Source organism: Chenopodium album, chromosome 13, assembly GCF_948465745.1.
Source record: "Chenopodium album chromosome 13, dcCheAlbu1.1, whole genome shotgun sequence".
NCBI classification, from domain to species: Eukaryota; Viridiplantae; Streptophyta; class Magnoliopsida; order Caryophyllales; family Amaranthaceae; genus Chenopodium; species Chenopodium album.
The window spans coordinates 17635516-17707604 of NC_137846.1; the positions used below are offsets into that span (position 1 = coordinate 17635516).

Genomic DNA, 72089 nt, shown 5'->3' on the forward strand with positions numbered 1-72089 from the left:
GTTCTCGCACACCCACAGTACAACAACAATTACTACTCTATCAATATGAAATTCCAGATTCACTAGGTTGGTTTATATCCTAGTGCATCGGAGTAAAATAGCCCAGAGAGGCAAACATAATCTGCTACCTGATTTCCTTCTCGGTAGATATGGTGGGACTTGAAAGCCGAGAAAGATTCCAAAATGTGCTTGATATCATCCATCAACAACTGGAGCTTCCACGGGGCAGCTATAATGACCCTGCAAGATATTAATAATCGTTAGATTATCACCTTCAATAAAAAATATGGGAGATATTATGCTCCCTAGCTAGGAGGAGATATCATTAGATTTGTCTTAATAAAAATTGAGTAATTTTTTTTATATACATATTGTTTTGGTGTTCCACCTGATTCACCCTTTGGGCTAATGCGGATTCAGGATTGATTTTGGGTGATTAGGTTCTAGTCGCCTCCCAATTGTTATTGCGGGGATCAAACACAATTTTTTTATATAGATTTGGGAAATTGTTCCATGTATCCCTAAGGTTTTAAAAAATGCACCGTGTACCCTTGAAACTTTTTAAATGCACCATGTACCCTTGAGGTTTGTAAAAACTTACATCAAATACCCTTAGACTCACAATAAATTTAATTTTGTTAAATTGAGACCTTGTAAGCATCAACTTCTATTAAAATATTACAGTTATAATATTAATAAAGCAAGTTTTAACACTTAAAAGTTTGGGATTTAGAATGATCGACGGAGTTCAAATTTTGATGTAATTTATGCTTTTAGGCGGTTGAACTACATAAATATAAAGTACTAAAAGTGACTCAGTGCGTGAGCATAATTTTAGTTTGATAAGTCAATGATATGTGCATTTGTAAGAGGATTAGGGTATTTGGTGCATTATTTTACAAACCTCAAGGGTATATGATTGTAATACCCCTTACTTTTAATGTATTTTATAAATAATTTATTTATTTATAAAATATAATTTTGGGTCAAATTATTTTCATTATGGGATTTAAATAATACAAGGTTTAATTTTTGGGTTAATAAGTATTCAATCCTAATATAGTCCACCTTCATAATAAACCCAATCATTCTATTTTTATATTTGGGCTACCTATTCTATTATTCAAGTCCACAATTTTTATAAAGCCCAAACCTACCTAATCTACTCTACACTATAAATACTCCTTCAATCCCTAAATTTTTCCCACACAAAAGGTTAGTCTTATTTTTCTTTTCTCTTTATTTTCTTTATCTTATTTTTCCTTTATTTTCCTTTTCTTTTCTTTTTCTTTTCTTTCCTCTTCACCCTTCCCGTGAAAACAAAGCAGCCCCCACCGTCACAGCTGCTGACGTGCGGCAACCGTCGGCTTACTCCAGCCGGAGTTCGGACACCGGCGACGCCCAGCCAGCCACCTGACTGATGACCACCATCCCTAGCCCTTGCTTCCTTCTCTCTTGCGTGAACAAGTAGCAGCAGGGACGACAACACTGCTGTCCGGCCAGCCTTGTCGTCGGCCAGCCACCTACTGTCACCGGTGACCACTCGGCCTGACGCCCTCCACAACGGTCATTTCTTCAACCTCCACCTCCTCTTCTTTATTGTATATAGTTAATATGTATATGTATATAGTAATGGGTTTTGGTTTTAATTATCTAAAACTTTTTATTTAGTATCAAAACCATATTTTAAAGGTTTTAATTTATATTTTCAGATTATTATTATGAGTATTATTTTCAGATTTTGATATGATTAAAGTTAGGGCTTTTAATTTATTCAAGACTTGATTTTTAGGGTTCTTGTATAAATTAATTTGGGGCTTTTATATACTCAATGTTTCTATAAATAATTTTGAGTATAAAAATGTATTTTGATGGAGTTTTAATGAGCTTTTGATTGAACTATATTGCTGGAATTTTATTTAAAGTAGTAGAAATGTGATTTTAATAAAAGGGTTTACTTACCCATTAAAGAAGAATTTAAATAGGGTTTTTTAAATAATTTTCAGATTATTTTAGGTAGTCTAAAATGAATTTAAGTTGCTGGAAATCTTGTATACAAGGAGAAGTAATATAGTGTTATTGTCCCTTTATGAAGGAGACTTGATTCGGGAATTGTGGTAGTGTAATCGGCTACTTTAAGGGCTTAATTGAGGTACGTATGCGTGCTCGGAAATTTATTAAGCGTGTAGAAACATGCTAGGTTTTGTTTAATTGATTCCAAGTTAGTGTCATGCTAGAAATTGGTTGGAATGGTTGATTTGAAATGAGATTGGTGATTTGAATTGGATTGATTGAATTGAGAATGGTTTTGGTGAATTATTTGTGAAGCATGATTGGTTGAAATAAATTATTTATTGGAATTGGTGATATTGGAATATTGTCATTGAACCATATTTTTATTATTGGCATGTTTGGAGGTTTGTTTAATTAAACTAAATGTTTGATTTGCCTTGAAATATTAAAAAGGAATTTTATTATGGTTCATATAATTTTTATTGATGCTTTAAGCATGAGAAAAAAGCTATTTAAGTGTCTTTGAACGTGAGGAATAAATTATATGTTGGTGCCTTAGTGCACTTAAGGTGTTTCTAACACCGAGAGATAGGAATTTTGGCGCATTACGCGTTTAAGGTGTCTTTGACACCGAGGTAGATTTTAAAAGGGTTCAACATTAAATATTATGTGGTCACTAATTATTCAAGAATTAAATTGGAATGTTTAATTATTTGGATAATTAAGATGTTTGATTGTATTATGGTTTGAGAGTCATCACCAAGTTTAATAATATGTAAATAACGTAAATTTAAAGAGATTACGCACCAAAACTCTTGGAACGTATATACCTTGAGTATGAACATATGGGGGGAGTTAAGCGACTTTATATTTGACTATAACTTCTACTGGGAGTACAGGACGCTGTATATTATTATGCATAGGAATTCCGCCACTTATGAGTGGTTCTTTTATACTGGCACGGTTAGCTCCCGTATTAGTACCCCTTTATTGGGGCAGGTTAGGGGGAAACCCGTTCGATGCGTAATCAAACTAAATAAATGAATTAGCTATGTATTAGTTGGTCATTGAGTATGTTAAATGCTTATAAACATGTGCAACAAGGTAAGTTGTGTGATGATAGGATGAAAGCATGTTAGTGTGTTATATTTACGCTTATGTACTCAGCATTGCTGATTGTGTGTTTGTATGTTTGTTTGGCCTTGTATTTACTTTGGCCTTACGACGACCCAATTTTAATGGCGAGTAATGAGGAGAAGTAGAGAGAAGCTTTTCAGATGGTGAAGCATATTCATGAAGGGCATGAGTGAAGAGCGAATCATACTTAGTTTCTATAAAACTATAATGTGTTTTATTGCTTTGATTATTGTATATTATTTATACTTGTGAGACTAACGCAAAGGTTTTGGTATTATTCGGTTTTAATAAGGGCCTACAATGGTTCCAAGTTGTAGATTGGTTTCATTTAACTTTGGGTTTGACTTTACTTTTGTTTGGTTAACTTTTAAAGTTGAACTTGTTTTGAATGTTTTAAAAGGTAGTCTTCCGCTGTGTGTCTTTGATAATTGCCTTATCCGTTTTCACGGTGGCGATAATGTCTTAGATTTTCCTAATTTGAGTTTTAAAAAGAGTAAAACAGGTATTTTAAAGGAAAGGAATTTCTAGGGTGTTACAATGATGCATTTGAAAGTTTTCGGAAGTATACGGTGAATTTTTTAAAACATCGAGGGTACACGGAATAAGGGTCTGTTCTCTTTAGCTTACTTTCAGTTCAGTTCAGTTCAGTTCAATTCAGCTCCAATCAGTTCAGTTCAATTCAGTTCCTAATTTCCTTCTCTCATAAAATATTCAATTAAGTTAAGTTAAGTTCAATTCAGCTCCAATCAGTTCTGTTCAGCTCAGTTCAGTAAATCGGAACATGCCCTAATTTCCCTAGATAGAAAGTATATGAGTATGGGCGTGTTTGGTGAATAGCTTAAAGTTGAAGCTGATTATGTTACCTGACTTTGACTATCTGATTGCATTAACTGATTTGACTAACTTATTATATTAGCTCATTGTATAAAAGTATTTGATAAATAGCCGATAGCTTAAAGTGTGAAATGACCAATAAGTTAATTGTGGGATAGGTAGTTTAAGTAGAATTTTAAATTAAATGGGGGTATAAGTGTCATTTCACTATATATTAATGAATAAGCTAATTGAAAAAAGAGCTTTTTCAAAAAGAGCATATTTAGTGAAATAAGCTTTTTAAATAAGCTTCTCACCAAACACCTTGAATTAGCTTATTTAATACTCGCTCCGTTTTTAAATACTTGCTCCACTTTCGTTTTTCGACCATTTTTAAATACTTGCTCCATTTACTTATTTGGAAAGCTTTTACAATATTCAATTAATTTCTCTCACCAAGTGGACCCAACAATATAATTCCATATTCTCTCTTTTTCAATTCCCTCCAATACTTTTGGTTTTTTTTTACAATTATTTATTCTTCCACCAACCCCACTACCTCCCTATTTTATTATTTTCCCCAATTTCTTCTAAAATTCCGTGCATGAAGAAAATGGACAAGTATTTAAAAACGAAAGGAGTAGTTAATAAGCTAATGTTGGTTAAATAAGCTAATTTTACTAAACTAAGCTGTTTACTCCCTCCGTGTTTTTTTAAGTGACACACTTTGACCGACACGTAGTTTTAGGAGATTTTATTGACTTTAATAAAATAAGATGTTAGTGGGGTAGGTTGGAGGAGTGAGAAATGATAAAGTAAAAGAATGTGAGAGGAAGTGAGGACCATGAAAGGAGTGAGAAATAATCAAGTAAGAGATAGTGGGGTGAAAATATATTATTAAAATGTAAGGAATTTCTAAAAGAAGAAGTATGTCACTTAAAAAAAACAGCCGTTTAAGGAAAGTGTGTCATTTAATAAAACACGGAGGGAGTATCAAACATAGCCCTGTGTAGAGGTGTCAAAACCGAACCGACCCGAAAAAAGCTATCCGTTTCGAACTGTAACCGATCCGATTTGATCCGAGAAATTCAAGACCCAAACCCGATTTGTAACCGAACTGAACTCAACCCGAATCCGAATTCGACCCGATCTGAACTTAACCCGGCACCGATTTGATCCGACCTGAACTCAACCCGAATCCGGTTTGACCCGACCTGAACTCTAACCGAACCGATTTGATCCGACCCGAGCTCAACCCGATCCGAAATTGACCCGGCAAATAACCGATCTAATCCGATCTGTTTTGACCCGAACTGATATTAACCCGACCCGATTTTAACTCGATCTGATTTTTACCCGATCCGAATTTAACCAGGCCATAATTAATTTTTGACCTTTTTATTCAAGTTCTTATTGCTCCGTTATTATTAATAAGTTTACGTTTTTTACTACAAAGAAATAATCCGAAGTAGCAAGTTTACTTCATGTATATACCAATTACATAAAATTATTTTCTAAGCTTTATATTCATCTCATCTAAAATTTGCTACAAATAGTTTGTAATACTTGAACATCAAAACCTCTTCTTTTAACTCGATAAAATATACTCCGTATGATACATGAATGACTTGATATTGACCCAATAATAAGGTAAAAACTCAATAATAACTCTAGTTTAAAAATAACCTTATTTAAATATGAATTGGGTCAACTCGATTAAAATCCAGCCAAACACAAAAAGGAATTGAATTGAAATTGACCAATTTAATGAATCAACGGATCAACCTTATCTTAATCAAACTGAACTTGACCGAACCGAAAATCAACCCGACCCAAATTCTTCCGACTCGAAATTAACCCGGTTAAACCCGTTTTGAACCCGATCCGAATTTATCCGAACCGAACATGAACCGATCTGGAGTTGATCCGACCCATATCCGACCCGGACTCGATAGACCATGACCCGAATTTGATCCGACCCGAATTTGACCCGACCTGATCCGATCCGAATTATAAGAATAATTTTGACCCGAACATATCCGACCCGAACAGAACCGACCCGAATAGACCCGACCCAAACTCCATCCGGTTATCCGAATTGACACCTCTAGCCCTGTGTAAGCTCAGTTTAAAGACTCAAAGACAGCTTGCTTTCGTGGTCCTTTGCTGATCACATATTCTCTCTGTTGTCATCATCTCTGCATTATACGAAGTAGTATTGTACAATGGCAAATTACAGTGCAACTTCTCAAAGTTTACTTAACTCAAATTCTTCCAGTCAAGTTCAGATACTGGAGGAGAGAGAATCATGGCGAGTACAACACCACTCTCCTCCACCCACTACCACGCCATCTTCTCAAACCCATCTAAATTTCCCAACTTTCGACCAAATTCTCACAACCCAATTCAACTTCGACCAATTTCATCCAACAAAAACCCACCAAATCTCACAAATTCCGATAAAAAACGTTCTAGATTTCGGGTACTTGTTCGACAAACAAAATCGACGAAAACTGGTGATGTTTCAGAGCAATCAGAGTCGCAGCAATCCGAAATTGAATGTATAGGAACAGGGACTGAAGTAGAATGTGTTGTTAATGAGAATTCAGGGAGAAATGAAGAGGAATTAGGGTTAGGGTTAGGGTTAATTGGGAATTTGTGGGAATGGGCTGTGTTGATTTCACCCTTCTTCTTCTGGGGTACTGCAATGGTGGCAATGAAGGAGGTTTTGCCGAAAGTGGGTCCCTTTTTTGTTGCCTCGTTTCGGCTGATTCCGGCTGGGTTGTTGTTGGTTGGGTTCGCCGCGGCTAAGGGTAGGCCTTTGCCTTCTGGGTTCAATGCTTGGGCACCAATCTCTCTCTTTGCTCTTGTTGATGCCACTTGTTTTCAGGTTTTTGATTACTTGCTCTTTCTCTCTAATTTTGGAGTTCATTTGGTGTAAATATCAGCTTTTGGTATTGTTTTTCCTTATGAAATAGGAGTATTGTTTGACCTTATGTTATACACTTATACAAGTTATACTTGTAGGTAGTAACTGAGTAGTAAGTATATTTATTGTTTTTTCATGTATCTCTAATTTGTAATTGTTGAAATTTGAAAATGTGAGTTGGTTTATTGATGAAGTTTTCTTGTTGGTTGGAATTTACCTCGTTTCAATTCACTACCATTTTTCAGTTTCTTGGCTTATGATTTAAGAACTCTTGTGATGAAGCTGTAATGCACTAATGCCTAATAATCATGTTGATTATGAAGATGGACAACATTAAATTAGAAGCTAGTTTATGTGTTTTCCATAATTTTGTTTGTAGTTTTAAATAGAAACGGAGAATTAGATTACAGAAATGAATAAGGATAACGAATAGGCCCTAATAAACCACTAATTACTCATGTGTTTGGGCATTGGACACGTTTCCCTATGCCTCTTAGAGCGTAATACTTTTCTGGAGAGGCTTTTGTTTTGGTGTTTGTTTGGTCAGTAGGAAGTCAGTGGCAGTCAAACTTCTCTTAGGTAATAGAGGCGTTGATTTAACTATCAGGGTTTGTTTAATTTACAGTTAAAAAAAAAAAAAAAACACAGTTGCATTTACGGGAAGTTGAACTTTTTCCCTGTAAATCAGGCAAGTTTGAAATAGAAGTATCCCAGGTTGTAAACATATGAGAATGAGAGTCATTTCAGTAGAAATGCCAGTTTGTGGATGAACTTACTACAGTACTACACTATTACTTATGCTGACCAAACAAGGTGAGGGAATAAAGTGAATTACTGTCATTGATGCGATGATTGTCATCTGCAATCTACACCTTGCAAAATCTCAGTCTATTGATAATTTTCTAAGGAAAAATTAAGCTATCATTATTTGAATGTATTTTTTATGCAAAGTGTATCAAATTTTACTCACTTTGACGTAAATGGCTTTGCATAATGATTATCTGTTGCTGGCATGTTGCAGGGATTCCTTGCGGAGGGTTTGTTGCGAACAACTGCAGGTCTGGGCAGTGTATGTTTACTTTCTAATGCTTCATATTTAGCTGCTTGACTGGCTTCTTTATCTGTGCAACAAATCCTTTGCTTTAATAATTGATATTTGCTTTGCTATGCAGTGTATCTTATATGGACATTTTAATCCTATTTGGCTTGTTGTTGTGTTGTTGTTTATAGAATAAGAGCAAAAGACTGCATATGACCCATGACCAGTTCTCCTTTTTTGAATGCCGTGAGACTATTTGGAATATTAAGAACTCTTAGAAAGTTTTTGGTTTGAAACCATCCGTCATTCTTTTTCTTGGAGCCCACTCAGATCACCATGATATGAAGCTGAATTGATGTCTTGCTCCAGGGTGCCTACTTTTTACTGTGATTATGTTGTTTATTTTATTTTTATCCCATTAGGTAGAATCATCTTGCTTGCTAGCTCAGCCTGAGGAGTCCTAAATTTCACTTGGAAAGTTGTATTAGCTTTATTTTTTATTTTTATATTATTTTATGTGGGAATTCGGAGTTTCATTCTTGTATATCTGATCCGATTAGGAAAATTTGCTGTAGTTGTTTTGTCCAGTTGCTGCTTCCAAATCAGTTATGCTTCCTTTTAAATCATTTGAATGTTTCCATTGGAGAGTGTGAGGCTTGTTTCTTATGAGTTCTAAGTGTTACAACAAGTATTAGAAATAAGTAAAAACCTTTTCCAATTAGTTTTCTCTTTCCCTGTATCGAATTCTTGGTCTTATTATTTTATTTATTTTTATTACTTTTTAAATTATGGCATTGGTTAGAAGCACTGGTGAAATGATATGAAGTAGGAGGTAAGTTGAAAAATGATGACAATTTTTTTAATTAAAAAAAAATGGCAATTTGAATTATCTACTGCTAATACAAAAGCTGTACTAAGTAAATCCCTTAATAAACTGCTCAATATCTTATAAGTTATTTATATAAGCCACACACTAATTTCTTCTTTAATGATACTAATGCCTATAAGTGAAACTTTTAGATATACGTATAATCTTTTACAGTATACTCCGAATCCCTCACTACAGATAATGTATTAGTATCTTAAAACAGCACTTTGAAGATGTCTCATAAAAATCAACATTATAAAATTACTAAAAAATTATTGCATGCGGCCTAGTATGTTTAGGAACTAGATGATACATCAGCTATGATATTTCACAGCTAAAGCATATGGTTAGGTGTAAACTCAGTGGGATGTTTCTGCCTTTAGCTTACAAATCAATGCCACTTCATGATAATTCAACTGTGATGCCAGAAATTCTTTCTTGGCACTTAACAGGTCACCTAGCTCAACATTTATATTCACTGCCATATCAATAAGGAATTTCTATATAACATTTCACTGTTATGAGTGAGATTAAATTCACAGTTTTGCACCATAGAAGAGAATTATGACATGTTACATGCAAATTCATAGACTTGTTACTTTGTGAATTTCTTGTCTCTTATAATTTGAGTAGTCTGGACGCTGGAGCTTATGACTGAAATCCATGACTGCAGGTTATAATTGACTCACAGCCTCTTACAGTGGCTGTACTTGCAGCTTTTTTCTTTGGTGAGTCGATTGGGTATGTTGGTGCTGCAGGGCTGGTGCTTGGAGTTGTAGGGCTTTTACTACTTGAGGTAATCTTTGAACAAATATAGGCTTCTATTTCCCTTGCTTGCTATACTATCTCCTTGTGATGTATGCTTATATATAGACAATGCATACTCTGATGATCTGACATCTCTGACCTATTGTATGAGATGTTAATATAGCTTGTTTTTGTGTCTAACTACTTCTGAAGAGTGTCTTGTTCGGTTGTTCCCATGATTCCATTGTTTCTTTCCATTTTCTATTTCAGTTCGTCTCACTTTGAAGCCAAAAATAATTGTTTGGCATCGTAGTTGCTTCTGTAATGAAAAAAGAACAATGGTTTACAACTTTACATTGGTTATGGTGTACTTTGTTCCAAGGCCCTCTATCATATTTAAGTATCAAGGAATGACACATTCAACTCCAAGCAAGCAAGCACAGAATGTTTTGACCTGATTCCATTATTTTGATTGCTGTTTTCTTTGTGGTTGATGGTGGGTAGGGAGGCGGAGGTAGTTTCTCTTGTCGATTGTGCATATTTCATATATAAAACATGATGGCTACTATGAGTGTCGATGAGTTAGAGAGGTCTTTCTCAAAAGTCCGTCAATGCTGTGTAACCTAGAGAAAGTGAGAAATTAGATACTAAGAGAGTGAGAGGGGATATCAATGAACAAAAATTTAGAATAAGGTGATGGTAGCATTGACAGAAGTAAATTTGACGGGGAGGAGAATGATGGTGTTGCATATACACTGTGTAAAATTTGTAGATAGAGAAAGGGTAGGTGAATGGAGAAAGATAAGTTGATATGACAGGGTAGGGGAATGGGGGTTATGATATGGGTTAACGATTTTTCCTACCCTTGCATTGCATGGTACCAATATGACCAGCTTCTAATTTGGCTTTAGACCTTCCTTAAATCAGATTTAATTTCTTTTTTCTTTCTTTTTATCTTTTTTATTAACTTTAGCGGCTGTTTGGTTGGGGGTATTCATCAAAGGGAATGAGAAACAACTGCCCTGATTCCCTTAGTTGTTGTTTGTTTGGCTTTTTTTCCCATTCCCTTTACCCTCTCCATTACCCCAAATCCTTCCAACTTGATTCCCCACCCCCCCCCCCCCCCAAGGTTTTTCCATCCACCACAATACCACCATACCTAGACCAACCACCACCATCCTACCCTATCCCAAATTCCCAACCACCCACCACCGTCGCCGCACCTCCACCGCCTCTCGCCGCACCTCCACCTCCATCGAGGGTGGGAGGAGGGTGCCTTTATACGGGGAAAAAGGATGAGTTTTAAGGGTTTTTGCGGGAGTGGGGAGTTTTTCAGGGAAAGGGATCTCCGGCAAGGGATGGGGGAGCTCCGGCGATGTGCGGCGAGTGGTGGGGGAGGGGCGGTGAGTGGTATGGTAGCGGCCGGAGAAGGTCTAAAATAGGTATTGTGTGGTGGTGGTGTGGTGGTGGAAGTGGTAGCTTGTTTTCCTTTGTTATTCAAAACAAACAACATAGCAAAATTGGGGGTTTTTCATTCCATTCCAATTCTTTCCCTTTGTTCATTCCATTCTTATTACCTTTTGCAAACCAAACGGCCCCTTAAAGTTGGAGTTAAATTTGGATTCAAGTTTAGTCTGGTTTGCCCATTCCTTTGTGTAGGATCTTCCTTAGGGTGTGCTTGGAATGATTTTGTAAATTGGATGGTTGGGAACAGGGGGGTTAAATCTAGAGGATTATGATGGCCTTGTTTGATTGAGAGTGCTATTGGGATAAATGAAATTGCCACTACTCCCACTGTCCCCTTTTGTTTGGCTTATAGACAAATGGTGCTTTATTTAAGTCTTGGACTAACATTTTGCAAGTGGACGGGGGTATAGTTGATAATTTTACTTTTATGAGTGTATGCAAGTGGGATAAATCGTGGGGACACATTACTATATAAGGAAATGGGTAAAAGTATAAGATATGACCCAAAATAAAATACAATGCAAACAAATAGGGATGGAAGGAGTACCTGCTAGCCTTGATAAGTAATTGCTAGTTTGCTACTGCCACTCTACAATATTGTTATATACTTCCTCCGTTTCTATTTACTTAACTAACATTCCTAAAATGGAAATGTAATATTACTTGACCCATTCTATATTGCTAAGCTTGTTTTAGATAAATTCTCTAAATTACCCTCATAAAGTGCACATGGGGAACTTTTAGGGGTAATAAGGTAAGCCATGTGCAACAAGGGCCACAAAACTACAATTACTCTCGCCTCTCCTTAAATATTGTGCCCGAGGCTATGGGTCAAGTAAATAGAAACGGAGGAAGTAGCAACTAAGCCAACAACTATTACGTTCTAGTCTTCTGGCCTTAAGCAACTACTAATACTACTCTTGCTTTAGGAAACCACAATATGAATCATTAATAGACTTTGAAAACTTTAAAAGATATCATTATTAATAGCTTTAAACAATCACATATAGTCTCTTGAATCAACAACTTCCTTAGGAAACCACTAATAGCTACAGGGAACTACAAGTTCAGCTTTTGCATATTATCCCTTAACAACCTGTAGGAAACAGCTAATCCCTCTAGATCAGATTTTGCATGATTTTGGTATTACAGCTACTACTCACTTATTATTGTGGATTTGTTTGCAATTTATTTTGCAGCTACCTGTAATTGCAATTGATGGGAATGATTTTTCATTATGGGGGAGTGGTGAGTGGTGGATGCTTCTATCAGCACAAAGCATGGCAATTGGAACTGTCATGGTGCGTTGGGTTTCCAAGTTTTCTGACCCAATTATGGCAACAGGATGGGTATGTCTCTGTATTCATGCTTCGTAATGTAATCTGGTCCTTGTTTAATGGGTAATGCATGCTGAGTTAGAAATTTATTCAAAAACGATCAATGGCTTTGATCTGGTTCGTTTGGCATACCGTGGTTTTCTGTTTTTTGGTTTATTGTTTTTTTAAATCATATGATATATGTTATATAATGAATAAAAAATTAGTCAAACTTATTTTTGAAAATTTTGAAAACTGACAAAGAAAAGTGGAAACACCTTTTTCTTGTTTCCTGTTTTTGGTTTTTTGTTTTAAAAAAAAATTAGAAACCGAAAACAAAAAACAATGCCAAACAAAAGTTTGGATTCTTACTCTGATGAATGATTTTCTTTTCTTGTTAAAACATTTTAAAACCTATTCGAATGTACGGTTTTGCATGTATAGTTTTGTTTTAAACTTGGCCTAAGGAATGTATTCTCCTATTCCGCAAGTTGTTTCAGCTTATGAAGTGTGCTGTCTGTACATATTCATTTGGAATGTAAATGAAAGCGGTAATTTCCTATTAAGTGGTCTCATGTCATGAGACAAAATGGGATCCCATTCTCAATTATAGTCACCCCAATCTGCAAGTTAATCATTTTATCACACCAAACTGCTAACTAATCATGTTCAATTCTATTGGCTTGCCTGAATATGGTGTTAATCTTGAGGGTAGATTATAATGCAGAATAAATTATCAGGAGACTAATTTAAGGGGGCAATATTTCTGGGCTAATTTTTCCTTATGTTTGGCATGAAGTTGATAGATTAACCTGTAATTCACTTTGCTCAAAATTATTAAAGAATTGTTTTTTAACAACTGGAAAAAATCATTGGGCTTATCATTTTGGGATTGGATCTACATCATCTAAACATTATTCACATCATATGAAGATTAAATTCAAATTGTATTTGCATAGGCTGCTATCATGCTTCTGCCCATTCGTGTTTTGGTGCTTCTGCTATTTAAATTGAGAACAGAAATAGAAATTAATTAAGGCCCTATATCTAGCTTCAATTGTTCGTATCATTTTATGTTTCTTTTTATGTTTCAATCTGACAGATGCAATTTTTGTCACAGCACATGTTACTTGGTGGCATTCCGTTGGTAGCTTTATCGATACTTAATAATGATCCTGCATTCAATGGGAGTCTTAATGAGCTCTCTGCCAGTGACTTTTCAGCACTGTTCTATACATCCATCTTTGGGAGCGCTGTCAGCTATGGTGTATTTTTCTATAATGCGACTAGAGGTCCTATAATCTTAACATCATTTATATTGTTTCACTAGTTACTGCAACATATTGTCTTGAGTTAATTGATGCTATTGCCTCTTTGAAACAAGCGATTGCTGTCCAATCCATGTTAACTTGGGTAGTTTTTATTGCAGGTAGTCTGACAAAGCTTAGTTCTCTAACTTTTCTGACTCCAATGTTTGCTTCTATTTTCGGGTAAGATTATCTCCATTTTATCCAACTGCCTTGCCTTCATGAGATGTCTTGTGCTGTAAATTGTGACTCGGTTTCTATTCAGGTTTTTGTATTTAGATGAGAGCTTCTCGAATGTGCAACTTGTTGGGGCCTTTATAACATTGGTAGCTATATACATGGTAAATTATAAAAAAAGCACTGTGGAATGAACCAGCGAATTCTGGATTTCAGTAAACCTACTTGATAAAAGTTCAAGAGGAAGAACATATATCAAACGTACATTCTCAAGTTTGATTGACGAATCATGTAGCTTATACATACACGCATGGGACGTTTCATCATCAAAGATTAAGTGAAAGATAATTATACCAGGTATAATACTGTATAATGCCGAAGGACAGATTTTCAAGCTACCTAGAATTGCTGGAATGAAGTGGAACCACTTCTCGAATTGAACTACATTATCTTCTACGGTGGATTTGTAGCAAGCTCAAAGTGCACAATCTTGGATTCTCGGTATTCCTTAAATCTCTCTGTAAATTAATCTAGTTTTTCATGATAGGTCCTTGCCAGTATTATATTTAATGTTGTATAAAGGAGCTGGGATATATGCTCCGGGTTGTGTATATAATGGCATTTCTATAAGACCTATCGCGAGGGTTGAGGAATGTTAGGGTTCTTAGCATCAGAAAATCTTGCGTGGATCTGGTCCACAATAATATTATTACTGACATTATATTCAATATAGTGACCCCTAATTTTAATATAGTAACCTCATTTTTTAACATAGTAACCTTTTTTAAAACTTGTGTGACCTTTAATGTTATTATGAATTTAAACTACGACATTATGTTGAATAGTGACTAATTTTGACATAGTGATTATTATTATTCATATTGACCAATTATACTAAAATTTTCATTAAAAAAATTAACCTCTTATAGCTTTTATAATGTCACACTAACTTTTATTTCAACATAATAACCTTTATTTTAATATAGTTACTTTTTTTGTATTAATAAAACAATCATATTGTCTCTAATGTTGGTGGTCCACAATAAATTAGTGTGAACCAGGTCCATTTAAGAATTTGTATAATAATGAAGACTACCTTGACTTATCAGGTGTTTATATGGATGAAAGCCAAGGAAATTTGAACTACTAAATAAGATTAGGAAAAGTAATTAAACTGTGATGAGGTTGATACTGTGTTAATATTACTGTTATGAACTTATGATTGAATGGAACGAAACATGAGAAGTTCTATAGATCTTCGGGAATAAAAAATTCTATATGAAAGATGAGCTTTTTTCCAATTTTACCAAGTGGTACCCTAATTTTGAAAAATTAAGCATAGTGCGCATTTTTTGGTTTTATGGCTAACTTTTATAATGGTACCCTTCCCAGCCACCAGCTCGTCGCCGCCCTACCTAGCCTCTACCGTCCTCTCTCTGCCATCCCTAGCCCCCCCACCTTTGTCGGCAAACATAACCCTCCTGTGCTGACGAACAGATCCCTGCGCTGGCAACCTACCCTCCCTCTTCCTCTTACCATGACCTTCCTCTTTCCATCGCCATCCTTGCAGGCGATCCCCAACCCACCCCCTAAACCCTAAACCTCTTGTCGCAATCAATCAGCAACCACACAGCTCAAAAATCAACAAACTAACTCCAAAATTACTTGCAAAAACCGACTAAAATCATCATTAATCTGTCTCTGCGACACATATCAAGCAAATAGGAGGTAACCCCTAAACCTCTTGTCACAATCAATCAACAACCACACAAATCCAAAATCAACAAAATAACTTCAAAACTACTTAGAAAAAACTGACTAAAACCACCATTAATCCGTTTTCGCGACACTAATCAAGCAAAGAGGAGGTAACCCCCAATTTCTGCAACACTAAAATGGTGACACTCTCTCTACCTCTCTCCTTTCTTTTATATATATATATATATATATATATATATATATATATATATATATATATATATATATATATATATATATATATATATATATATATATATATATATATATATATATATATATATATATATATATATATATATATATATATATATATATATATATATATATATTATTATGGCCCTATTTAAGAATTTTATCCCACTTATAACTTTTTACATAACTAGTTAAAGTTAACTATGATTAGACTTTGAGTCCATTAAACTTGAAAAATGTGTCCATTTAACATGAAACCACTAGTAGAAAAAACTAAATGGGAAGCCCCAATTGGCAAGCGGTTTTTCAAATCCGCTTCGAAAGACCCTATTTTAAAAAAAAAAAGAAAAAAAAAACTCTTTTTTAGAATGGCAAGCGGTTTTGGCGCGAACTGCTTCCCATTACATGTATTGGCAAGCGGGGGTTGAACCGCTTGCCAATTCAAAAAAAAAAATTTGCGGGAATTGAAACTCAGCAGTCAGTGGCACTTAGTCGAATTTTTCCCCAAAAATTCGAACAGTACTCTCTAATTCACTTCCCCTCTCTTTCTCACTCCTTGCTTCCAACTCCACTCTCAAGCATACTCCACCACCGCCGCCGCCGCCGCCACCACCACTCCTTTCACTCCCTTTTCTCTCTCTTTTTTTTTTTTAATTTTCGTGGGTTTGTTTGTAGCTGCTCCTGTGCGAAAATTTGCAGCGTTCGTGGGGAGGTGTTGCTCAAGGTCGCTGGTGGTGTTCGTGGCTGCATGCTGCTGTTTTCGTGGGGGTGCGGCTGCCAATTCATGGGTGGCTGGTGGTGTGTGTTCTGATTTTTCGCCCCACCACCACACCTCTCTCTCTCCCTGCCCTAATTGAAGCTACTACTTCTTTCAAAGCCACCACAAGTCTAACTCTCACCCCACAATATCAATCCTTCTCTTTCACACTCTCAAATTAGGGTGAGCTCTTGCTAAACTTTACTTAAATATGTATTAATTGTTTGTTTATTCCAAACTTTAAAGTTAGGGTTTCAAATTTAGTGAGCACATTTATCTTAATTGTTTTATTAATTGTTTGTTTATTCCATAATGTTAATTGTTACTTTAATTGTTTAAATGTTATATATATATATATATATATATATATATATATATATATATATATATATATATATATATATATATATATATATATATATATATATATATATATATATATATATATATATGTTGTTTGAATATGAGTAGCTTTAAAGTTAATTTTTTGAAGAGAATAGTTATTAGTTAACATGTTAGTTTGTTAAATTTGGTTAGTAAATTATAATGTTTGAATGGATTGCTATGAATGAATGAATGGATTGTTAACCTTAGTTTGATTTTAGGTAATTTAATTAGCAATATATGAATGAATGAACTTGTGTATTGTTAGTTGAATGTCATATAAATGCAAATATTCCCAACACGTTGGCATACTAACTCGTAAAATACCTATTACACTTGATTGGGCCGAGGTACCACCCGGGTTGCTTCAAACGGCTTGGGACGATACAATGGTAAGTCTTTTGAATTTGCTGTTTTATTTTGGCTTACAAATCATGTAGTACAAGAAAGAGGCAAAACCCGCAATTCCCCTCGGCAATTTCCATGGCCTGCTGCTTCTGCCTACAAGCTGCCTTGGCTTCTGCAGCTACCTAGGCAGCTGCTGCTGCCTGGGCAGTTGCCTGGGCCTGCTGCAGCTGCCTGGGCCTGCCAGGGCTGCAGTTGCCTGGGCTGCTGGGCCTGCTTCTCCTTTTTTTTTTGTTTTTTTTTTGTTTACTTAAAATAGTAGATAAATGCTGATGCTAATCTTGCCTGGGCTGGGCTGCTGATGCTAATCTTTTAGGGCTGTAAAATACTAAAATAGTAGATAAATAATGCATTCATGTGCTAATCTTTTACTTAACATACATTTTAGTGAGTTAATCTTTTTTAAACATATACTTCGTATATATTATATACTAAATATATAATACATATATTTACATAAATTATGCATTCATGAGTTTATCTATTTTCGTGTCATGACCAATTAATAGGCATATATCATTCCAAAAAGCATTATATATATGACCTCGATCCTTGGGATACATCTTCCACCATCATTTGAGGTTTAGATTGCACATCCCTGCTGCTGCAGTTTCCTGGGCTGCTGCAGCTGCCTGGGCTGCTGCTGCTGCCTGGGCAGTTGCTTGGGCTGCTGCAGCTGCCTGGGCAGTTTCCTGGGCTGCTGCTGCTGCCTGGGCAGCGACAGTTGCCTGGGCTGCTGGGCCTGCTTCCCCTTTTTTTTTGTTTTATAAAAAACTATTAACGTTGACAGTTGTCATTCTTACAGAGTGTGTTTAACATTCCTGATGAGCCAGCCAAGAGAAAATCGTTTGACGCTTTTGTACAAGAAAGATTCAAAAATTTCAAAAGTTACTTGAGAACTAGATGGATCCATAAGAAAAAAAGGAAAAGACCAAAGAAAAATAAAAAAGCTACTGAAGGAGAGGACAAACCTGATATCAAACCGTGGGAGCTCAACACGTTGAGGAGGTATGTGTTTTTTTTTTCCCTATCAATAATTGCTTCCATGGCAGCTGCAGCAGCAGCAGCCCAGGCAGCTGCTGTAGCCATTGCAGCAGCCCAGGCAGCTGCTGTAGCCATGGCAGCAGCCCAGGCAGGTGCCCAGGCCGCTGCAGCAGCCACGGCAGCAGCAGCAGCAGGCCAGGCAGGTGCCCAGGCCGCTGCAGCAGCTACGGCAGCAGCCCAGGCAGCTGCAGCAGCCACGGAAGTAGCCTTGGCAGCAGCAGCAGCAGCCCAGGCAGCTGCAGCAGCCAAGCTAGCTGCAGCTGCTGCCAGCAGCAGCCATATGGCAGCAGCCCGGGGAATGTGGTAGTATTTTATGAACTTGGTGCGTAATTGAAAGTGAATTTGGCCATTGTGGTAAAATTTTTTGAACTTGTTGCGTAATTGATAGGGAATTTGGTAATGAAGTCATACATGTCATATTTGGGCCATTTTGGGTAAATTGCGTCCTAAAACTTAGTAAATTGTTATTTTGATGTGATTTCGAACCTTATACACCTAAGACTAGGTAATAGTGACATGTTATGAGAAAGAAATAGTCCATTTGATAAGAAATGTAGAAATTGGGCAAAGTAGTAGTCAACTAGGCCTTATTTGGGCCATTTTGGATAAAATCCATCCTAAAACTTAGTAAAATGCATTTTGATGTGATTCCAAGCCTTAAACACCTAAGACTAGGTAATAGTGACATGTTATGAGAAAGAAATAGTCCATTTGATAAGAAATATAGAAATTGGGCAAAGTAGTAGTCAACTAGGCCTTATTTGAGCCATTTTGGATAAAATCTGTCCTAAAACTTAGTAAAATGCATTTTGATGTGATTCCAAGCCTTAAACACCTAAGACGAGGTAATAGTGACATATTATGAGAAAGAAATAGTCCATTTGATAAGAAATGTAGAAATTGGGCAAAGTAGTAGTCAAATAGGCCTTATTTGGGCCATTTTGGATGAAATCCGTCCTAAAACTTAGTAAAATGCATTTTGATGTGATTCCAAGCCTTAAACACCTAAGACTAGGTAATATTGATATGTTATGAGAAAGAATTAATTCATTTGATAAGAAATGTAGAAAATAGGCAAAGTAGAAGTCATATAGGCCTTATTTGGGGCATCATGGATAAAATGCGTCCTAAAACTTAATAAAATGTTCTTTTGATGTGATTTCAAGTCTTATACACCAAGTACTAGATAATATTGACATGTTATGATAAAGAATTAGTGCATTTGATACAAAATGTAGAAAATGGGCAAAGTGGAAGTCATATAGGCCTTATTTGGGACATCCATGTATAAAATGTGTCCTAAAACTTAGTAAAATGTTCTTTTGATGTGATTTCAAGTCTTAGACACCAAAAACTAGGTAATATTGACATGTTATGATAAAGAATTAGTGCATTTGATAAATAATGTAGAAAATGGGCAAAGTAGAAGTCATATAGGCCTTATTTGGGGCATCTTGTATAAAATGCGTCCTAAAACTTAGTAAAATGTTCTTTTGATGTGGTTTCAAGCCTTAGACACCTAAGACTAGGTAATATTGACATGTTATGAGAAAGAATTAGTGCATTTGACTAGAATAGTAGAAAATGGGCAAAGTAAAAGTCCAATAGGCCTTATTTGGGGCATCCTTAGATAAAATAGACCCTAAAACTTAGTAAAATGTTTTTTTGATGTGATTTCAAGTCTTAGACACCAAGTACTAGGTAATATTGACATGTTATGATAAACAATTAGTTCATTTGATAAAAAAATGTAGAAAATGGGCAAAGTAGAAGTCATATAGGCCTTATTTGGGGCATCCATGGATAAAATGTGTCCTAAAACTTAGTAAAATGTTATTTTGATGCGATTTCAAGTCTTAGACACCAAATACTAGGTAATATTGACATGTTATGATAAAGAATTAGTGCATTTGATAAAAAATGTAGAAAATGGGCAAAGTATAAGTCATATAGGCCTTTTTTGGGGCATCTTGTATAAAATGCGTCCTAAAACTTAGTAAAATGTTCTTTTGATGTGATTTCAAACATGAGACACCTAAGACTAGGTAATATTGACATGTTATGAGAAAGAATTAGTGCATTTGACTAGAATAGTAGAAAATGGGCAAAGTAGAAGTCCAATAGGCCTTATTTGGGGCATCCTTGGATAAAATAGGCCCTAAAACTTAGTAAAATATTTTTTTGATGTGATTTCAAGTCTTAGACACCAAGTACTAGGTAATATTGATATGTTATGATAAAGAATTAGTGCATTTGATAAAAAATGTAGAAAATGGGCAAAGTAGAAGTCATATAGGCCTTATTTGGGGCATCTTGTATAAAATGCGTCCTAAAACTTAGTAAAATATTCTTTTGATGTGATTTCAAGCCTTAGACACCTAAGACTAGGTAATATTGACATGTTATGAGAAAAAATTAGTGCATTTGACTAGAATAGTAGAAAATGGGCAAAGTAGAAGTCTAATAGGCCTTATTTGGGGCATCCTTGGATAAAATAGACCCTAAAACTTAGTAAAATGTTTTTTTGATGTGATTTCAAGTATTAGAAACCAAGTACTAGGTAATATTGACATGTTATGATAAAGAATAAGTGCATTTGATAAAAAATATAAAAAATGGGCAAAGTAGAAGTCATATAGGCCTTATTTGGGGCATCTTGTATAAAATGCGTCCTAAAACTTAGTAAAATGTTCTTTTGATGTGATTTCAAGCCTTAGACACCTAATACTAGGTAATATTGACTTGTTTTGATAGAGAATTAGTGCATATGATATGAAATGTAGAAAATGGGAAAAGTACAAGTCATATAGGACTTATGTGGGGCATCAATGGGTAAAATGCGTAATGCTCTTTTGATGTGATTTGTAAATGGCATAATGCTCTTTTGATGTGATTTGTAAATGGCATCAATTAGTCCTAGCTAGCTAATTATTTGAATTTTTTTTATAATAGTCAAGTGTTATATATATAATGTTTGTTTTTTTTTTTTTTTTTCCTAAAGGTTTGCGCGATTCAAAGGGAAGGCCCGTTAACAAGCAAAGAAATCGATGAAATTCGCGACATGTGGGCTTATTTCGTGACATTTGATGGCATCTATTAGTATTGTCGGAGTGGGTGCACACACACCAAATTAATTAGTGAGCTTGAGTTTAGTTATTAGTATGATGAACATTATTTTAGTTAGTATATGTTTTTTTTTTATATAACATTAATTATGATTAGTACGTAGCTATTGATGGTGTTATATATCTTTACACATTTTGGTGTACTTACATATTATTGTTAATTCAATATTACAATGATGTTACTTTTGATATGATATATATATGTAATTTTTATTTCATGTTATTATTGTATTATTATTAATAATATTAATATTATTGTGACAGGTCCCTATTATAATTAAGACATGACTATTTATATTAAAACAGGTCGCTAATTATATTATTACAAATTAATAATAATTTTGGAAAAAAAAAAAAAGGAATGGCAAGCGGTTTAGGTTCAGAACCGCTTCCCATTTGAAGAGAATGGCAAGCGGTTTGGCGCCAAAACCGCTTGCCATTCTCATCAAAAGGCAAGCGGTTCTGAACCGCTTGCCATTTGAATGGCCATTGGCAAGCCCCCCATTAGGGAGCGGTTCAAAACCGCTTGCCATTGGGGGGTTTGAACCGCTTGCCAATTTGTTTTTTCTACTAGTGAACAAAAGGAACACTGTTAAAACTAAATAAGATTGAGATTGATTTTGTATGATCTTGTTCTCTTTAATTAAGACGGAAATATCTAGAATGACAGGAAGAAAAAGACCATCTTTACAAATATTGGGATTACAAATCTACCTAGCTAGGAATATAATCCACTAGAGGCATGTCACTACCTTCCATACTATACCAAAATGTTAAATGTCACGCAAATAAAATTGTCTTCATGAAAAATGACTAGACAATGCAAAGCATACGAAAGGCATTCTAAATTCTCGACATTTATTCTTTTCGAAGAGCATCGATACCAATCACCAACTACAGGAAAATATGAGTGAATAATTGAATACAATAGCAAAAATATTAAAGTTAGTGGAGCCTTAAAGAGAATCAAGCAAAGCATAAAACATACGGCAGAAGATAAGGAAGATATGAGAAAGGGCATCTTTTAATTTCTGTAGGTAGAGAGATTATTAGTTGGTGAGTATTAGTGGATCAAGGTTTTGTTCATAATTCTAAAGTTGTACATAAAGCAATAAAGTTTCACTCGATCATGCATGATATTTCTAGATTAAATGATCCCTTTTTTCTTGAGTATTGCCTCGTTTTATAAAATATTATTATTAATATTATTATAGTTAATGGAAACGAATAAATGAGGTATTAGAATTAAATATAAAAATTAAGAACGCGTAATTTGTAGTTATATCAAGTAAATAAAGATATATTTATAAGATATGTTAAAGCAAATAAGAACAGAAAATAATTTATAAGACCAAATTTAAATGTGTGTGAATGGTGATAATGTTTGAACATCTTTAGATTATTTGTAACATACTCTACATGCAAATTCGTACATCTTTTTCTTAATTTTATTAACACTAACAAAACAACTAAAGTCATACTTTCACTAATATTATTAAGTGCTATCTTTAACTAATGTGAAAATAATAGTGAAATATATAAACATAAATAATGAAGCTAGCATACTTTGGAATTTGTTATACGTAGTATATATCTGGGTGCACCACCGTACACCCAACTAACCTAACAACTAACCTGAGGTTAGTTTTAGCTTTTCATTTGATGATCGATTAAATGAAAAATAATCATCAAACTGAGAACAACATACTCATGGGTGTACAGTACACCCCGAGTGTATATAACAATCTTTCAGCTTGAAACTCCGTATTATGCATATATAATATTAGCTAGTTTTTGAAAGTGGTGTATATACTTCCAATTCCTTCGTTCCTTTCTTTCCCTCTTCTTGTGTAAGTCCATTATTACAAGGAAAAACTTTGTTCATACATTGTTACTCCATTATATACAATGATAATATATACCTGTGCATTTTTAAATAAACTTCTTTTTCCTACTTAAAAAGTATAAAATGTCCCACTTTTCACTAACCTCCCCATTATCATAATTTAAGGGAATGAAGGGAATACTTAACGAGGAAATCTAGCAAAATCACACCTATAATTTAACTAGTAACTTAGTAGCTAAGGGTTGATTTAGTCAAAGGGTTAGAACATTATTGCACTTATAAAAAGGCACCTTGATTCCCTACTCATGAAAAAGCAATAACAATCAAGCTAAGTGGAGATTCATTTGCCTTTCTTTTCCTGCGTCCTTTCTTTTTACAGCATATTGGACCATATAAAATATACTCCATACTTCCATTATCACACTACTAGAGCTTAATATATAAGCACAAATTAAAGCAATCCCAATAAGCACCCTTATCAACTCTAAAGAGACACCCATATAACTCTTCATATACTATTTCATCATCACCTAACATATTTTCTTTGCTAACGTTGTTACATTCTCAAAGCTCCAACTCGAGAACTAGTATAAACTGAAACAACTCCTTTACCAGCTATCTGATACAACTGTTTATTAGTACGTGGTAATAAGGTATTACAAATCATGCGTAGGTTGAGTAACACAGTAATAGGTTTCCTAAACCTATTTACTCTCCTAGCATCAATACCCATCATTGGAGCAGGGCTTTACATGGCAAAGGATAGTACAACATGCGAGAATTTCCTCCAAACTCCGCTTCTTGTAGTCGGCTTCATTGTCCTCATCATTTCCCTAGCAGGGTTCATTGGTGCATGTTTTCACGTAGCATGGGCTCTATGGGTGTACCTAGTGGTCATGTTGCTACTCATCATTGTTTTGATGGTCATAACCGTGTTCGGTTTCGTGGTTACGAGCCAAGGGGGTGGTACTCAAATCCCAGGGAGGGTTTATAGAGAGTATCACCTACAAGATTACTCCCCTTGGTTAAGGGCTAGGGTTAAGGACCCTAAGTATTGGAATAATATTAGGGGTTGTATTTTTGGGTCTAAGACTTGTGCTAAGGTTGCTACTTGGACTCCTGTTGATTATCTTAGGAATGATATGACTCCTGTCCAGGTACTCCCTCTTAGCCTTTTCGTTTTTCCTTACTTTTGTTTAGTGTCTCTTTTGTCGTAAATTTAACTGCAACATTTTACTTTTACACTTAGCTTGTTTAATAGATTTAACTGTTAATCATCATTGTTCACAATTAATAACTACTATAAGAATGAAAGAATTTCGGAATATACACTGAGCAGAATTTATCAACATCTCACATAACTATATTTTATCTTAAATATCACCCAAAGTAGTTTAACAAAAAAAAAAAAAAAAAATCTTATTGTTTAAATTCATGTTTAAGAATTAGGCGGTATTGATGAGGTAGACTAAGTATAAATGGTTCAAATACATGTATAATTCTCTTTGTCATATTTGCATATTATATTAGAGATAAAAAAAAATATAAAAAATTGGAAGTTGGAGCATCCAAAAAATGTAATTATACTTTGTCTAATTAAGCCTTATTCTTATTTTCAAAGTTGAAGATAAATATATGTAGAAATCCAGAAATAATAATAAAAAAAAAATAAATTTATTAAAAAATCACATTAAATTTTATTATTTTATTTACCAAGCAATGTTTACCTCCAAAAAAAAAAAAAAAAGCAATGGAAAACTAGCAAAATTGCAAAACATACTTTTACTCACTAAAAATCCAAACAAATTAAAATTAGTAGAAGTAATATTTATAGAATTATCTTTCTTACAAATTAATTCCATAAGTTTACTACTATTCCATACTAATCTTCATGACTAAGTAATTAGCATTGGAGTAATTTCAAATATCTCCTTTACTAGTAGTAAGATAACCGAAGCAGCTTTGTTGTCTCCTTTGAAAGCAATGTTTGGATAGGAAAAAAGATATGGAGAATTTTTTTTGCTTTTATCTTCGTAAGTTGATGAAACGGAAAGATCACATTATAGTGGATTAGAGGGAATTAATTCTCAATTTGTTTTGCATGGTCCATCCTTTTACTTTTAAATTGATATTCATTTTGCCTTTGTTGCAATTTGCAAAAGATATTTTGTGTATGATATAACATAATCCTACTTTTTTCCTTAAAAGTTTTACTTTATAAATCTTTAATTAGGAAATTAGATGGCTTAAGAAAACTAACTCGTACGAAAAGATTACTGATCAAAGTTACTTAATCTTTTTGAATAATGGCAAGCTAATTCTTGAATAAATAAAGTTTTATGTATTGCATCTTCATACAAAATAATACAGAGTAAAAGTTTTAGGATAGAAAACATAAATTTTCAATTCATAATTAATTAGTTGTTTCATTGTTTCTATCTTTGATTTTTAATTATAGATATGTCATGTCTATTTGAATTTGTTAGTTGTGTAAGTTATATTATCATCTCTTCAATTACTTCATATTAAATAATTTTAACAAGTTTTTCAAAAAAAAAAAAAAAAAAAAAAAAAAAAAATGTAACAAGGGTATGTAAAGCATCGACTGAACAATTAAATCATAAACCATTTGTTTTACATTATGAAAAGTGAACCTTTTAATATATTCTAAAATATTTTATGCGACTACTAATTTGATAAAGGGAATGTATGTATTTTTGTACAGTCAGGATGTTGTAAGCCACCAACATCGTGTACATACGGGCAAGATCCGGTTATGATGGTACAAGATCCGGATTGCTACAAGTGGAACAACGACCCGAATTTGCTATGCTACGAGTGTGATTCTTGCAAGGCTGGAGTACTCGAGTCCATAAGGAGGGATTGGCACAAATTGTCTGTCCTCAATGTAGTTATGCTTATCTTGCTCATTGGCGTATACTCCATTGGTTGTTGTGCATTCCAAAACACCCGTCGGGCTGAAACCGATTACCCGTATGGCCATAACCGTATGACCAAAGTCCGACCCAGATGGGACTTTTACTGGTGAGTTATTCTCACAATGATTTAATTTATTTATTTATCTTACTTTTAAAATGTCATCTTAAAATATAAACTTGTACACAACGGATGACTTTCCCTGAATCATATATAGCTCGTGTTTTTTTTATTTATTTTTATCACTTACAGATTTCTTTTGACCATATATAGGTAAGATTTTGTTTAATCTTTCATTGGCTTTTAAATTTTAATTTTCTTTTAATTTTCATTTTTTATAAACTTTATTTATGTTAATAAAACTTTCAATTCTTTTCAGGTGGAGATGGTGGCGTGATAGAAGAGAACAGCTTTGGTAGACTAGTAACTTTTTTTTTTACGTCTTTTTTTGTTTTAATTTGATGGAGCCAAAAGTGGTGTTATTTTCCATGTTTGTGCATGTTCTTGGCTCCTCTTTCTTGTACAAACGAAGGGTCAACCCTTTTTCTCCTGCTAAGCTTGTATCTATATATTTAGATAGGGTTTGTATCAATATTGGCTTATGGATACGTTTAAAAGTTTTGTAGAGTGACGGGATTTGGTTATTTTATCTCGGATTTTGATATCATCAACTTAAAAAAAAGTTACATTACAGTAAATATAAGGTTTAATAAGTAATTAATCAGTAGATCAAGATATGTCACTTTTATAACAATTGTACATTCGAAAAATTTTCTTTATTAAAATAGGTACACGTGTATCGACTTCTGATAATGATAAATGAACACTATATAGTATCTTGATGAAGAGAATGCATGCCACTCAACACCATCTTAGCTTGTTCAATGATTCAACATGTATATCGTCTAGCAATCTAGTTGATTGTAATAAATTATGTACAATTTTCTTTTTCTCCTAGAAGCCTAGGAAGCAGAACTTATATGAAGTGCAACCAAGGAAGCACAAATACCATCCTTAATACGAATCAGATTTTCATGCTTCCCTTTCTCTGCAACAACACCATTTTTAATCACAGCAATCGCGTCAGCATTCTTTATGGTGGACAATCTGTGAGCAACCACAACAGTAGTACGGTTCACCATGACTTGATCTAATGCATCTTGTACTACTCTCTCTGATTCTGCATCAAGCGCGCTTGTAGCTTCATCTAACAGGAGTATTCTCGGATTCTTTACTATGGCACGTGCAATCGCAACTCGTTGCTTTTGGCCTCCTGATAGTTGTACTCCTCTTTCACCCACAACAGTATCATAGCCCTACAACATAAATTTCATTTAAGATCTTAAATTTTGTACTTATACCAAGTATAATCTTGTTCTGCTAGTAGTATTATTTTGTAACAGGCAAAAATCAGTACCTGTTGCAAACTACTGATGAAATCGTGAGCATTTGCTAGCTTAGCAGCTGTTATAATTTCATCCTCAGTTGCATTGCCTCCATTTCCATATGCAATGTTAGCTCGTATTGTTTCATTAAACAGAACAGGTTCTTGGCTTACGAGTCCCATCTGTTGTCTTAACCACTTTAATTGAAGCTTTTGAATTTCAATCTCGTCTAAAGTAATACAACCACAATCATGATCATAGAATCTTTGCAACAGGGAAATGACAGTTGATTTTCCGCTGCCACTTTCTCCAACAATAGCCACTGTCTATAAATAGGATGGTATAAATGTGATTAAAAATTTCACAATACATATTGTTTTGTATGATTTCAAGTTGCATTTGATTTCAAACAAAAAAAAAAATCTGCAGTAAGAAGTATACCTTTCCTGCATGAATTGTCAGGCACAGGTCTTGAAAAATCTGGACTTCAGGCCTTGTTGGATATGTAAAGCTCACATGTCGAAGTTGAATTTCACCCTTGACATGATCAATTGTCATCCCAGATTCATCACTTGAGTTTATCTTAGACTTGCGATCAAGAATTGCGAATACAGAAGGAGTAGCGCTCTTAGCTTTGCTAGTATCCGGAGCCAAAGAGCTTGTTTGTGATATTCCTACTGCTGCCATTGCAAGTGCAAAGAAAACCTGCAGTAGTATAAGATTTGTCAGACATGTAAACTGTAATATATTACTTGAAATGTTTCTATGACTATTTTGTAAGCAAAGGAGTTGATGATTAGACAAGAGATGTGCACTTACTCTGAAAACATCAGGAAATGTTGTTTTTCCATGGCCAACAAGTTGTGCTCCCGCGTAAAAACAAATGCCATACACACCAAATAGGAAAGCAAAGGCTAACCCAAAACCCGCCCCACTGATCAATCCTCGCTTTATACCAGCTTTTATAAGGGCTTCACATTTCTTTTCATACAATCAAATTATCTTCTCCTCTGCACAGAAAGATGCAACTGTTCTGATACTCCCAACTGCGTCGTTAGCAACTTGGCTAGCCTCCTCATACTTTTTCTGTTGAATAAACAATAGAAAAAACAATGATAAGAATTCTGACTCTCAGCAGTTTATACTAACAGAGAAAAAAAATGAAGAGAGGACCTTAGCATCAGCACTAAATCCCTGCATAAACTTTACTTGGAGGTAACCATTGAGTCCAATGAGGGGGATTAAGACAAGGACAATTAATGATAGAATCCAGTTTGAAAGGAAAGCAATTAGCAAACCCGATAAAGCAGAGGATATATTTTGAACAAGCAAACCTAATGCATCCCCAGACCCGGGTGTAGTGATAAGTATGCAAGGGTTGCTAGGTCGTCGCCCAGAAGCGACGCGCCACATTGCCCGAGTGTGGTGTCAAATGAGCAAGGGCGTGCCATTGGGGCGTTCCCTACTGAGCGACGCGCTGCACTTCCCAGACCCGGGTGCAGTGATAAGTATGTAAGGGTTGCTAGGTCGTCGCCCAGAAGCGACGCGCCATATTGCCCAATTGTGGTGTCAAATAATCAAGGGCTTGGAGTTGGGATCAGGAGGGAGCGTGGGAGAAAAGAATTTAGTTTGCGGATTGGTTCTTGGAATGTGGGGTCTCTTACGGGAAAATCAGCAGAATTGGTAGAAGTAATGAAAAGACGACGCGTGAACATCATGTGCCTCCAAGAGACAAGATGGACAGGAGAAGGAGCTCGAGGCTTGGTTTTGGGGTATAAGGTATGGTATGTTGGGCAAGAAACGAGCCACAGAACAAGGAATGGTGGAGCTAGGAACGGAGTTGGTGTGGTTCTCGATGAGAGGTTGGCAAAAGAGGTGATCGAGGTCTATCGGAAGAACGATAGGTTGATAAGGCTGAAGTTGCTATGTGGCAAGGAGATTGTGAATGTTATCAGTGCTTATGCTCCCCAAGTGGGTTTAGATGCAGAAGAGAAACGACAATTTTGGGAGGACCTAGACGAGGTGGTGCAGGGTGTCCACCACTCAGAGAAGTTATATATTGGAGGGGATCTAAATGGGCACGTTGGGGCGAGCCGAGATGGCTATGAGAGTGTCCATGGAGGCTTTGGGTATGGGCAGAGGGACGCCGGTGGTGAAGCTATTATGGATTTTGCCCAATCATATGATTTAATTTTGGCTAATACTTGGTTTAAGAAGAGGGATTCACACTTGATAACTTTTCGGAATGGAGCAAATGCAACTCAAATAGACTTCCTGCTCACAAGGAGCATAGATAGACAAAGTTGCATAAACTGTAAGGTTATCCCAGGGGAGAGTGTGGTCACCCAACACCGGCTATTGGTAATGACTATTCGTCTGAAAGAGAAGGCGAAGAAAAAAGTTAGACAAGAAGAACCAAGGATAAGATGGTGGACCCTAAGGGATGCAAAAGCTAAGGTTTTTACAGAAAAGGTAATTGAAGAAGCGGATTGGGATGGAGAGGTGGATCCGGACATGACTTGGGTACGAATGAAGAACTGTTTCCTAAGAGTGGCCAAAGAGGTCTTAGGGGAAGTAAGGGGAAGAACTTCGGTACAGAGAGATACTTCGTGGTGGAATGAAGAGGTGAAAGCAGTAATTAAGCAAAAAAGGGAATGCTATCAAGCCTTAGGAAAATGTAGGAGTGATGAAACCTTTGCAGCGTATAAGGAGGCTAAGAGTAAGGCAAAGGCAGCTGTTCGCCAAGCAAAAGAAAAGACATATCAGGAGGTTTATGAAAAGCTTGATTCCAAGGAGGGAGAAAGGATCATTTATAAGATGGCAAAGAGAAGACAAGAGGCAAGGAAGGATATTGGCATGGTGAAGTGTGTCAAAGATAAGAACCAAATGGTCCTAGTGCAAGAGGAGGGCATCAAGGACAGGTGGAAGGGGTACTTCGATGAATTATTTAATAGAAGTAATGGAGTTGTGATAGGAGATACCTCTATGAGTGATGAAGAAATCAACATGGAGTATGTGCGAAGGATTAGGAGAGTAGAGGTGGAGATTGCACTGAGGAAGATGAAACCTAAGAAGGCGGTTGGCCCTGATGGGGTACCGATAGAGGTGTGGAGGTGTTTGGGTAAGATTGGTATTGATTGGTTAACAAACCTTTTCAACAAGATATGGACGGCTACAAGGATCCCACAAGATTGGAGGAAGAGCACCTTGGTCCCGGTTTATAAAAACAAAGGAGACGCTCAAGATTGTTCTAACTATCGAGGAATTAAGCTTATGAGCCATACTATGAAGTTGTGGGAAAGGGTGATTGAACAAAGGTTGAGGGCATGCACAAGCATTTCAGATAACCAATTTGGTTTTATGCCTGGGAGATCTACTATGGAGGCAATCCATTTGATAAGACAAATGATGGAGTTTTATAGGGTAAAGAAGAAAGATCTTCATATGGTCTTTATTGATTTAGAGAAGGCATATGACAAGGTGCCAAGAGAGATACTTTGGTGGGCAATGTTGAAGAAAGGTATCCCACGAAGGTATGTAGACCTAGTTAAGGATATGTATCGGGATGTGTCAACAAATGTGAGGACATGCGGAGGGTTGACAAAAGATTTCCCTATTACAATCGGATTGCATCAAGGGTCTGCATTAAGCCCTTTTCTTTTTGCAACGGTTCTAGATGAATTAACTAGACCAATTCAAGATGAGGTTCCATGGTGTATGCTGTTCGCAGATGATATCGTTTTGGTGGATGAGACTAAGGATGGGGTTAATGCCAAGTTGGAGCAATGGAGGCAAAGGTTGGAATCTAGAGGGTTTAAGCTAAGTCGGAGTAAGACTGAATATTTGGTATGTCGTTTTGGCACTCAGAGGGGGACAAGCAATGAAGTGGTGAGTTTGGATGGAAAGGATTTGACCATGAGTGAATGTTTTAAGTACCTAGGGTCGATCATCCAGAAGAATGGTGACATTGATCAAGACGTGACCCACAGGATTAAGTCAGGGTGGCTTAAATGGAGAGCGGCCACGGGAGTGTTATGCGACCGCAGCATTCCCTTAAAGTTGAAGGGAAAATTCTACAGGACTGCCATAAGACCAGTGTTGCTCTATGGTACAGAATGTTGGGCTTCTAAGAAAGAGCATATTAAAAAGATGGAGGTTACGGAAATGCGCATGTTAAGGTGGATGTGTGGAAACACTTTAAGAGATAGAATCAGAAATGAGGTTATTCGCAAGAAAGTAGGTGTGGCGGGCATTGTAGATAAATTAAGGGAAAATCGTCTGCGTTGGTTTGGACATGTAAGACGGAGACCCGAGGGTGCACCGGTGCGAAGAGTGGAAGAGTGGGACCATGGAGGGATTAAACGAGGAAGAGGGAGACCAAAGATGACTTGGTTGGAAGGAGTGAGGAAGGATATGAAGTGCATGGATTTACGTGAGGATGAAGTTTTGGATCGTAAGGGATGGAGGAGAAAGATTTATGTTGATGACTACACGGAATAATCAAATTTGGTTCATGTTAGCCGACCCCACTTTTGGGATTAAGGCTTTGATTGATTGATTGATTGATTGAAACCTAATGCATCCCCAACTAAAGCGCGCACAGTTGCAGCATCAGCTGATAGCCTTGCACCTATGGCACCACTTGAATTCTCTGCCTCGTCAAACCAACCAATTTCCATGTGTACTACTCTCTCGAAGCATAATGTTCTTATCCTTCGTATCAACTTACAACCAGCTACGGCAAAGAAATAAGTTCTAGCAGGATATGATATCAGTGCTCCTAACCCAATGACTACGAACATAAGGGCCCAAAACCTTGAGTCCTTTCTCAAGATATCGTGTGGCTTGTAAAACATTTCAATCGCACTAGCGAATACTATACTAAACACAGGAAATACTGCGCCGCTAGCAATTGCAGATAGACATCCCAACACAAGTACTGGGATTTCAGGTTTGTTGAGTGAGGCCAAACGCTTGATAGAAACTTCTGATTGCTTTACAGCAGGCAATGACGTTACAATGTTTGCTTCAGGGTCTGCTGTTAGTCCAGATACTGCTGTGAAAGAGTCGTCGTGAACACTACTAATCCTCCCTGAGGAACCTTGGCTTAAAGATCTTAATGATGATCTTCTTTGACTAGATTGACTCCACATTTCTCTAGCATCTGTTGCTTGTTCTGACTCTTTTTTCATTTCTTGTAAGTGTATTAGTTGAGAGTACGCTCCCTCAGGATCGCTGAGTAATTCAGAGTGCATACCTGAATTGTGTCAACAAAGCAAGCAAACTGTCAAGATAACTAAATAAAAAGACAAACAAAAATAAAATGATTTACAAAATTTTGTATCAAACAATAGGTAGAAGCTAGCTTGCCTTTTTCAACCACCTTTCCTTGATGTATAACTACAATCGTATCAGCATTTCTTACTGTACTCAAACGATGGGCTACAATAATAGTCGTTCGATTTACCATTATTCTATCTAATGCTTCCTGCACAATCCTCTCTGATTCTGCATCAAGTGCACTTGTAGCTTCATCCAAAAGTAAAATCCGCGGATCTTTCAGAATGGCCCTTGCTATGGCAACCCTTTGCTTCTGCCCTCCTGACAGTTGTGTTCCATGCTCACCAACCAATGTGTCTAGTCCCTACAAGTTTAATTTCATCTATTAATTGAAATGGAATTGAGAGACTAATAGAAATGTAAAAGGACTAATAGAAACTTGAAGATCAAACCTGTGGTAATTTATCTATGAACTTAGCAGCATTTGCAAGCTCTGCTGCTGCCCTTATTTCTTCAATTGTGGCACCATCTTTCCCATATGCAATGTTCTCTTTGATCGACGAACCAAACAACACAGGCTCTTGACTAACTAAGCCAATCTTTTGCCTAATCCATCTTAGCTGATATTCTCTTATGTTAATTTCATCAATCAAAACTTCCCCTGCTTGTGGATCATAAAATCTCTCTATAAGACTGATCACTGTCGATTTACCACTGCCACTTTGCCCAACTAAAGCCGCGGTAGTGCCACTTGAGATTCTGAGAGAAAATCCATTAAATATTTTCTCGTCAGGTCTTGTTGGGTAACTAAAATGAACTCTATATCTCCACGAATGTCATCTAGTACTTTCCCATTTGGATCAAAAGGGTCAATATCTGGCTTTCGAGTAATGGTCTCGAACATCTTGTATGCTGCTGCTTGGCCTGCTGCAAATGCTGTCATGTTGGGAGATGCTTGCCCCAGTGACCTGCATCAATTTCAAATATAATACATGCTTATCAAATAAAGAAAATTATACAAAATGTACTATGATAAATTTGTTAATAATATTAACAGGTGCATCAGAAGTCTGAAGTCATTGTTCAAGGACTGAAATGCAGACTTACATAGAACCTATAATGACGCCTACAATGACATTAATGACATCGCCGCCAGTGTAATCTCCATAGAGAATCCTCCTTGAGCCGAACCAAATGGCGCATAGCTGCTAAAGACTACAAAAGTCAAGACACCTAGCCCTACCCCTGTGATTATGCCTTTTTGTATACCTGACTTGTAAGCACTTGCAATTGCGTTGTTGAATTTTTCAATAGCTTGTTTCTCTCCTGTAAATGAGGCCACCTATGAAGAAATTTTGTTCAATTAATGATCACAGAAATGTACAAAAAGACTAACATACAAATTCACATTATTTCACGAAGAAGTTAGTTAAAATCCAACTCACAGTTCTTATTGAGCCTATAGTTTGCTCTACAACAATCGCGGCCTTTGCATAAGCAGTTTGCCCCTTTGTAGCCATTCTTGAGAACATTATGGTCATGAATGCACCCGCACTTGCAAGAAATGGTATTACCGACAGCATAACAAGAGTAAGAAGCCATCCTTTGATGAATGCAACCACAAATCCTCCAAAGAATGTTGCCATCAGTTGTATAAATTGCCCTACCTAAAAACAGATAAATAAATCATAATATTAATCATTTCAATGCAGTGCTTTAGCATCTTGCTACAAGAATCACATTGATAAGAGCTAAATATGTTACCTTCTCCCCAATGGCATCTTGTATTAGAACTGTATCGCCGGACATCCTACCAATTACTTCTCCGGTGGTAATTTCTTTGTCAAAGAAGGCAATGTCTTGTCTGAGTATAGTTTTTAAGTACAAATTTCTCATTCTGGCTGCTTGTCTTTCTCCGGTAACCATCCAACAAGCTACCTCTGTCAGAAAACAAGTTAAATATGTGCATTAGCAAATGTGTTACGTGTATACTTAAAACCAGAACATTTAAAAGAAACAATGGGAGCTCTTTGAGTATCAAAAGCACATAGCCTAGTTTAATCATTTTAGATTACTCTCGAATGTAAGTAGGTTCATCCTAAAAGATTTTCCCAACAATCTAAGGCATTATAGTTGCTGACTTTCAAATAATAAAAACAATATAAATTGATAGCAAATAATAAGATAAAAGGATTAACAAGCTTACGAAGAAATGCAGCTACTAAAGCTCCAATAGCCAAGTAAGCAAAATTCAGAGATACCTGCAAATGTCAATGGTGAGCACACTTTGCTATATAAGCATATCAAACGACAGATGCAGAGTGCAGAACATTTTGACTGTGCAAACCATCGTTCAATTAATTTTGTTCATAAATGGTGTGAACACAACTATTCATGAATTTGTCACAATATATTGTGGAATTAAGGTGTTTGCTTTGATCATAGAATGATATGCATTCGGAATATTGTGTGAAACTAAGATTGCATTGTTCTAGAACTTGATTCTTAATACTATGAGTCTGATTTGGTCATTTGGACCCCCTTTTTATTTATTTATTTGTTTATTTATTTATTTATATATTTATTTATTTTTATGCTTAAATATTGAAATGAGACAACCCCGCAACACAAACACATGTTTATGAGCCCTTTATATTAGGGGTTTGAAATAAGGATTTAAAAATCATAAAATTACCAACCAGACACATGATATGAGTTTTAATTATTCTAATTAAACATATGCGTGATACTTTTAACTCATGAAGCTGTTGAGTATCGTTGTAAAATATCTTTTGTACAAGATATTTATAGATGCTGACTGGGACAAGTTTATTAGACTTTCCGCAATTTTAGGAAAGTTGTTAGAGGTTAGTTATTGTAATTGTAGGTATTTAAAGGCTGTAATAATCAATAATCATGAGAAAATCATTTTTACACAATTTTAATCTATTCTTACATAATTTTCTCTCTCTTCTCTCGTTCTTCTTTCTGAAATTTCAGATAATTCTGGAATTTCACATAGTATCAGAGCAATTCCTAGTGAATTGTTTGATTTTCTTCTTCTGATTTTGTTTCTGTTCGTTTTGATTGAACAAATAATCCCTAATTCAATCGAATTTTCAATTGATTGTTTTGCATTTCTTGCAATTGTGATTGCGATTGCAATTATATTTTCGATCTCTTCTTTGATTTTTTCTTCGATTCCTTGATTTCTTGAGCTTAATTTGAGCTTTGTTCATTTGATAATGGCGCCTGAAGTTTCTTCTCAGTCGGTCAACAATGGTGTTAACTTCAATGATCCTTATTACCTTTCTAATGGCGATCATCAAGGGATGCAGCTTGGGAATAACCTTCTTACTGGCTCTAATTTTGTGAATTGGAGTCGCAGTGTGAGAATGGCGTTGATTGCGAGAAATAAATTGGAATTGTTGGATGGAACACTTCCTTCTCCAGGTATTGATCATTCTGGTCCATCAAAAATGGTTGCGTAATGACTACATGTTTATGTCATGGATCTTGAATTCTATGGATAAGATTTAGCTGAGAGTTTTATGTTTGTTAGCTCTTCTGCTGAATTGTGGTCTGAGATTGTTGAAAGGTTTGGTCATAGTAATGCTCCACAATTGTTTGAGTTGCATTGGAATATGAAATCTGCTGCTCAGAATAATAATAGTATTGCTGAATACTATGGACGTTTGAAGAGATCATGGGATGAGTTGCAAGTTCTGGAAGGTTTTCCAGATTGTTCTTGCGGAGCTTTGAAGAATTGCAGTTGTGGTATTCTGAAGAAGGTCTTTGAAATGGACCAGAGAGGGAAGTTGAGGCAGTTGTTGTCTGGACTTAACAAGAACTATGATCAGGTGACGACTAACTTGTTAAATTCTGATCCTTTGCCTACTGTTAACAAGGCATATCATACCTTATAGCAGATTGAGCAACAGAATAAGCTTAATCAGAATACTACATTGTTGGAAATGAGTGCATTGAATGCAAATGCTCATAACTCTTTTCAACCTAAGCTGTTTCCTAAACCAGTTTTTTAGCAAAGAAAAGATAATTTCAAGAGGATTAAGAATGACATTGTCTTTGATCACTGCAAGAAGAGAGGTCATCCTATTGATTAGTGTTTTAAATTATATGGAGTTCCTGAATGGCATACAGCTCTGAAGGCTAAAGGAGGTGTGAAATTGGCTGCAAATGTATCCAGTGATTCTGAAATTCTTAGAAGGGCTCCTGCTACAGATTATGCTGAGTGCAGCAAGAGTTCTGGTTCAGGCATTGGTGGTTCCGTTCCTGCTGCTAATGCATCCAAATTGTACAATGAGTTTATGAAGTTTGTGCAGACTAGTTCTCAACTGGATAATCCTTTCTCTTATGAGGTAAATTTTGCAGGTATCAATATTGCTTCTAATGTAGATGCATTGGTTAATCATATCATTTTGCTAAATCTTGCTGGATTATTGATATTGGAGCTACTAATCACATGACTAGTAATCTGGAGTTGTTTACTTCTTATGAGATGCTTAAAAATTCAATTAAAGTTGGTTTACCAGATGGAACTATTAAATCATTGCTTTATGCTGGCAGTATATGTTTAACACCACAAATTATTTTACATAATGTCCTATACATACCTGATTTGAAGCATAATTTGTTGTTTGTTAGAAAATTGCTTGATCATAATTTTTTATGTGCACGTTTTGAAAAAAATTCCTGTTTTTTTCAGGACCTTGTCACTAGTCAAATAAAGGCTATTGGAACAAGAGAGTCTGGTTTATACAGATTTAGTTCTGTTTATTCATTGTTATCTTCTGTAAATAATGATAGTGTTAATTCCTTTGTTCATAACACTATTACTTCAGCTGTCAAGCCTAGTGTTGGGCTTGTTCATGCTAGATTAGGACATATTTCTGCCAGCAAGCTAAAGCATGTAATAGTCTCTATTCTTGGTAATTAATAATGGACATAACTATGATTTTACTTGTGAAGCTTGTGTGATGGGAAAACATCATAAATTGCCTTATCCTGATTCTGTTTCTATTGCTTCTGTTCCTTTTGAGTTGATTCATGTGGATTATTGGGGTAAATATAGAAGACCATCATTGTTTGGGGCCACTTACTTTCTTACTATCCTTAATGATCACACTAGATTAACTTGGACATATCTTTTGCATGATAAGACTCAAGTGTGTGGGATTTTAGCTGGATTTCTTGAGTATGTTGAGAATCAGTTTGGGGTTAAGACTCTTAAAAGTGATAATGGAACAGAGATTATTCATATGCTTGTACTTAGTTATTGACTGTGAAGGGTATAGTTCATCAGAGGAGTATTCCTGGTAACCCTTGACAAAATGGAAGGGTTGAACGTAAACATAGGCACTTATTAGAAATTGCTAGAACTCTAAGAATTCATGCTTGTTTGCCTTTGAAGTTTTGCGGTGAATGTTTACTTGCTGCAACATATCTGATTAATCTTCTTCCCAGTTCCGTGTTGAATTGGAAGAGTCCGCATGAGTTGTTATTTGGGAAGTCTCTTGATTATGAGCATCTAAGGCTGTTTGGTTGTCTTTGTTATGCTGCTCAAAAGGTTTGTGACAAGTTTGAGCCTAGAGCTAGGAAGTGTGTATTCATTGGGTATCCATATGCTCAGAAAGGGTACAACTATTGATGATTTGGCTACAAACAAGATAATTTTGAGCAGAGATATGGTGCTCTGTGAGACTATTTTTCCTTTCCAATCACCTAAACCTATAGAGGTTGTTCCTGTTCTCCCAGTTATGAATCCTGCTCTGTATAATTCTCAGCCTATTTCTTTAGAATCAGCTTCTCAATCTTCACATTCTGATTCTGAACATACTTCTGATAATGAGAATACTTTTTCTCCACCGTCTTCTTCTATTTCTTCTACTCCAGCTTCTTTTGCTTCCTCTGATCTCCCTTATCCTCAAATTTCTTCTCCTCCTATTGTCATATAGTCATCCAGACCTAGACAAATACCCAAGAAATTTGATGATTTTCAATTGAGCATTCCACCTTCTTTACAGACAGGTTCTGGTTTTAATGTTTATTCTGAACCCGCTCTTACTTATATGGCACAAGAATCTTTACAGAGTCTTGAGAATGTATTAACTACCTTTGAGCCTAGCACTTAAAATCAAGCCAAGGATCATTGAATAGGTGGAAGCTATGCAGAAGGAACTTGATGCTATGGAGAAGACTAAGACTTGGGAACTTGCAAAGTTACCTTCTGGAAAGAAGGCTATTGGTTCTAAATGGGTCTATAAGACTAAATTCAATTCTGATGGAACAGTGGAGAGATGCAAGGCCAGAATTGTTGCTAGGGGAGATAAGAAAATTGAAGGCAAGGACTATAAACATACTTTTAGTCCAGTTGCTAAGTTTACTACTGTCAGAGTAATGAATGCTTTGGAAGCACCTTTTGGTTGGGATATTCAACAGGTTGATGTTAATAATGCTTTCTTGCATGGGTTTCTTGACGAAGAAGTCTATATGAAACCACCTCAAGGGTATTTTAAAGCTACTCCTAGTCAGGTCTGTAGGCTGAAAAAGTCTATCTATGGACTAAAACAGGCATCTAGGTGTTGGAACAAAGAATTGAGTACATTTTTGCTTGATTATGGGTTTTCTCAGTCACAGCAGGATTACTCTCTTTTCATCATGAAGAATTCTACTTCCTATACAGTTGTGGTAGCCTATGTAGATGATTTGTTGGTAACTGGAACTGATGTTGTTTTGATTCAGGATCTCAAGGAACAAAGCATTCACAATCAAGGATCTAGGGAGTCTTAAATATTTTTTGGAATTGAAGTTTCTAGATCTAAATTTGGTATACTTTTGAATCAAAGAAAGTATATTCTTGATATGTTAAGAGGTGCTCATATGGAAGGTTGTAATCCAACCAATTTTCCTTTCCCAAAGGGTTTGAAGTTAAGTGTTAATGAAGGTGTTGTTTTGGATGATCTTGAGAAGTAGAGGAAGATATAAGGAAGCTGTTATATTTGAATCTTACCAAACCTGATATCAGCTATGCAGTGCAACAATTGAGTCAATTCTTGCATAATCCTAGGGATCAATATCTTTCTGCTGCTGTTCATGTCTTAAGGTATCTTTAGGGTACTTTGCATTATGGTCTAAACTATCTTGCAGCCTCTAATATGAAGATTACAGCATATAGTGATGCTGATTGGGGTACATGTGCTGATTCAGGATGGTCTTTGTTAGGCTATTGTGTATTCTTGGGAATGCAGTAGTTTCTTGGAAGACAAAGAAGCAGAAAACTGTGTCTAAAAGCTCAACTGAATCAGAGTACAAAAGTATGAGCTATTCTGCAAATGGAGTAATTTGGTTGGAGAGATTGCTTTATGATTTGGGTTATGAAATTGAAACACCTATTCCTTTATACTGTGACAATATTTCTGCAATGCAAATTGCAGAAAATCCATGTTTTCATGAGAAAACAAAACACTTGAGGTCCAAGTCACAGAAACTGCATTTCATCAGAGAAGCTTGTTCATGTGCAGTCTGCTCTACAGCTTGCTGATTTGATGACTAAAGTGTTAGGATATGATTAGCATAGATTTCTTAGTTCAAAAATTGACCTTATCAGTCAACCTCTTGCTCAAGATTGGATCTCTATAGCTCCATCTTGAGGGTGGGTGTTGAGTATAGTTATAAAATATCTTTTGTATAAGATATTTATAGATGCTGACTAGGACAAGTTTGTTAGACTTTTCGCAATTTTAGAAAAGTTGTTAGAAGTTAGTTATTGTAATTGTAGGTATTTAAAAGTTGTAATAATCAATAATCATAGAGAATCATTTTTACACAATTTTAATCTCTTCTTACAAAATTTTCTCTCTCTTCTCTCTAAAATTTCAGATAATTCTGGAATTTCACAGAAGCCAACGGTCATAAGATGTATAATTAATTAATATTTACCGATAATAACGATGTTCGGTGTCACATGTCTTAATACTGTACACACTCCTTCGTAATCGAAATATCCCTTTCCCTTATGAGGAATTAGGAAAATTTGACAAGCAATAATTTATAATTCCAAGCACATTAAATATAACATTTTACCTTGGATACAGCATGGATGACATCCTTGGTATTCTGATTTTGGCCAAAAGCATCAACTAAGTCACCCACAAGTATAGCCATCAAGGGCATAGCTACACCATTTGCAATAGCACCAATGGAGCCAACGATCATCAATACCTTATCAGTAGAATCAGCGAAAGCAAAGAGTTTGTAGAAAAGGGACTTTGTTACTAGTCTCATTAGTCTCTCCCTTTTTGCTTTCATTTTCATTCGGCTGTGTTGCATCCAAAGCCGACGTTGTTGTCTCATCAACTCCGTTATTCATCTTGTCCATATCAGCAACCAATTCCAAAGACTAGAGAATTGAAGGCTGTCCTTGGCTCTTAGCTAGTTACCTGGAATATTCATAAGTAATAAATAATGAAACGTGACATGCATGTATGCATGAGATCCATGCTGCATGATGATGGCCGGATGAGAAAAATGGTTTATAATTGAATTTTCTTATACGTCTTGTGTAATGCCTTGACTTTTAAACCAAGGCACTAGTATTAAGATTTCTACCTCTGTTTTATATAATTTGCAATTTTGAGATATTATTTGTGAGATATAAAATATTACAAAGTTGCAAATAATATGAAACAGAGATAACAGTATAGTAACTGGAACCTATGGTGCGTCACATGTTGTACCTTCTTTAAGGGAGATACAAGGCGACATAATAACCTCATAGTTATCTAAAATAGACTACTACTTCATAATTTCTTGTGTTCATTGAGCTGTAATTAGATACTTGATTGTGTGTGTTTGTAAAGGTTAAAGAAAATCAGTAAGGTAATCAGTGAGCTCATTATTATGGTTTGGCAATTGCAATACCATGGTATATTGGTATGTCTAAGGGAGGAAGAAAATCGGGTAAATCTATAATTGTTGTGAGTAACTTTAATTTAATTGGTGGCATGGGGAAGTTTTTCACATTTGGCAATTGGCAAACAAGTTTGACCATGGAAGACTTGCATGGAATCAAGACTTGCATGGCAATTGGTACCGTTCTTAATTTTTGCTTTTTTTTTTTTTTCTTTTTTTATTTTTTATCGTGGACTCAAAATACATCAACGTTAACTATGTATTCTCATTGATTTATAATAAGAGAAATATAATCATTTGAAATTTTCATTGATTCCTTAGGATATAGAAGTTAATTTTCAGAAAATCTACATGTTGTACATTTTAATAATGATACATACATAATTAAAAAATAAGTACAAGTATGTAGTCAAACATATTTCTATGAGACCCTGAAAAATGAAAATACTGCAAACAAAAATATGTGTACCATATTCTAGACTTTTGTAGTTTTTTTATGTTTACATACAAATATACATTTTGATAAACAATAGTCATATATGTAGGACAATTAATCCGTACATGTGCATTATCTTCCAATAATATTGTAAAAATAATACACTTGAATAATAAATTTCAAGTGTATTTCGATCCCGTCAAAATTGCGAGTATAAGTAAAAGTTGGTTGTTAAACTTAGATGATCAAGTGATGTGATCAAAGAAATAATATTGAATCATTCCGAATATAAATAAGTAAGTTTAAGATTAAATAACCTACATGTTCCTTTCAATGTCATATCAAGATTAGAAATTTTATAGAAAAAAAAGTTTATGATGATACATATTATTCATCATAAACTTTTTTTTCTATAAAAGTTAATTAGATATATAATCGCTTAGCTTATACCAAGTATATTGGTATTTATAATGTATAAGTAAATACCATGAGTTGGCCGCCAGTTCTAGCCTAAACCCCAAAGCACACAAATTAAGTTGGTCAATTCATCATCTTTGACCTAGTCAACAGCACCTTAAGACAAATTTGACTCAATGCAACTAGTTTAAGGGGCAAAAAAAAATCACCTATGGATCATGAACACGTAAGATTGGGAATATATCTCCCGTTGTTTTATTTTGAAACTGGAAGTTACTAGTCGCTTTTAGTAATTTCTGTGTAATTAAAAACCATTACCAATTATGCATGTTTTTTCACTTAAAAATAACCAGTAATCAGGTAATGTATGTAATACTCAGGGTCAATCCATCCGGCCACCGCCTCCCCCCCCCGCCCCCCCCCCCCCCCCCCCCCCCCCACCCAAAGAAAAAAGATGACCTACTTCAAATTTAAAATCCTAAACCTGATCGAATAAATCTCCAATAGCCCAAATTGGGCCATATAAATAGTTAATAACCACACATCTTCCTATAATTATGATCCTAAAAGGCTAAAACATGACTTTAGGAAAAATAATTTCAAAACTTTTTTTAGGATTAGAACAAGATACAACCTATTTTCTAGATTAATTAATGTTTGCATATACGAAGTATGTAACTCTTGCCATCTCTTAGTAATTAACAGTGCCGGCTACTAGGGGGAGCTCATTGAGCGATCGCTCAGGGCCCCCTTTTGTAGGGCTCTCTTTGTTTTATTTATTTATTTTTTTTTTTATATTTTTTTTTTAAAAAAAAACTATTTTTTGATAAATTAATGAAATGTACTACTAATGACAAGTATAACTGCTTCTTTTTAATCTAAATAAAATGTAGTACTAATGACAAGTATAACTGCTTCTTTTTAATCTAAATAAAGATGAATCAAAAGATTAATTTAGTTAGCTTAAGTGATTTTTTTGGGTTCAAATGGAGGAAATGAAGAAGCACTAAAGCAGGGGTTTGGTTTATTTGCTTAATTTTCTTTTTGTTTTGTATTTTTAGATTTTCATTTTCTCTTTTATATGAGCTTTCATTTTCCTTTTTTCTTTTCTACTTTCTCTTTTAGTTTATTTCTTTGCTTTAATTACCTAAATTCTACTTCGTATTATGTTAGCTTTAATTACTGAACTTCTCTTCTTTATTAATTTTTTTTATTTATTGGGTTTAAATTCTTGACTTTTTTTTTTAAATAAATAAAATGAGGTAGTGGAAATATAGCTTGTGAGGGTTTGATTGATGAATTTGCTTAAAAAAAAAATGCTCGGAGGATCGATTAAAATCAATAATTTTGGTGAACTTTATAATATAAAAATTTATGAAATACATTCTCATAATTTAGGGACCTTTTTTAAGATTTCGCTCCGGACCCCTAAAATGTCCAAGACGGCACTGGTAATTAATCCTGTATTCCTACCACCAATTCTTTCTCTTTTGCTTAAAATACAAAAGAAAACTTACTTGAAAGAAAATGGCTTTCTGCTTTTCCTTTTTACAGCAATCCACGTTTCTGAGTAGACTTTCATTTTTCTCCCATTTTCTGCCTAACTTTATATTGTTTTCATAGATACTCCAAGTTACCTTCTTTGATATGCTTTCGATGTTTATATCTATGTTTTCTAGTACTCTTTAATTGTTATGATGGTCCTTATATATGCATGACTTTCGTATATAATTTTTCAGAGGAGGTGCTTTATTTAATATTAGTCAAACATTTTAGTTATGTAGTAAGGTATTACAATGAGTTATTTATTGAAAAATAATGTTAAAGTATTTGTCATGCGACTTTAAGACTTGTGAAGCAAACTTTTAAATCCTATTGGCTGGATTAGCTAAGTCTATGAATCAAATTCGATTTGCTTGGTCAAAAATTAGACCAACACCCAAAGGAGGTGATTGATATTTATTTATTTTTATTTTGGTGAAATGGAGGGGATTACCACATCTCATAAGTGTCATTTTAATTTCGTCTTTGTTTCTGGAAACAAAATACTTCTCGGGATTAGGGTAACAATATCAAGATGTCCTAAAATCTAAGTTCAATGAATGTCCAAATGTCCCTCGGACCCGCCTTGCTGTCCGAGAGCTCGGCCTGCAAAAGAGAGAAGGTTAACTGCTCCGGGGGTGCGACCCGGGAAAGCCCCTCCGATGCTTAAGTCAGCGAATGTACTTTCTAGAGAGAGAAAGTAGAGAGAGAGAGAGAGTACTTTAGAGAGAGAGAGTACTTTAGAGAGAGAAAGTAGAGAGAGAAGGTTAGAGAATTAGGAAAAAAGTTACCATCATTAATGATTGGAGGGCTATTTGTAGTTGTACTTTCAGGTGGCAGAAGTTGTACTTAATTGGACAGATTAGGGGTAAATCCGTACTTTGCTCTGACTAATGATGGGCTGGATCATGGAGGGGTATTTTCGTAATTCCAGGTCAATGGGCTTAGGACGATGGACTTGGCCCAAACATTTAGCCCCACGCATGATGTGGGAACGAGATCGTATGAAGTTCGGATATCACGCGGAATAAGTATGAGAGAAGTTGTTATGTAAGCCGGAGTAGATTTTGAGATGTACCTGAGGGTTAAAACGAGCCTCAGGTGTACCCGAGGGCTAAAAAGAGCCCCAAGCGACTTGCAAGGGTGAAAACTAGCCCCAAGAAATGCATTATAAATACTTTAATTGAGAATTTATCCGAGAGCTAAGCTTGATGATGGATGACTGCTTATAGACAATTGAGAGCTTTCTCTTTTTAGAACTCTTCTCTAGATTAAACCCTGTGTATATTGCTGAAGGCATGACTTGTCTTGATTTTCAGCTAAGCTTGGGATTAAGAGTTTAACTGATGATAGTCGAATGCTAACTAAGCTTGTAATTAAGCTTAATCCTTCAATGGTGATATTCTGGGCTCAAGCATCACTTAGGCCCATTGGATCCAGGGTTTTGAGGAGTTTCCCTCCCCTTGGCTTTGAGTATATGAATTCCCACCTCACTTCATTTGCTTTTCATTCTTCATTTGCCTTAGAGAAATTCTCAAAAATCCTCTCCAATTCTCTCCCAAATTCCTTGAGAGTTTGAGTGTTCAAGTCACATCGCTCGGGTTCACCCAAGTTCATCAAGATCTTCAAGTGGTATGAAAAAATTTCTCTCTTTTGATTTGTTTTTCATAGACCCGAATGCATATTGGATGTTTGTGTACTTGAAATTCCTTGAATGTGTGAATTTTTGCTTTGAATTTCAGCTAGGTAATTTTTTGAATTTCGGATTTTCGTGCTTAAATTTTGAATTTTCAGAGGTATGCAAAGCTGAAATTTAGGGTGATTTTGTTATGCTTGGCTTAAATTTTTTATTAATGTATAGCTGAAAATAAGCGTAGCTGAGGGACGATTTTGTTATTTTCATTTGTTTGATTTTTCGGGTGGGGGTAGGTGTATGGATTTCTGGTTAAAATTATTTAGTCTAGCTGAACTTAATCTGGGAAAATATTTGAGTATAGTTTGAGTGGTTGACTAAGCTAGCATAAGGTGTGCATAGCCAAGCCGAGGGATAGCTGAGAAAACCTTGAGTGTATCAGGGTTGTGTGCGGATAGGCTAAGCGGAGGGAGAGAGTGAAGTGTCGAACCCATATGCTGAGGGTGAGTGTGAATTGTTGGGAGCCCCGACTTTGCAAGAGGGAGAGAGAAAGCTGAGGGGTTGGCTGGGTTGTCAGCTCGGCCATGCCGAGGGGTTGAGATAGGAAAAACTTGGGGAAAGCCGAGCGGAGGGAGTGAGGTGGAGCGAAGGTGAAAAAGAGAGAATAAAGGGGTTTGGTGATCGGGAGTTCGGCATTAGGGGATGCTGAAGGGGTAGTTGGCGCAGCTGGAGGCTTGTGCGGCCGAGGGACAAGTGAGAATGGCCGAGGGATTTGTAGGAGTTTATAGGTACTATGCAGCGGAAAATCATGAATCATATTCAAAAAAGTACCAAATCCGAAGAACACATGCATAACACACAAGACACATAATCATACCTTTGAAGCGTGAATTCCACGTAGCAATTTGATTGACAAATCAGGGAGAGAATAGAGCCCCAAGCGTTGCTCCTCTACTTAGTCCACGAGCTTCGAACGAGCCGTCCACCAATACTAGATTGGTCGAGTGATTGAGGAAAACCGCAATCACCACCTTTAATGGACTAAGCCGACCACCACGATCCACCACCACCACGAACCACCACACTGGCGCCGAGAAGGAGAGAGAGAGCCGTGAGAGAGAGGAGAGTTTGAGAGGGGTTGGTCTCGTGTTTGCTAATTAGGGTTTGATCACACTGATCAGATAATTGCATACATCTTGCAAACCCTAGGCACCTAGTCTATTTATAATCACATTATAATTAGACTAGGGTTAGGAAGCCCAAAACCCTCAACCTTACTCCATATGGCCGGCCATACTAGAGGATAAGGCCCATGATGGGCCTTGTCCTCTCGTGCCCGATCTAGACCCTTTGTGTGACCTTATAGGATCCGTCTAATTGGGCTTTAGGCTATTTTACTAGCCCAAAGATAGTTAGTACCTCTAGCTATGATAAAACGACGACCCAAATGTTCGAACTTAATTATCTCCATAATTTGATCCATTTATATATCTAGTAATTGCACACAACGAAGACATAAATCCTTCAATCTCCCACTTGTCTGAGACAATTGTGCAATATTCAAATTCCTTAAGTCAATATGTGTCGATTTGATAATATGATTGCATCACATGTCGAGATCATATTAATCTACAAATCGTTTCTTGAAATCTGACTAAGAATTACAAAACCAAATGATTACTGAGTAATGCATTTGAACGCGGCCACGTATTTTCTGAATTCTCCCTCTTCAAGCGGCCATGACATATTTCCTAGTTTAATAGGTAGACTCAATCCAATCTGGTGGCAACAAGGCTCCCACTCAACTTTTGAAATAACCGGGAAACACACTTTATAATCTCTAGTTACGGGAAGACGTTTGAGTGTACCACAGTTAAATCAATCATTGAATGAAATTAATGTTCCACTCATGTCAAAGGAATCCACTAATATATCTGGAAGCTCTATACTTGAACTTCAAAGTAGGTCAATAGTTCGATCATGCATCATCCATGCATATCCAAGTGATTGACCGAGCATCACTATGCTCCTATAGCCCATGAAACTGCGCTATCCAATCAATCTTACATGCTAGTCCATTTATTGAAATCATTTATGTCCATTTTAATGATTTCGAATTAGGAACTTAAATAATATATGAATTTTTGTTCACCTGTGGGGTTTCATTCACTAGGTCATCAACTTGATGAGCCCATCAATTTCACAATTAATTTGGACATTTTATTTAATTTCCAAAACCATAATTAAATAAGAGAAATAATAATTTCTATTTAAACATAATTCTGCAAATTGATGCATTCCTTATGTAATATGTTTTCTCAAAACATATACAACTTGAATTACATAACTTGCTTCAATCCAAGACTTTAATATGACTCTCATATCTTAGTCTATGGAAGGGGTTTAGTGATTTCTCACTCATAATAAAACTTTGCAGATCACAACATTCCGCTTGTCATTGATGTCATAAATGAGGTGATATCTCATATCTATTTGTTTGGATTTGTGATGTGACCCTGACTCCTTTGTTTTGGAAAAGGTGTCCTTTTAGTCACAACTGCAAACTTCCTCCTTAACTACTCTTACTGTAGCTAAATACACATATTCTGACATTGAGTATGCAACAGTACTCTGCTTTGAACTCTTCAAGCTTACTGTAGGGAATATTTCAAGCATTACCCCAAACTTGAACCCCACTGTGATCATACACTTAAGTATGGTGGCGTCCAAAGGGAAGGAAGCTAGAGCAAAAGAGTCGCCAACAAGTTTTTAGGAACTTGTAAACCGTTCACAAAGTGAAGATTACACCCCTTAACGATCCAGGAGATCGTCAACTCCAATAGGTCTGGAACCGTGACTGGTGTTCGAGGATGAAGGTACAAATCCAACGTAAAAGAGAAAGAACTCGCGCTAATAATAGGCCTCTAATTTATTCTTCTCGTATTCATGTGCACTTTTTGACTAACATGCAATCATTAGGTTAACCCTAAACCTGTTTATCTATGTTGGTTGAATTTAATGCACAAATAAAACTATGATTGGCGATCACTTGAATTATAATCATATTAGCCCTAAACAAGATTATTAATTATCTTATTAAGCTTGATTACAAGTACAAATTCCCTTTAAACATGCATAAAGGCGTGATCAAGCAATAACAATGAATAAACATCAAGCAACATAATAATAATCATCATAATCATAATCATAATCATAATAACAATCATAATAATCATAATTATCATAATCATGTTAAAGCATAATATTAATAGCAAGATCCTAGGCATGATACTAACAAGATTAATAACAAACCCTAGCATGTCACTAAGCATTAAAAATCAAAGCTTTAGCCCTAGCATGATACTAACACGATATTGATATGATATTAGAAAACATAGGAAGCACCCTAAACATGATACTAGAAAGCAATAATAACATCCTAACATGATACTAGGAACTAAACAAATTTAAACATGCTTTCTACAAGAATAGAGCAATAAGATTACATACTTTGATGCCTCGTGCCTCTTTCTAATAACAAAATACACGCGTTAGTAACTTCAAGGAAGATAATAAATCAAACAATTAAATTAAATAATTGAAATAGAGATTAGGGACCAAACCCTAAGAAATTATAACCTTTCTCGTCTAGGGCAAAGGCAACTTCGAACTCGGCTAGGTATTTCTAGATCTCGTGTATGCGGAATTTTGTTTAAGAAAAGTTAGAGAGATGAGAGCATAGAGAGAATTGATGATTGATTGTGGATGATGATTAATTGATGATTGTGAATTGTAGATGATTAAAAACGAAGGTTCAGGACCCTATTTATAAGAAAACAGTCCGGAAATAGGTAAAATTTGATAAGGAATAAAACTCCACTCTGTTGCTGCAAAACCGACCTTGTCGCTTGGCGATAGGGTCTTGTCGCGTGGCGATAGGCCTGTCGTTTGGCGACAGCTTGGATTCCTACGCGCTTTCAAACACGGAGTCACTTATGAATCAAAATTGATTTGTAAATTCCGTATGGAAATTGAAATCGTATTTTTCATAAAATAATATTTTATTCCAAGTAAAACCTATCAAGCTATAATTATTAATTCTAATTCTATTAGGATTAAAGAGAACCTTCTAAGGAATTCTAGAAGACTATAATTAATTCTAATAACTCTAGGAATAATAATTATCATTCGGCCCTCCCCTAGATCATCGGGCCGCATGTAAAGATCAAACCGGACCCAGTTTAGTATTTTGGCCATAACTTCCTCATTATTCATCGGAATTGGGCTTATAATATATAGTTGGAAAGATCTTTGCAAGCCCCATCCAACTACACCATTATTGGACCCTTGTCGTGGACCAAACTAAATTGGAGTGGCTGTTTTCATAAAATAGAGTTATTTTTCGAAAACAGAAAGAAAGAATTTTAATAAAAACCAACACTTGACCTTTCACACTTTCACCTCGTTCGATTATCATTCGACGCAAAAGGTATTCATCACTGGGTTTGGTTTTGGGGAGACACATTTGGGTGTCTACAGAAGCCCCCACTTTGACTGAGTTTGGAGAAACGCCTGTTTCGAAAACCAAAGTCAAAGTAGCGATAGGGACGGAGAATGATTCAGAACGTTCTGCGATCCCAAATCATTCTTGTAACGCCGATACCTGCAAACTAGCGTTAGTTAAAACAGGTAAAAGAGTTAAGAAACGCGTATCTTGCACCGTCGAGCACACGTCTCTGAAAGTAACCGATTTGTTGCATTTGTTGAAGACCGCTCTGCTTGTAGCTGCCTCCTATTTCATCGAAGATGACTATGCTTGTAGTCATTCTCCACTGCTTGTGATCATCTTCCACATCCTAGGGAACACGATCGAAGATAACTCTGCTTGTAGCCATCTTCAGTTGTTTGTGACCATCTTCCACATCCTAGGGAATACGATCGAAGATAACTCTGCTTGTAGCCATCTTCAGTTGTTTGTGACAACCCTCCACAAGCTAGGGAACGCTGTCGAAGATATCTTTGCCTGAAGTCATCCTCATTTGTTGCGACAATACTCTGAAGAATATCATCGAAGACCAATGCCTGTTGATCCTTTAAAGTTCGCTTGAACTTTGCTTTCGCTATGCCAGTACGTCGGCGTTTTTTGCTTGCTTGTGAACTATTACGTCGGTGCCTTGCTGTTTATGAACCATTATGTCGGTGCCTTTGCTGTTTATGAACCAATGTGTCGGTGCCTTTGTAATGAGCCAATGTTTAGGCGCTTCAAGCTAAGTGAGACGATCTTTTTACCAGGTCGATCACTTGATTTAATCGTAATCGAGCCGATCATTAAACCGTGTCAAGTTGCTTAGAAGGGCTAACTGGCGTACTAAGGAACCCAAACCACTGCACGAGGTTCACATAACCATATTATGGAGCCCTGTACTCTATCGCCGCTATTTCTGCTTGTCGCCAGGTGACAGGCTTTGTCGCCACGCGACAAACTTGTCGTTTGGCGACAGGGTCGGGGTTTTTAAATACCCTCCCTTTCTTCTTCATTTTCCGCTGCTGCTGTTCTGTTTTTCGCATTTGCTCAAAACTTCGATCTTCTCGTTCTCGCTCAATTCTCAACAGAATTCGCTCAAACTTGTTGCAAATCAAAGCTTATTTCATCTATTTTCCCGATCCATGTAAGTTTTATTCAAACTCAACTCGGTTTTTGTTGAATTATGCATTCTTTGTTCACAAATTTTCCAAAAATTCGAACATGTTCTTGCTTAATTTGCTCCGTTTGCTGAATTTTATGCCTTAAAATTGCTTGATTATGTTTATGCATTGCCTTGGGAGTGTTTTGAGACTTGTTTGACTCGATTTGGTGAAGAAATGAGCGATTCACCATTGTTGGACCTCTTGAGGCCGTGAAGAACAATGTGATCCGTTCTTTATGGTTTTACTAGTTTTTCTTGTACAATTTGTCACAATATTTGTCATAGTATTGCAAGAAATTGTTTGGTTGCTCGAAATGCTAATTATGCTTATATTGAATTTGTGCTCTGTTTTAGTACTACGTACTCCATTTTTTGCGATCATAATATCATGCAGCTAGGCGAACCTTAGATACTATAGAACCTTAATATTTATTATTTGCATAATATAGCATGGTTAGGCAACGCGACTCTGGTTCTCAGTCGAGGGACACGCGTCAGGAGGACGAGCCTGTCAGCGAGGGTGAGAACCCCTCTACTAGACTTGGACCTCTTCCAGAGTGGGATGAGCACACTCTTCTCTTTTCTTTTCTCCCGAGCACCATATTTCTGAGCGTGTGCGACGCGGGCTCATCAATGGGAGGACTCGCAGTCATGGTTCTGGCAACAACGTCATCGGTACACTATACAAAGCGTACTTCAGTAGAGACGAGGCGCTGCGACAGCTGTGGGAGTCCTGTGGGTTGACTCCCCTCTTTCGGGATACTCAGGCCATGTACTCCTATGATGGGGGTAACCTCGTCGTTCGAGCTTTGGTGGAGTTCTTTTGGGACACCACTAACACCTTTCACTTTCCCTGGGGTGAGATGACGGTCACTCCTGCTGACTTCAGTCTCATCACAGGTTTGGAGTTTCGTTCTTCTCCACTGCCATTTGACAGTGATATTACTGTCTACTCACCGATGGTTTCCGAGTTATTGGGTCCGATTTCTATTCGGGCCCGTGCTGAGGCTCAGCCGGGACAACTTAGTTCCCGGTGCATTCGCCGTTCCACCTTAGTAGCGGCTTTTGAGGATGATGCGACCACTCGCGAGCAGCGGGTGCGCATCTTTGTTCTTATTTTGCTGTCAGGGACGTTTTCTCCTGACAAGGGTAGTCGAGTGCTCCTCTACTATCTGAGAGGTGTTCGCGACCTTCACCTGGTCGGGACGTATGATTGGGCCAGCTTGGTCTATGCTGACTTTCTTCTGGGCCTGCGACGTTCCTGCCGTCATAGGGCCTTATCTGGAGAGGTCGCACTTTCCAATTTCTGGAGGGTCGTAAAGGTATATTTCTATCTTTTTGAAATTAGCTCTAGACTTGTGCAAGCATTCGCTGACTTTTTCTTATCTATGTAGATTTGGTTCTACGAGTACTTCCCCTCGCTTGCGCTGGTGAGACCTTCACCTCGCGAGCTCCTCGTTGGCGCTGGTTGGGGAGGTCGTACTGGCCAGGTCGAGACTGCAAGTATTTGAGATTTGATCCTCTCGGTAGGTTCTCGTGAACACTTCTTTTTTGATATTACTCTTTTGAGAGCTTTTATCTTACATAGCTGTTTTGTACGAGCCTGACGTGGTATACCGACCATGGGCTGATTTGGCTATACCCGTGCTGGCCGCGCGGTATACTACCAAGCGTCGTTATTTTCGGGGGACGTATGACGCTACGGTGTATCTTGGCGAGAGAGTAGCTATTCAGCACTCCTCGGATGTTTCGTCGTCCCTACTTGCCCGCCTCAACATATGTTTCATGAGGCGTTGATTTGTGACTCTGCGAGTCGGTCGTCTCCTGACACTCCCTGGCGGTCTCATGTCCATTTGGAGCAGAGTTACGAGGATGACTTACTGCCTTTGCTAGCACCGGCCCCTGTTTTGTCTGAGGAGGTAGCGGTATGCTTTACTTTTTATTTTTCTTTAGGTAGCCCCCAAGTGAATTTTGTTCATTTGAATTTTATTTTATCAGGCTGGGGCTAGGGAGTTTGTCCCTCTGAGGATGTCTATCTATTACCAGGGTGTGTTCGGACCGATCGAGGAGATGATTCCTCCCGCCCCCGAGGATCAACGTTTTGTAGAGCGCTCCATTCCTCGTCACCAGACTCGGGTGAGCTTATCTATTTTCTTGCCTTTTTATTTATTCTGTATTGTCACTAACTTGATTCCTTTGACAGTTTTCTCGCGAGGTGGTGACAGCTATGGTGAGGCGTATAGACGCCTTTCACAGCCAGCTCGTGAAGTTACGGAACTGAGCTACCTGTCGGAGGAACGACGTTAAGGAGGTATCTCTTTTGTCCTTCTTTTGTATCACCTTTTATTATATCCTTGACTTGGTATCTGACTTGATTTACCTTTGCAGGGACAACCTATTCCTTCACCCCGCACTCGGTCGAGACCCGAGGCTAGGAGAGAGCCGAGTAGATCTGGCTCAAGGCGTCGTCGCACTTATGATGGTGGCCGAGGTGGCCGGTTTGAGGCTGCTCCAACCGAGGACTCGGTTTCTTCGCCTGAGGATGTTTTTGATGGGCCGGCGGGCCAAGGAGGTGTGACATCGGCTCCTTCGATGGGTGGTGGGACGTACGAGGTTGGCTCGTCGTCGCAGCAGCCCTTGCAGCCTCAGTCGTTGTCGATTGGTGAGCTTGGGTGGATTGGCCCTGAGCTGAGGTTTCCGCCGACTGGAGGATCAGGAGATGGTGAGGGGCATACCCCCGGACTACAGCGTTCTTTGATATGATGGGCGTACCTCATCATCTACGGCCTCCGGCACCATAGTTTGTACCTGTGCTTATTTATTTGACTTCATAGGATTTTGTCTTTTGTAGATTAGACATGTTGTATATACAAACTTTCATATTAAGCCTATTTTATCTTTGCATTTTATTTTTCATTTTATGTGCATGTGAGTGTGTGCAATTGTGACTTAATTTTTGCGCAAAAATTTCCGTCATTTTTATTATCAATGGATGGTATCCGACTTTCTCCCCTAAAAGAAAAAAATGAAAAATGAAATGATTTCGACTAAAAGAAGCCTAAGCTCAATTTAAAAAAGAAAAAAGCAATATGGATTGGAATTGTGTATGAGGGTATTGAATAACGGGGTGTAATGTGCAAAATCAAAGTCGAATCGAAGTCATAAAAACGCGGTTTGCATAACGCATAATTGTCGTTGGCTCAGACGCGTTGTCGCCACGCGTATCCTTTTGTCGCCAGGCGACAAGCTTTGTCGCCACGTGACACACGTTGTCGCCACGCGACAAGCTTGTCGTTTAGCGACAGACTTATTTTTCCAAATCCTTGCAGAATTCGAAATCTGCCAAAAAATTGTTTATAAATAGCCCCCAAATCTGACGATTTCTGTATAATTCGAACAGATTAACTCAAAAATTAATCATGGCTTTAATTAAGAAGAGTTTTTGTGATTTCACTCGTGAGTGGTGTCGTTCTTTAACTGCTAAGGAGAGAAAAGGAACTTAACTTTTTCCATATGGGGGGTATTTATGGCATAAAGGGGGTAGATCTTGATATAGACTTCATTCATATCGCCTTAGAATATTGGGGTTCTAATACTCATTGCTTTAGATTAGGCTATGATGAAATTTGCCCTTTACGAGAAGAGTTTGGTGCCATTCTAGGCTTTCCTTCATTAAATCTTGTGGTAATGCCTACAGTGAGTGAGTATTATTACAAAGATTATGAGCGTTTCCTTGACCTTAGGGGTAAAGATATAAAAAACATCGTGCATGGTAATAATGTTGATTTAAAAGAATTTGCACGTTTTTATTTTGATAGACCACACTCTGAATCTTTTCATGTTTATAGGAGAAGAGCTTTCCTCTATTGCATGCTTAGCCAATATTTTCTTACTACTGGTATAAATAATGATGGTCAAGCAATTATAATATCTGTGCTAGAACAAATCGAATCTGGGAGAAATCCAATGCCATTAATTGTTGGAGAGACTATGCTTAGTCTTGATGAATTGAAAAGTATCCAGAATCACCTCTTCGAGGCTCTCCAATTTTATTACAGGTAGAAAAATAATATTCTTAATTACAGAAATTAAAAACATATTTTTGTATAGCAATACTGATTATGTGCATTGATTTTTTACATATGTGGCTCATGGAGAGACTAGGATTAATTAGTCCTCCTGATAATATTGACAAATATACCCCCAATTGCTTTGTTCGGCGAAAGAAACGTTTCTCCTTGAAGATGGGTCGCCGTGAATGGGGCAAAGTTTTTGCCTGTTGTGACTTCTCCATTAAATGGGTCGTTCCCTGGTGGAAGCTTGAAAAGATGATTGGTTGTAATAGCCAACCCTTTTGCCGTCTTCCTAGTTTGTCAAAATTGACCTTTTATTATCCCTGTAGAGTAGAGAGGCAATATGGGATTGCGCAAACCATTCCTACGGGAGATCTTCGTCGCCCTTATGAATTCCCTGTTTCATAAGAAGTTGAAAGATTTGACAAGTATTGGTGTGCTAGGCCTTTATTGGAAGTGATTACCCAAAAGGTTCCACCTTATTTGTCCAATAATGTGAAGCAATGGTTGACTGGTAGATCCCAAAAGGACCGAACCAAAGTAGAGAAGACCAATGTGAAGACTCGTCTTGGTGACAAGAAATTTCCTGCTAAGGAACGCCTAGGTGAAAGAGTTGAGTTTAAGACTCCTGTGATGCCTAAGAAGAAGAGTGCTAATAAAGATAAAGGGATAAGAAAGGTGGACTCTACAGAAAAGAAGGTTTGGGTAGAGAAAAAGCACGGAGTTTTAGCTGTGGGAGAGACTATCCATACTAAAATCGAATGTAGATCCTCTAATGGATGTCTCTTAGCAAAAGTGATGGATGAAGAGGAAGCTTCTGACAAAAATTGGAAAAGAATGAAGAAAGAAAAGAAAGATTAGAGTATTGCTTTTCCTTCGATTTATTAGACAATTTAAGTTAATTTTAATTTTTTAAGCTTTTTTAAAATTCCATCAATAATGTAATTCTTTATTTATTAATGCAATTTCAGCTTTTTAATTAAATTAACTTTACATTTGTTCATTTAAAGCAATGAAAACGGCTTAAAATATTTTTTCCAAAAAAATTTCTTCAAGTACGGAAGTCGAAAAAATTTCCAGAATGCACCAAAGTTGTCCAGATATCCGCAGGAAATTGGCGCTACTCATATGAGTTTGTCGCCAGACTTTTCCACTTGTCGTATGGCGACGCACTTGTCGTTTGGCGACAATTTTTTTTAATGCTTTTGTCGATGCTGGGACACGAAATGCTTGATAATTAAAGTGGCCGCACCCTTTAAAGGGTTGCCTACGTATCCTTTCTTAAGGAATCAGGCCAAACGTAGCTCTCTTGAGTGTCCTACTCAAGTAATTATGGGTAGTACTTCTTAAGTTGGTCAAGATTGGTCATGTTTGAGAATTCATTGCCGTCCATGTCAGTTAATTGAGCTGCACCCCCTGACAAGATTGTTTTGACAATGTATGGTACGGACCAATTGGGCCTAAATTTGCCTCTTGGATCCAAAACATTTTTCCTTAGTTCTTTTAGTACCAAGTCTCCAACCTTGATGTTTCTTGTCTTGACCTTCTTAATGAAGTGTCTAGCCATACGAGTTTGGTAGCATTGGGTATGATGTAGAGCTTGTAGTCGTTTTTCATCAAGTAGAATTAACTCTTCATACCGTGCTCTAGTCCATTCAACTTCATCGAGTTTACTTTCTAACGCAATGCGTAGAGAAGGTATTTCTAGCTCTACAGGGTGCACGGCATCCATTCCATAGACTAGGGCGACGTGTTTCCTGTTGACGTTCGAATTGACGTGCGATAACCCCAAAGTGCAAAATGGAGTTTGTCAGGCCAATCCTTGTAATTTTCTGTCAATTTTTCGATGATAGTCTTTAAATTTTTATTAGCTGCCTCAACTGCTCCATTTGCTTGAGGTCTATAAGGGGAAGAATGGTGATGTTGAATACCATACTTTTGTAACAATTCTTCACATTCGGCTTGAAAGTGAGTTCCATTGTCAGTTATCATCTCACGTGGGACTCTGTATCGACAAATTATGTTCCTTTCGATAAAGAGTGCTACATGTTTTGCAGTGAGTTTAGCATATGATTGTGCTTCAACCCACTTTGTGAAGTAATCGATTGCTACCAAGATGTACTCTTGACCTCCTGTTCCAGGAGGTGTGATTTTTCCGATTATATCGATTCCCCATGTTGAGAATGGCCATGGTGAGGTGTAGGTGTAGAGAAGAGATGGAGGAATATGTTGCAAGTTTGCATAAATTTGGCACTTAGGGCATCTTTTTACATATTGATGACAATCCCTATTCATGGTAGTCCAATAATATCCTTCTCGCATTATCTTTTGGACTAGCATTTTGCCATTAATATGTGTTCCACATACTCCTTCGTGGACTATTCTCATAGTTCTTTGAGCATCTTTCTTGCCTACACATAATAGGGCTCTACCTTTAGGTACCCTTTTGTGTAACTCGTCATTTATGAGTACGTATTGGGAAGCCAAAAGTCTTAAAGCTCGTTTTGCTCTTTTGTCAGCATGAGGAGGGTATTCTCCTTTGGTGACATAATTGAGTATATCAGTATGCCATGGTTCTTCTTCTTCTTCTTCTTGGATTGTTTCATCATCCTCTATAGCCTGATGATTTGTTTATTCATTGCTTTGCTTGTCCCTAAGCAAAGCAATGAATAAACAAATCAATACTTCACCCCAAATACAATTAAAATCAATAAATATAATTCAAGGCAAATTTGATAAATATGTACCAAAGTTAACCAATCAAATCCATCCAACTACCAATCTTCCTTAACAATTGTCAAATAGAGCAAACCACAAGAGCATATTGAATTCAAGACTAGTGCTCACACACTCAACTCTCATTTATGTGGCGAGTAAAAGATGTACTCGATCTCTCTCCAACCAACCCCTTTAATGTGAACAATGCCCTCCCAAACTCACAACACTCGTGTGTTTAAAAAGACATACACTCAACCTAATAGTCGACTCGGAATATGTCAAGTCATAACTTGCATTGATAAACAACACTTTCACATTTACACAACTCTATGCACAAGGTCAAAAGGTCTTTTAAGCTTGTAATGTAAGGCTAGGGTAAAGGGTAGGATAAACTTAGGGAAATATGTGAGAGAAAAGCTTTGCAAAAAGGGAGCTATATCCTAATAAACCCATGACCAACAATGATCATAATCATCTCCAACAAAACTAACTCCAACACAAACCACCAAATATACTCCAAACAATATAAACCAACCCAATACTTACAAAATTTCACTCATAAAAAATATAATAATATAAACTAGAGTGAATAAACAAACTCTAAACTCAAGCTCAATTATTTACAATGAAACTCAATTTTTTTTCTTTCTTTTCTTTTGATAAACCTTCACTTAGATAATTTGAACATGAAACACTTTTTTTTTCTTTTTGCTCTTTTTTTCATTTTTTTTTCTAGAAGTTCACTTTTTTTTTTTTTTTTTTTCTCACTTTTTTTTTTCTTGAACTTCTTTTTTTTTCTTTTTTTCCTATCACACTTTTATTTTTTCAAATATATACACAATAAAACTCATTAAAACAAAAATATGATCAAGAACAAATAACTTCTCAAACCCACCCAAATTGTGCAAATAAAGTGCACACTACAAACTCCCTCACCTCACTCACTAATAGCTCCCCCAAGCCAAGCTTGGGACTAGTAACCAATGGGGCAAATATGGCTTGTAATGTGGCTATAAACAATAAAAGGGCACAAGCAACAACATGGGTAGCAAGAAGGGAACAAATGTAACTAAAATCATCTGAAGGCTACCTAAGGAACAAATGCCTTCGTCCTCCACATGTGCATAATAGTGAGTCATGAAACACTACTCATCGTTGCAAATCAATACTCAAATTCATTGACATACCAGGAACTAACACACATTCCTAACCAAATCAACTAGTCAAGCACTATATTCACATGTAGTTGGACAAAATTGACGCAAGTTAAGGTTTCAAAGCAATTAAACATCAAATCATGATCAACTAATCCACAATATTTATCATCAATAACCAAGAATCAAAACAATTTCGAAAAATTTCATCAAGGGGCACAGGGAAGCATGATTCATAATTCATTGGAATAAAACTAACCTAAGAAAGCAATAAAATCTATACTAAGCACACCAAAAGAAAACAAAAAAAATAAATAAATAAATAAAAAGAGAGAGTGAAAGATATACCATGTGAACACGAGAACCTCCCCCCAAGCTAAATTGGACAATGTCCTCATTGTCTTAAAGGGAAGCTAGTAGTCAAGGTGACTACTCATCATCATCACCACATCAATGCCACCAAAGTCTCGAGGATTGCAATGCATCTCTTTGGAACAAATTTGGGCAAGAATGAAACAAAGTGTTAGTGGGAAAAAGTCTAAATTTGAGTTAGGTGCACTATTCTGATCATAACTTTTGATATATAAATCATAATGCAGTGATTCCAATTGCATTGGAAAGTAGACTTGAAGAGCTTTCCAATGATAGGCCACACGCCAATATCGGATAAGAAACGCAAAAGTTATGGCCTGTCAAAGTTGTCAGACTTTGCTGACGCGTACGCGCGCCCGATCGGGCGAGCTCTGCCCGATCGGGCCCGTGCTGCTGATTTGACGGGCTGATCGCTGTTACTCTTTGCCCAAATACCTTTTGTATCAGTTCGTCTTCTTCTTTTTCGCTCTCTTGATCAAAACCTGCACAAAAAGGTACTCCCACAAGCATAAGATACACTCTCTATAACAAAACAAAAATAAAACACACAAAAATAAAAGACTAAAAAAAAAAAACTAAATAAATAAAAAGCAACAAAATACGGGTTGCCTCCCGCAAAGCGCTAGTTTATCAAGGTCCTGCTCGACCATACTCCTTCTCTATCGGAAGAATTCAATGCCTTGAGTAACTTATCAAACGCTCCTGCAAACATTTCATTAGGCATTAGATAGGACTTAATTGCAAGCACATTAACCCCTACAAAGAAAAGGTTAGGAGTGCATAAAGAGAACTCAAGGTAATAAGAAAAATCAAAAGAAAGAGATGAAAATACACCACAACCTTCTACTTCCTCCGCTAAAAATTTAGAATTAATAGAACGAACATGGAGGTAGTCATTGTCTTTATCATCCAATAATGACTTGAAAATTTTACCCTCACAAATAACCTCATCATCAACAAAGGAATTTTCAACCACCGTTTCTACAACTAATGGTTTTTCAACAACAAATTCTATAACGGGTTCTTCATCCTCAATAACATTCGTATTATTATAGTGTCCATAGACTTTTTCATCAAGAGCCTTCCAATAACTTTCATTAGCAACTAATCGTTTTCGAATATGATCATATGTTAATGGAAAGACTCTAAAATCATCAGGAGCACGCACAAAAAACTCACTATAAGGGCATTCAGGATTTTCATGACAAAGACGTTGACAACAACAGTAGTCAGGTGCTGCATAAAAATCATATAATTCTTGTAGTGACGTAAGCATGGGTATTTTCAACTCATAAAAAAAAATAAAAATAAAAATAAAATAAAAGATAAAAAAAAATAATAATCTAGACTTTAATAACAACTAGAAATAAAAATAAAACCGTTTCCCCGGCAACGGCGCCAAATTTTGACAGGGTAAAGTCGTATCCCCTAATCAAAAGTAATACCTAAGTCCTCTAACTAAAGTAGATAGGGAAGTAGGGTCGAATCCACAGGGAAACTGGTCTTTCTACTCCTAATTAATTAATATAATCTAAATTATTAAGGTAACCAATTTGTTGTGTTTAATATGAAATTATACTATGAAGATTAAGTTTAGGGAGAAAATTAATAATAAGAAGGTCTAGGGTCACAGGTTCACCAATAATTAATATTCCGGGATAAAACATAACAATCAATAATTAACATTGCACAATAACATGATTAACAGGCTCTCGCAATTTATTAACCAACATAGATCTAACAGGCTCTCGCAATTTACTAGATCTAAGTTCCTATTGAAAATAGCCTTTAATATTAAATTAACATCTGCTCGATTCATCAATTCAATATTGCTAAACATTCACAATCAAATTACATCTGCTTGATTCATAATCCAATTACAAAGAATTAAAACAATTCAATAAGAAATTATCATGCAATATCAATAATCAACAATAATAAATTATCCCTTCATATTAATTATGGATCCCCATAAACCCTAGAATTAAACTACTCGGACATAATTAAATCTAAAGTAAACAAAGCAATTAAAGGAGACATGATTAAGATCAAAGCAAGGAAAATAAGTAAATAAGGAGAAAAGAGATAGTACTAAAAGAAGGAAATATAAAATTGCATAAATTAAGAGTTTAGAGAGAGAAACAAGAGAGAAAGTAATACTAAGAGTTAATTAAGGGAGAGAGAGAGAAAAGTTAGAGAGAGAAAAAGAGAAGAAAACTAAATTATAACTCAAAACAAAGAAAAACTTAAAACTAAAACTAATTAAAAAAAACAAAACTAAAACTAAAGCTACCCCTTTCCTCCGTAAAACTACTACTCCTTAAATAAGAAAAGCTAATGGGCCATCAATCCCACTAACAATAGAACTCCACTAACAACTAAGTCCTAGATAAAGTTCTAGAAACCACGCCCTTCGTAAGAACAAAGCTATTGGGCTTGTTTTGCAACAAGGCCCAACCGAATCAAGGTAGCAGCAATCATCACTCGCCCGATCGGGCCATGGGCTGCCCGATCGGGCCCGCTAATCCACACGCCCAGCAGCAACTCTGAATTGGGCCTTTTTCACTTGGGCTAAAATTTTCTTCTTCTTAATTTATCTTGGACTTGCAACAAAATTAGTACTCCAAACAAACCGAGCCCTTAATCACCGAACCAAATTTAATTAGCTCGACCTTGGGCTTCAAATACTCGTCATAAGGTACGATCATCTCTAATATTTTCATAGTGGCTCAATAAGCTCGGAAATTGTCATAATTCTTCAAATTCCTACAAAATAATACCAACTCTACAAAAATACTAGAAAATGTATATTAGTAATAAAAATAGCTCCGCAGAGCTCAAATATGCACAAATATGACCGTAGGACGGGGAATAAAAATATATATAAAATAGACTTATCAGTGAGGTGTAGGTGTAGAGAAGAGATGGAGGAATATGTTGCAAGTTTGCATAAATTTGGCACTTAGGGCATCTTTTTACATATTGATGACAATCCCTATTCATGGTAGTCCAATAATATCCTTCTCGCATTATCTTTTGGACTAGCATTTTGCCATTAATATGTGTTCCACATACTCCTTCGTGGACTATTCTCATAGTTCTTTGAGCATCTTTCTTGCCTACACATAATAGGGCTCTACCTTTAGGTACCCTTTTGTGTAACTCGTCATTTATGAGTACGTATTGGGAAGCCAAAAGTCTTAAAGCTCGTTTTGCTCTTTTGTCAGCATGAGGAGGGTATTCTCCTTTGGTGACATAATTGAGTATATCAGTATGCCATGGTTCTTCTTCTTCTTCTTCTTGGATTGTTTCATCATCCTCTATAGCCTGAATGTATGCTGGTTTGTGTCTTTTCTCTATAGTTAGAGGCATTTGCTTAATTTCCTTAGGAATCCTAACCGTTGAGGCTAGTCTTGCCAAGGCATCGGCAAATTGGTTTTCTTCTCTAGGTAGATATGTGTATTCTACCTTTTCCAGTTGATCGGTGAGAGTTTCCAGATAGGTTTGGTAAGGGGCTAAGCTTTTGCTCCTTACTTTCTATCTTTTGGATATTTGGTTGATGATCAAAGAAGAATCTCTGAATATTCGAAGTTTCTTTACACCCAATGCTAAAGCTGTTTCGAGGCCTACCACGCATGCTTCATATTCTGCAGCGTTGTTGGTAACGTCGAAATTCAACTTTATTGAAATTGGAACATGCTCCTCTTTAGGTGATACTAATAGGACTCCTACGCCACATCCCTTTTGGTTCGAGGCTCCATCGAAGTATAAGGTCCAAGTATCATCTTCCGTGACCATCAAGTCTTCATCTGGAAATTCATTGTCGTGTATTGGTGTTGAATCTTCTATTGGAAAGTCCACTAAGAAATCCGAGACTACAGCTCCTTTGATAGCCTTTTGAGGCATGAATCTTACATCAAATTGGGCTAGGTTGACTATCCACCTTGAGATGCGTCAGTTAAGTGTGGATTTCTCGAATAAGTACTTGAGAGGATCCATTCGTGACACTACAAAGACTGTGTGAACAAGCATGTAATGTCTTAACTTGGTTGTGGCCCACACCAATGCGAGGCACAATTTCTCAAGTGGTGTATAGCATGCTTCATATTCGAGCATCTTTTTGCTTAGGTAGTAGATGGCGTTTTCTTTTCCTTCTACCTCTTGTGCGAGCATAGCTCCCATTGTTTCTTTGGTGACTGTTAAGTACAGCCTTAGAGGGATTCCTGGAAGCGCTGGGGCTAATACGGGAGGATTGGCGAGATAGACTTTGATCTTCTCAAAGGCTTTTTGACACTCGTCGTCCCATATTACTGGCACGTTTTTCTTAAGCTTCTTGAATATCGGTTCACATATTGTTGTTAGCTTAGATATGAACCTACTTACATATTGCAACCGGCCAATAAATCCTCGAATTTGCTTCTCGGTTTTGGGCGGTGGCATTGACATGATTGCTTTGATCTTGGTTGGGTCTATCTCTATTCCTCTAGAGCTTATGACATATCCCAAGAGTTTGCCTGAGGTTACTCCGAAAGCACACTTGGATGGATTCAACCTCATGTTGTATTTTCTTAGCCTCTCGAAGAATTTTCTTAAGGCCACTTGATGTCCTGGACGGTCTTTAGATTTCACAATCATGTCGTCTACATATACTTCGACTTCTTTGTGCATCATTTCATGGAGTAGGGCAGTTGCTGCTCGTTGGTAAGTGGCACCCGCGTTTTTCAACCCGAATGACATTACCGTGTAGCAGTAAGTACCCCTAGGTGTTATGAATGTTGTTTTCTCCATGTCTTCTTCGGCCATGAGAATCTGGTTGTATCCTGCGTATCCATCCATAAATGAGAGAAGTGCGTGATTCGCTGTATTAGCTACCAAAATATCGATGTGTGGTAAAGGGAAGTCGTCCTTTGGACCTGCCTTATTTAGATCTCGATAGTCGACACACATTCGAACCCTACCATCCTTTTTTGGAACTAGGACTACATTTGCAACCCATTCGGGGTATTTGGATACCCTGATAAAACCTGCAGTTATTTGTTTTTGTACTTCTTCTTTTATTTTAAGAGCTACGTCGGGTTTCATTCGACGCAACTTTTGTTTTACAGGTTTCATTCCTGGGATTAGTGGTATAGTGTGCTGAGCTATTTCTCTATTAATGCCTAACATGTCTTCATATGACCATGCGAATACATTGATGAATTCTTTAAGTAGATTAATTAAATCGGTTCTTTCATCTTTGTTTAGCGTGAGCCCGATTTTAACTTCTCTTTTAATGGTTGGATCTTTTGAGATATCAACCGTTTCAGTGTCCTCAATTATTGGTGTCTTATTTTCAAGTGTTTTCATTGCTTTAATAATTTCTTTGTCATTTTCATCGTTAGTTAAGCAATACTCGTCATCTTGAGTTAAAGAAAGACACGAGGAATAAGGGGAAGAAGACATATTATTAAACTCAGAAATCATTACATCGAATAAAGAAATGTCCGTTGGGACTTGATTGCTAACTATCTTAGGAGTAGATGTTGGAATAGAAGAATTAGAGGGAGGTGCTACAACTAGAGACTTAGAGGACTCGATAGGGGAAGACTCTGACTCTGACTTAGACGATTCTTCAAACATTGGGCCTTGTCCTGTAGTTATTGAGATTTTCTTTCTGCTTGTAGTAGTCACTTTCACTGTCTTGCGCCATCCTCGCACTAAATCCTCTGTTGGAGTGATGAGCTTGGAAGGATCAAAGTTCTCGCTTTGTAGGACTGTTTGAATGAGTGAAGAGTTATCCTCTAAATATCTTGCTCATTCTTTTCTTGCCCAAAGAGAAGTCCCATGACATTAAAGTCAAAGCATGGGGGTGCTTTTTCTTTATGGATAGGAGTTGGGATCTCATCTAGAATGCAACAATCCAGAAATATTTCGAACCCAGGTTGTCTTATGCCGTTTACAACAAAGGGTTCTGGAAATTCGTAACATGGATAATCTTCTCCCTCTCTTATGAACTGTCCATTTAAAGTAAGGGGGTATTGATCCATTGGGATTGCTTTCTTTTGTGCGCGAGCATTTCTACGTGCTTTTGATCTTTCCTGGGCTCGCTTTAGATCTTCGAGAGTCGGTTCAAAACCAAGTCCGAAAGTATCTAATTTAGGGAGGCCAAGTAGTCCCATTTGTTTTGCTATCCCTTTCTTCTTTCCTAGAGTCATTCCAGGGAAGTGTCCTTGTTTTCTCAGGATAGCATTGGTTATCATGTTGGAGTGGAGGTCGTAGTGAAGAGGGGTCCTTTCATCTTCCTCGATTAAGGAGACCTCTTCATTAAAGCCCCACAAATCTTCGTCATTCTCATCGTGCTCCACATTAATTAGTGGATTTTCTACTGTTTTGATCCTCATGGGTGAAGCATCGATTGTAATTGGTACTCCTCCAACTATGGCTTTCACTTGTTGGTGAAGAAATGAAGGGATGGCCTTGAGGTCATGAAGCCAAGGGCGTCCCAACAGTAAGTTGAACGAGGCCTTAATATCTACCACTTGAAATGTGGTGGCATGTTCGATTACTCCCGTTGTTATGTTCATAGTAATTGTGCCTAATGCTTGGCGACGTGAGTTATCGTAGGCTCTTATTCCTTGTGTTGATGGAGATAAATCTTCATCTTTTATCCCCAACATCCTCGTAGTTCTATGTGGGCAAACGTTAATTGCCGATCCATTATCTACAAGAGTCATAGGGACGTTCATTCTCTTGCAAATTACTGTGAGGTTGAGAGCTTTGTTGTGCTTGTCACCTTCCGGCGGTAGGTCTTTGTCAGAAAAAGTGATCAAATTAGTAGTACTTGGGAGATCACTCGTGAGGAAGTTAGCCAACCCCTCAGGAGTGGTGTCCTATTCTATCCCTACTTTAGCTAAGGCATCCATGACCGCAACTCTATGTTCTCAGGATGTAGCTAGAAGTTTCCAAACGTTCATTTCGACCTTAGTCTTTTTTAATTGTTTGACAACATTGTTGTCTTCTATGATTGGTATGGGAACTTGCTGAGTAGTGGGAATAGGTTGGGTAGTAATGGGAGGTTGCATTCTCCCGGATCTTGTGAGGACATCTATAGGTGAATCCTCTTCATCCCAAATGTCGCCTACTGGATATATTGTCGAAAGGGGAGTTTCTTCGACGTCCTTAAGGTAGACATCCTCGTCATCACTATCCCAAACCCCATTAATGGTAGCATCTTGTTCTTGTGGGATTTGAACTAGTTTCTTGTTATCAATAAATCTTTGGACCAAGTCTTTGAACTTGAAAGAATTTTCAATAGTATGTCCTCCCGATTGATGATATGGACAGTAGTACCTATCTGTCCTTTTTAGTGATTCAAATGGTCTCGGTTCGAGAGATTGAATTTTACCATTCTCGGAGAGCATTTTGAACATATTTGCATAAGAAGTCCCAATTGGAGTGTATGGCCTATTGCTCCTTTTGGGTGTGTCAATTACTTGGAGGGAGAACGATTTATTTTCTTTAGGTAGAGGTCTACTTTTGAGTAGGTCGTTTTGTTCCTTTACAACCTCCATGGCTTCGCGTAACAATTCTCTTGCTTCCAACACAACCTGAATAAGGATACACACTTCTTGTTTAATCGCAGGTTCCTGTCCACAAGGAAAATGATCTTCGGCATCCTCGAAGATTTCCTCCTCTTCTTCAATGGCTTCGAATGGTTTAATGAGGTTCGAGGGGTCAACCTGATTTTCCTCATCGGAAATAGCCAAGGAATCCGACAGTGGTGCATTATTGATACTTGGCTTCTTGCTTGCAGGGGGCAATGGAAGTTTGTTGTTATCAATTAAATCTTGGATCGCTTCCTTTAGCTTCCAACAATTTTCTGTGAGATGGCCCCTACCCTGATGATACTTGCAATGTGCATTGGGGTTCCAGCTAACCGTTCTTTTCTCGACAGGTGGGTCCCCAAACGGTCCTATGGGAGTTATAAAACCTTTTGCATGTAAGCGATCGAATGCGGTGTCATAACTCATACCAATAGGAGTAAAGTTCCTCCTAAATGGTTTCTTTTGTCCTTGATTATTCATGGTGAGGACTTCATTCAAATTAAAGGTGCTAACATTATTTGAGTGGGTGATTTTGGAAGAAGAAGGATTGTCGTTCTTCTTGCCTTTCCAGCCACTATTAGAGTTACTGTTGTTAGCAGCTTTTTGTTTAGCTAGGTCGTCTTCAATATTGATACCAATGTCATAGACGGCGTTGAAAGTGTGCAAGTTATTTTGGTATTTGAGATCCTTAGAATATTTTTCCTGGAGGTTCTTAATGAACATTCTCACAGATTCTTTCTTACTAGGCACCTCAACCATCTTTGCAGAAGTTTCCCTCCATTTATTAAAGAAGGAGTTAAAGCCTTCATTTTCTTTCTGCTTAAGTATTTCAAGTTCCCTATGATCAGTTTCAACTTGAATATTGCATTTATATCTATCAATGAAAGCGTTTAAAATTGACTCCCAACTAGAGGTTTTCTCTTTATCAAGAGAAAAGTACCATTGCTGACAAACGGTTTCTAAAGATAGAGAAAACACAGAATGAAAAGCTTTCTTGTCTATTCCCTTAATGTTCATTACAGTTTCAAAGGCTCTTAAACGAAAATAAGGGTTATCAATTGCTTTGAATTTCGGGATGTCGTTGGCATTGAACTTCTGCGGAAGAAGATCCTTGTCCACCGAGACCCCTTGTGAGCTAATGCCCTGCAATCTATAGTCATTGGATAATCTGCTCAAACTTTCCTGGATGAGCTCCATTTGCTGTTGTCTCGCAGGGTCATTGATTTGAAGAGTCAGATTCTTCAACATTTCAGCCATGTTAGCCACTTGTCCCTTGAGCTCATTGACTTCTTCCTGACTTGCCATTATCTTCTTAGCTTTCCTTTTTCGACCGATTGGCTTATCAAAAAGTGATATTTGAACGAAAGTGTTGCCCTTGATTAAACGCCCTTCCTTTCTTAACCACGCGATGTAGATTAAACCATATTTATTTTAATGACTTGACTCAAATTGACTTTGATTTTATGGTTTAAAAAAGCAAAAATAGGGTGCATATTTTTGGGAATGGGTTCAAACAAGTGGTTTAATTGGAGGATTAATATCCGACTTACCCCCCTAAAAAAAATAACGGAAAACACGCATTTAAGATTCTCTAGACATGGTCAAGGTGTGACATACATGTTAAGTGTGTGCTTTATAAGTGAGTGCAAGTGACGTGCTTTGACTCTTGTGTATGACCATGGGACTAAGTGCCTAGACTCAATTAAGGACATAAACATGGCTAAAGCCATTAACAAATTGGTTAAACAGATTAGCAGACTGGTTAATTAGACTCGTCGTGATGACTCGAGTAAGAATCTGGAATGTCGCCGGAACAACAGAACTGTCGCCACAGATTAAAGCTTGTCGCCAGACGACAAATCTGTCGCCAGGCGACAAACAGTAAACTGTGGCACCACAGCCCAAACTCCTACGCCATTGCTGGAACATTAATTAGGGACAGTTTCCAATAAGCTTACTTTAAGGGGACGTGCCTACAGTCGTACTAAGTCAGATTAATTACTTTATTAGTCTTTAATTAGTCAAATTAATTAATTAATTAATTAATTAGACAAAGTCCTTTTTAGTCATTAATTAGTTTATTTAGACTTAAACATAAGTCAAACAAACGGTTAGCACATATAGGGTATGCACAAGCAAAGAATGCACAAATAGTTCAAATAGTCACAATATGATGCAATGAGTTTGCAACCTAACCATGGCTCTAGTTCTCTAAAGTTTAGGATATGGGTTAGTCAAATAGGGTCCATGGTTATGAGTCCGGATGCACCGCTCGGAAGCCTTACCTTTGGAAGGGTTGGCGCGAGTGGATGGGACCCCGCGAGTTAAACTTGCTTCCATGGTTTGGTGGATTCACAAACTCGGATGTACCCGTCGTTTCCAGGAGCGTTCGATTGGGTAGATGGAGCGTGAACCCCCAGAGGGTTATTCCATATGTAGAACACATATGGGTTTCAGAAAAAAGAGAAAAACTCAATCAGGAAGCAGAATCGAGCCAACAGTGTTAGAAATGGTCAAAACAAGAAGGCAGAGTTCTGGCTCGGTATTGGAAGAACTTGGCGCCAGACTACAGGGACTGTCGCCGTAAAAGTACCCCTGTCGCCAAGCGACAGAAGCACTTTACAGGTGACAAGCCCTGTTTTCTAGACGCCAGTTCCTACATGCCTCAGCAGGTATCTACGTTCTTAGAATTTTCCAGATTTCGCAGCGTTATTTCAATTCTAGTTGTGAAAGATATTTCTCAAATTTCCTACGTGTAAAAATCCTATGTTTTTGACTCATTTCGGATGGTCTATCCAATGAGGACCTTTTTTACGCATATGACAATAATGCTAATCAAAATTACGCACATGAAATACTTAGAACTTTTCGAGTCTCATCCACTCATTCTAAATATTTGAGTATAGTTTGAGTGGTTGACTAAGCTAGCATAAGGTGTGCATAGCCAAGCCGAGGGATAGCTGAGAAAATCTTGAGTGTATCTGGGTTGTGTGCAGATAGGCTAAGCGGAGGGAGAGAATGAAGTGTCGAACCCATATGCTGAGGGTGAGTGTGAATTGTTGGGAGCCCCGACTTTGCGAAAGGGCGAGAGAAAGCTGAGGGGTTGGCTGGGTTGTCAGCTTGGCCATGCCGAGGGGTTGAGATAGGAAAAACTTGGGGAAAGCCGAGCGGAGGGAGTGAGGTGGAGAAAAGGTGAAAAAGAGATAATAAAGGGGTTTGGTGATCGGGAGTTCGGCATTAAGGGATGCCGAAGGGGTAGTTGGCGCAGCTGGAGGCTTGTGTGGCCGAGGGACAAGTGAGAATGGCCGAGGGATTTGTAGGAGTTTATAGGTACTACGCAGCGGAAAATTATGAATCATATTCATAAAAGTACCAAATCCGAAGAACACATGCATAACACACAAGACACATAATCGTACCTTTGAAGCGTGAATTCCACGTAGCAATTTGATTGACAAATCAGGGAGAGAATAGAGCCCCAAGCGTTGCTCCTCTACTTAGTCCACGAGCTTCGAACGAGCCGTCCACCAATACTAGATTGGTCGAGTGATTGAGGAAAACCGCAATCACCACCTTTAAGGGACTAAGCCGACCACCACGATCCACCACCACCACGAACCACCACACTGGCGCCGAGAAGGAGAGAGAGAGCCGTGAGAGAGAGGAGAGTTTGAGAGGGGTTGGTCTCGTGTTTGCTAATTAGGGTTTGATCACACTGATCAGATAATTGCATACATCTTGCAAACCCTAGGCACCTAGTCTATTTATAATCACATTATAATTAGACTAGGGTTAGGAAGCCCAAAACCCTCAACCTTACTCCATATGGCCGGCCATACTAGAGGATAAGGCCCATGATGGGCCTTGTCCTCTCGTGCCCGATCTAGACCCTTTGTGTGACCTTATAGGATCCGTCTAATTGGGCTTTAGGCTATTTTACTAGCCCAAAGATAGTTAGTACCTCTAGCTATGATAAAACGACGACCCAAATGTTCGAACTTAATTATCTCCATAATTTGATCCATTTATATATCTAGTAATTGCACACGACGAAGACATAAATCCTTCAATCTCCCACTTGTCTGAGACAATTGTGCAATATTCAAATTCCTTAAGTCAATATGTGTCGATTTGATAATATGATTGCATCACATGTCGAGATCATATTAATCTACAAATCGTTTCTTGAAATCTGAGTTAGAATTACAAAACCAAATGATTACTGAGTAATGCATTTGAACGCGGCCACGTATTTTCTGAATTCTCCCTCTTCAAGCGGCCATGACACATTTCCTAATTTAATAGGTTGACTCAATCCAATTTGGTGGCAACAAGGCTCCCACTCAACTTTTGAAATAACCGGGAAACACACTTTATAATCTCCAGTTATGGGAAGACGTTTGAGTGTACCACAGTTAAATTAATCATTGAATGAAATTAATGTTCCACTCATGTCAAAGGAACCCACTAATATATCTGGAAGCTCTATACTTGAACTTCAAAGTAGGTCAATAGTTCGATCATGCATCATCCATGCATATCCAAGTGATTGACCGAGCATCACTATGCCCCTTTGCCCATGAAACTACGCTATCCAATCAATCTTACATGCTA

The 72089-nt window shown here is 37.0% G+C and overlaps 2 protein-coding genes and 1 pseudogene across 3 annotated transcripts; 2 read left to right on the forward strand and 1 right to left on the reverse strand.

The window, feature by feature from the left end:
* Positions 1-6177: 6177 nt before the first annotated feature.
* On the forward strand, positions 6178-14443 carry LOC145576445 (WAT1-related protein At3g02690, chloroplastic-like). The gene is made up of 7 exons (XM_081634206.1): positions 6178-6853; positions 7914-7961; positions 9473-9595; positions 12213-12362; positions 13450-13621; positions 13759-13819; positions 13902-14443. The coding sequence occupies exons 1-7, from the start codon at positions 6272-6274 to the stop codon at positions 14005-14007; spliced, it is 1242 nt and encodes a 413-aa protein (XP_081490332.1). The 5' UTR covers positions 6178-6271; the 3' UTR covers positions 14008-14443.
* Positions 14444-23782: 9339 nt separating this feature from the next.
* Positions 23783-26913, forward strand: LOC145576446 (tetraspanin-6-like). Of its 2 annotated transcripts, XM_081634208.1 has the most exons (4): positions 23783-24484; positions 26053-26372; positions 26517-26537; positions 26644-26913. In XM_081634208.1, coding segments are annotated over exons 1-3 (813 nt in total). In that variant the 5' UTR covers positions 23783-23992; the 3' UTR covers positions 26518-26537; positions 26644-26913. The 2 variants fall into 2 exon arrangements, with proteins under 2 accessions (XP_081490334.1, XP_081490333.1); XM_081634207.1 differs by lacking the exon at positions 26517-26537 and having other exon boundaries at positions 23784-24484.
* Positions 26914-27220: 307 nt separating this feature from the next.
* Positions 27221-41327, reverse strand: LOC145576447 (ABC transporter B family member 11-like; annotated as a pseudogene).
* Between the last annotated feature and the right edge of the window lie 30762 nt (positions 41328-72089).

What these genes read in the sequence shown, in the direction of transcription:
- LOC145576446 (XM_081634207.1), top strand. Translation starts at nt 23,993, where the DNA reads ATGCGTAGGTTGAGTAACACAGTAATAGGTTTCCTAAACCTATTTACT. An exon ending in ATGATATGACTCCTGTCCAG is followed by an intron (nt 24,485 to 26,052) that starts GTACTCCCTCTT and finishes ATTTTTGTACAG; the next exon opens with TCAGGATGTTGTAAGCCACC. An exon ending in CCCAGATGGGACTTTTACTG is followed by an intron (nt 26,373 to 26,643) that starts GTGAGTTATTCT and finishes AATTCTTTTCAG; the next exon opens with GTGGAGATGGTGGCGTGATA.
- LOC145576445 (XM_081634206.1), top strand. Translation starts at nt 6,272, where the DNA reads ATGGCGAGTACAACACCACTCTCCTCCACCCACTACCACGCCATCTTC. An exon ending in TTGATGCCACTTGTTTTCAG is followed by an intron (nt 6,854 to 7,913) that starts GTTTTTGATTAC and finishes GGCATGTTGCAG; the next exon opens with GGATTCCTTGCGGAGGGTTT. An exon ending in CAATTATGGCAACAGGATGG is followed by an intron (nt 12,363 to 13,449) that starts GTATGTCTCTGT and finishes TTTTTGTCACAG; the next exon opens with CACATGTTACTTGGTGGCAT.